Consider the following 72,089-nt stretch of genomic DNA (forward strand, 5'->3'; position numbering starts at 1 on the left):
GTGGAATGGAGCTAGAAACAATCAATCTAGACAAATACCGAGTGTTTCCTCTTTTATGTCGATGCTAGCTTTTAAGCTTTCGATGTCTCTCAATCTGAGTAACCACAGATGTTAGCTAGCCAGTAAGGTACCACAGGGGAAGAGGGGACCTTTTAATGAAGGAGAAAAAGAGTATAGTTTATAAAAGGACAAAGGGGTGGGGGCTAGAATAGGGAGAGATAATGGGAAGGGGGTGGAAGAGAAAGGTAAAGAAAGGAATACAGGAAGGGACAGCTAACAATAGAGGATTTTGAAAAGCCACATGGAAACCTTCTACTGTAGAAGCTTCCTAAAATATACACATACACTAAAAAAAATTAAATGGAGTCACCATATAATGGGGGAGACAATGCCCCAATTAGACATCTTAAGTAAAACCTCCAGTGCCAAAAATGGGCTACATCTTGTTAAGTGGTTGGCCGAAGGGGTCCCATAGACCCCCCCTCCAAACATCATAGACTATTGCCAGTGTTACTCTGCACAGCCTGATGGTAAGGCCCTGTTTCTGAAGACATAACTTACGTTTTTGAATATACAAAAATTGAGCTGGTAGCCAACTAGAGGCTTCACCCACACTCTTTAGGTTTCATGTAGCTGGAAGGTACTTTGTATACCACCAGAGAAAAAAGGTAATCATCAATACCACCCAGTTACAAACCCTGCCTGTGACCTATGATAGAAACCTGCCTACAATATAAACTGGTGTAGTGGTGGTAAAAATATTATTGGAGTAAGTAACCATTTTTGATTAGATTTAAGGCTTATTCCATGAGATGGAACCCACTCCTGTCTGACCCTGCTGAAATGGCCAAGAACCCGAGACTAGATAGGTCATGGGCCTCGGGGAAAAGCTACTACTACTATTCTGCTAAAGGAACAGAATTAGAAAATAACTCCTAATGGTCTATGGCTATACCTGTAATGCAGAGCATTGCTCAGCTCTCATCAGAGAAGCTTCTTCTTTCAGCTGATGGGAATTAACCTAGAGACCCACAACTGGACAATGCGAGGAGAGTAAGAGACTCTGGAGCAGTCAGTCCTAAATGAGATGTCTTCAAAAAACTCTTCCTTTCTAAGAGTCAGAGGTGGTGGACAACCCCAAGGAAACAGGATCTTCCAGATACAACAGGGATGTTGCACATACAAACTCACAGAGACTGTGACAGCAAGCAGACACAGGGCCTGCACAGGTTCAACCCAAAGTTCTGGCATTGAGAAGGGGAAGTGGACACAAAGCCACACTCCTAGCCAACACAACACCCCTAGCCAAGAAACTATTTACGACTGATGCCTGCTGGGAAGGGAAAAATCAGTTTTCTCTGATAGAGTGTCAACCACACTCCAGGGAAAGCCAACACAATACAGACTCCACGTGTGTGTGTGTATAGGGGGCGTGTTTGGTTTTTATTTTATTTTATTGATCCTTTTGTCTTAGTGGATTTTTGTTTGTTTTGATTTTCATTTTTTTCTTTTTTTGAGAGCATGGAATTGGGTTGGTAGGGAACTGGGGAGGACCAGTGAAGAGGTGGGGGAGGGGTATAGTATCAAAACATATTGTACAAAAAATTTTAAGTAAGACATTTTTAAGCAAAAACATTTTCTTATGTGTATGTTACCACAGTACAAATAAAAAATGGATTATTACTATATAGGGTAATATCATGAAATTTTGACTATGTTTTGTGTAAAAAGATAAAAATATCAGACCATATACTGTTTTATATATGTGTGTGTGTATATATAGATAGACAATGATCAGAATGGGCAAACCCATGCAGACAGAGTCTAGGGGTCATGGAGTATTATAAATGATTGCTTATGAGTTCACACTGTATTTTGAAGTTATAAAAATATTCTTAGATTAAATAATGCAGACATATAGCTAGCTGAATATACTTTAAAAATCTCAATGTGTACTATTAAAATAAATTGTTAGTAGAATAATTTTCTATTTAAAATTATAGAAACAATTTACTTGCTCATAAATACCCTTTCATAAAAATTAGTTAAGTGAAAAATTATGGTAGGTCTTTACAATGGGATTATATGTAGCCACTAAAGAACTATTAAACAGTGATGAGACAGGACATGCCACGTGAAAGATTGCAAAGGTATTTCATTGTTAAAAAAAACACACTTGCTATGATTTGAGAATAAAAAGCAATACAAATGCTGGAAAAGAATTTCTCACACAGGTATCTGTGTATGCATGCACATACACATATATCCCCATTCTCTAAAACAAAACAAAACAAAAACTTTCAAAAGTCATCAGAGTGACTAACTGTAGACTTTTCATTTCATATATTTTTGCTATATTACGTTTTTTTTGGAGCCAGAGAGATCAGCTGTTAACAACCATACTGCTCTTACAGAAGACTTAGGTTCAATTCCAGGGTCCAACATGGTGGCTAACAATACTCAGTAACTCCAATTGTAGGGGATCTGGTGCCCTCTTCTGGCCTCCGTGGGCAATGCATGGACATGGTGCACAGACATACAGACATAGGTTCAAGCAAAATACCCATATACATAAAATATTTTCCTAGTCTTACAATATTTATATCTTATTCATTTAGACTTCTAAAAGGTTTTAGATATATGTCACAATAGTGCATGACATTAATCTCAGCACTTCAGAGGCAGAGGCAGGCAGGACTCTGAGGCTATCTTGATCCACACAATGAGTTCCAGGCCAGCCTGGGCTTCATAGTCAGGTCCTGTCTCAAAAACAAACAGTAAAATAAATAAAATAAAAAGTGGTTTAGAAACCTGCCACAGTGGCATATACCTTTAATCACAGCACTCAAGAAGCGGAATGAAGAGCCTGCCAGTACCCAATTGGACTAAGAGGTGAGACTTTATCCTCATATCTGAATAACCCAGCCCCTAGGCTTTGGGCCCAGGAGCACAACCCTGTGCCCCCACACCACTACCCATTGCAGTCCCAGTTACATGCCAGTCGACAGACAGACCTGCAGACAGGTCTGACAACCACCATCCCCCATGAAACCCTGCAACCCAAAGGCCCACCTCCCCCAAATCCCACTCACCCTTCAAGACTGCAACTGTTCCCTGAGACAGAGCCCACCAGCACCCAATTGAACTAAGAGGTGAGTCTTTATCCTCATATCCAAGCACCCTAGCCCCTAGACTTTGGACCCAGGGGCACAACCTTGCACCCCACACCACTACCAGTTGTAGTCCCAGTTACAGGCCAGTCAGCATCTGCAGACAGGTCAGACTAACACCATCTCCCATGAGACCCTGTAACCCACAAGCCCCACCTCCCCAAAATCCCACCCTCCCTCTGGGACTGTAACTGTTCCCTGAGACAGAGCTTGCTAGTGCCCGATTGGACTAAGAGGTGAGTCTTTGTCTAGGTGGGGCCCAAGGGCACAACCCTGTGCCTCCACACCACAACCCATTGCAGTCCCAGTCTCAAGCCAATAGGCAGGCCTCCTGCAGACAGGTCAGACTACCACTATTCCCCATCACACCCTGTAACCCACAAGCCCCACCTCCCCCAAATCCAACCCACCCCCTGAGACTGCAAGTGTTCCCTTAGACAGAGCTTGCCAGCACCAGATTGGACTAAGAGCTCCCACTGGACCAGGAGTCTCGATCAGACCAAGAAAGGCTCCCTCAGACACAGACACCATTTGCACCAAGTGGAGAAAGAGATGGGTAGACACTAGTGCAAAAATACAGTCAACAACATAAAAACCAGTATGGCTCCATCAGAACCTACAACAGCAAGACCTGAACATCCTAACAGAGAAGACACAGAAGAAATCGACCTTAAAAATGGCCTTTAGATGATAGAGATCTTTAAAGAGGAAATGAAAAATTCCCTAAAAGAAATTGAGGAAAGGTCAATAAAAAAAATGGGAAGAAATCAGTAAATCCCTTGAAAGCCAAGAGAAAGCAACTAAAGTGAGGGAAACAGTTCAAGATTTGAAAACTGAAATCTAGACAATAAAGAAGACACAAACTGAGGGAATGCTGGAAGTGGAAAATCTGAGTAAAGGAACAGGAACTAAAGATGCAAACATAACCAACAGAATGCAAGAGATGGAAGAGAGGATCTCTGGGGTTGAAGATACAATAGAGGAAATAGATTCATCTGTCAAAGAAAACACTAAAGCCAACAAAGTCATAACACAAAATGTCCAGGAGATTTGGGACACCATGAAAAGACCAATAATAGGGATAGAAGAAAGAGAAGAATACCAACTCAAAGGCACAGAAAATACATTCAACGAAATCATAGAAGAAAACTTCCCCAACCTAAAGAAGGAAATGCCTATAAAGATACAACAAGGTTACAGAACACCAAATAGACTGGATCCAAAAAAAAAAAATCCCCTTGCCACATAATAATAAAACCACTAAACATACAGAATAAAGAAAAATATTAAGAGCTGCAAAGTAAAAAGGCCAAGTAACGTATAAAGGCAGACCTATAAGAATAACACCTGACTTCTCAATGGAGACTCTAAAAGCCAGAAAGAAGGTCTTGGACAGATGTTATGCAGCCACTAAGAGACCATGGATGCCAACCCAGACTGTTATACCCTGTGGTGATATATTGTGTCCCCCAATATATTGTGCATCCTAATAAATTTATTTGGGGTCAGAGAACAGAACAGCCACTAGATAGACATAGAGGCCAGAAAATGTGGCACTCACACCTTTAATCCTATCACTTTGTGAGTTCGAAGCCACACTGGAAACAGCCAGGCATGGTGACTCATGCCTCTAATCCCAGGAAGTGATGGCAGAAAGCAGAAAGGTATATAAGGTTGAGGACCAGGAACTAGAGATGGTTAAGCTTTTAGGCTTTTGAGCAGCAGTTAGCTGAGATTCATTCAGATGAGGCTTCCAGTCTTAGAAAACAGGATCAATAAGACAACAAAAGGAGATCAAAGGGATACAAATTGGAAAGGAAGAAGCCAAACTTTCACTATTTACAGACGATGTGAAAGTATATATAAATGACCCCAGAAATTTGACTGAGGAACTCCTGCAGCTGATAAACTCCTTCAGTAAGGTGGCAGGATACAAGATTAACTAAAAAAAAAATCAGTAGTCCTCCTATATACAAATGATTTTTGGGCTAAGAAATCAGAGAAACATCACCCTTTACAATAGCCACAAATAATATAAAATCCTTTGGAGTAACTCTAACTAAGCAAGTGAAAGCCCTGTATGATAAGAACTTTAAGTCTCTGAAGAAATAAATCAAAGAAGGTATCAGAAAATGGAAAGATCTTCCATGCTCATGGACAGGTAGAATTAACATAGTAAAAATGGCAATCTTACCAAAAGCAATCTACAGATTCATGCAATCCCCATCAAAATCCCAACACAATTCTTCACAGACTTGGAAAGAACAATAAACTATGTGGAAAAACAAAAAAACCTAGGATAGCTAAAAGAATCCTGTATAATAAAGCAATCTCTGGAGGCATCACTCTCCCTGACCTCAAGCTCTACTATAGAGCTATAGTAATAAAAAACAGCTTGGTACTGGCATAAATACTGACCAATGGAATCGAACTGAAGATCCTGACATTAATCCACATACCTATGAACATACGATTTTTGACAAAGAAGCCAAAACAGTACCATGGAAAAAAGAAAGCATCTTCAACAAATAATGCTGGCATAACTGGATGTCAACATGTAGAAGATTGCAAATAGATCCATATCTGTCGCCATGCACAAAACTCAAGTCCAAGTGGATCAAAGACCTCAACATAAATCCAGTTACACTGAACCTGATAGAAGAGAAAGTAGGAAGTAGTCTGGAACGCATTGGCACAGGAGATCACTTCCTAAATATAACACTAGTAGCACAGACACTGAGAGCAACAATTAGTAAATGGGACCTGTTGAAACTGAGAAGCTTTTGTAGAGCAAAGGACACGTCAACAAGACAAAGCGACAGCCTACAGAATGGGAAAAGGTCTTCACCAACCCCACATCTGACAGAGGATTGACCTCCAAAGTATATAAAGAACTCAAAAAGCTAGACATCAAGATACTGAACAATCCAATTTAAAAGTGGGCTACAGAGCTAAACAGAGAATTCTCAACAGAAGAATCTCAAATGGCTGAAAGACATTTAAGGAACTGCTCAACATCCTTAGTCATCAGGAAAATGCAAATCAAAATGACTCTGAGATACCATCTTACACCTGTCAGAATGGCTAAGATTAAAAAAAAAAACACCAAAGACAGCTTATGTTGGAGAGGATGTGGAGCAAGAAGAACACTCCTCCACTGTTGGTGGGAATGCAAACTTGTACAGCCACTCTGGAAATCAGTATGGCAGTTTCTCAGAAAATTGAGAATAAGTCTTCCTCAAGACCCAGCTATACCACTCTTGGGCATATACCCAAGGAATGCTCAATCTTACCACAAGGACACATGCTCAACTATGTTCATATCAGCATTATTTGTAATAACAAGAACCTGGAAACAACCTAGATGATCCTCAACTGAAGAATGGATAAAGAAAATATGGTACATACACACAATGGAGTACCACTCAGCAGTAAAAAACAATGACATCATGAAATTTTCAGGTAAATAGATGGGAGTAGAAAATATCATCCTGAGGTGAGGTAACCCAGACTCAGAAAGACAAACACAGTATGTATTCACTCATAAATAGATACTAGATATGAGGGAAGGGACAGCCAGACTGCAACCCACAGCTCCAGAGAGGCTAGCTAACAGGGAAAGACCGTAGGGGGGACACATGGATGGCTCATTGAAGGAGAAATGGAGGAGATCTACATGAGTGGACTGTGAGTGGGGGCCGGGGGTGTGGCAGAGGGCGAGGAGTGGGGGATGAGAACATAAGGAAATGGAAGGGTTGAGCTGGAACAGGGACTGAGTGGGAGGGTAGGGAGGGAGATACCATGATAGATGAGAACATCATGGGAATAGGAAGAGGCAGGGTGCTGGGGAGGCTCTCAGGAATCCACAAGGATGACCCCACTTTGGAGTGCTGGCAGTGGTCTAGAGGGTGCCTGGATTGGTCTACTCTGGTGATCAGTCAAGTGAATACCCTAACCATGATCATAGAGCCTTTATCCAGTGACAGATGGAGGCAGATGCAGAAATCCACGGCCAGGCACCAGGCTGAGCTCTGGGAATCCAATTGATGAGAGAGAGGAGGGATTCTGCAGGCGAGGGACGTCAAGATCATGATGGGAGGACATGCAGAGATGACCGGCCATACTAGTGGAAGCCCATGAACTGTGGACTGATGTCTGTGGAGCCCCCATGGGACTGGACTAGGCCCTCTGGATATGGAAGATGGTTGTTTGACTCGAACTGTTTGGGGGGCACCCAGGCAGGGGGATCGTGATCCGTCCCTGGTGCATGGACAAGCCTTTGGGAGCCCCGTGCCTGTGGTGTGACACCTTGTGCAGCCTTAGTGCCGTGGACCTGCCTACGCTCCATGTGCTGGACTCTGCTGACTCCGCATGGGAGACCTTGATTTGGGGGATGTGGGAATGAGGGGTGGCTTGGGAGGAAGGGCTGGAGGGTGGGAGGAGGGAGGAGGGGGGGATCTGTGGGTGGTATGTAGAGCAAAGCAGAAAATTTCTTAAGAAAATGAAAAAAGGCAGAATAAGGTGGATCTCTGGGAGTTCAAGGCCAGCCTGATCTACAGGGCGAGTTCCAGGATAGCCAGGGCTACATAGAGAAACACTGTCTTGAAAAAGAAAGAAAGAAAGAAAGAAAGAAAGAAAGAAAGAAAGGAAGGAAGGAAGGAAGGAAGGAAGAAAGGAAGAGAGAAAGAAAGAAAAAGGTTTTAGAGGTTGTTCAACTTCATAAATTGTTTTCTCTCTTTTATCTCTTAGTTTCAAAGGACATTCCTAGTTAGATTTGTTCAATAAAATAAAACAAAGCACACAAAAAAGCTGTGTGGTGTCCCTTTGGGTAATTTTTATTTTTCGTTTTATGAGACTGCTATGTGAATTCCACGTTTTTTGTCCTTAGGTTTGTTCTTTAAAGCAATGCATAGAGACAGACATCCCTTATATATGCAAGTAAGAACAATTCTTAAGCTTGAAATGAAAAATAAATTGCCAAAGGAATCCAATTAATTAACCACTTTCTTAATAAAAATAATAAATTAAAATAAGCAGATATCACCCAAAGGTGAGCTCGCTTTGCTCTCTGCTCTTATCATCTGAGCACTGTTGAGTGTGAAAGCAATTTGGACCCATGGCATTTTTTTTTAACAACTGGCTTAACAGGCCTTCAACCCAACAGCGCCCTCTACTGGTTCTGTGGTTCATACTGCGTTGCTTCTATGAGCAGGAAAAAAAAAGATTAACTTGAAGATTGAAGGAAAAATTCATTTTGAAACCTATAAGGAAAAAGGGCTTTGCTCTCTAACAAAAACAAACAATAAATAATAAACAAATGGTTGTGAGCGTAATGGTGCAAGTTGCTAGGGAAAAGCGAAGATGGAAATGTGTGTTTAAGGGGAATGAAAATGCTGGGAGATTGGCTGTAGAATTAGGTGAATATACTTAACACTATTGACTTACTATAGATTTAGAAATGGCTAAGATAATAAAAAACTATGGAGTGTGCATTTTACCACAATCAGCAACAAACAAATGGGCTGGGAATGTACTTCACTTGGCCCAGGGTTCCATCCCAAGCCATGCACAACTGAGGAGTGGCAGAAAATGCCTGTAATATCAGCACTTGGGAGATGGAGGCAAAGGCCAAGAGCTCAAAGTCATCCTCCAAGCTGTACTGAGATTCTGTCTCAAAAATGGGGCAAAACTCAAAACAAATTTAGTTGTAGTATAAATGGTCCAGAATAATGGGAGCAGTCTAAGCTGAGACTCTATCACCTCAAGTCAAATTTATCATAAATGAATTTATTAGAAATTTTAATTCCTATCATTTTACCCAAACTAACACCTATTACTCAAAACTTGCTGAAAGATAGCTGTGAAATAATTTAATCTCAAATTTTACACTGATATTTGGTCTTGCTCATTTGTAATAGAAACATGTAAAATAATTATGAAAATGTTGATTATTTTGACAAATGATGTGGTCTTTAATTTGGACAATATATAACAGCTGCACTGTACTGAAATACAAATGTAGAGGATAAGGTATAGGTGAATTATTTTCATTTTTATTATTTTTTATGTGAGTTGGTGTTTTACCTGCACGTATGTCTATGTGAGGGTGTCAGATGCCCTGGAACTGGAGTTATAGACAGGTATGAGCTGCCATGTGGGTGCTGAGAATTGAACCTGGGTCCCCTGGAAAAACAGCTGGTGCTCTTAACCACTACACCTTCTTTCCAGCCCCCTAGATTAATTATTTTCACTGAGTCGTACCAGCTACCCAGAATACATTTGGCAATGTCTTGTGGTATTTTGGGTTATCATAACTGAAGTGTAGGAAATGTTACCCCACGTAGCCATAGTCTAGAATATTACTAAATATCCTACTGACAGGTTGCCGTCACAAAAATAATCTACCTGCAAAGGTCATCAGCATCAAGTTTCAGAAATCCTAGGCCAGAGTCTTCCAATTTTGATCACTTTTTCTCAAACGTGTCAGCAGTTTTTCTTGCATCTGCCATTTTATTCTATTTTTAGCCAGTTCTCCTTTCTCCACAGAAGCTAGGTAAGGAAGAGGACCCTAAGAGGGATGCATGGATTGCCCTGAGAGGGGAAATAGATGAGATATCCTGGGTAAACTGAGAGCAGGGGATGGGAGAGGGTAGAGGATGGGAGATGAGAACATGAAGGAACAGGATATGAGCTAGAGGAGGGATGGAGAGGGAGAGCAATAGAAGCGATGTCTTGATAGAGGAAGATGTCATGGGGATAGGGAGAAATCTGGTGGTAGGGAAGTTCCCAGGAATCCACAAGGATGACCCCTGCTAAGACTCCTAGCAATAGTTGAGAGGGTACATGAACTGGCCTTCTCCTGTAATCAGATTAGTGAATGCCCTAACTGTCATCATAGAGCCTTTCTCTTCTCAACTTAGTACAAGCTCCCTTTCCTCTAATGTAACTGGGCTGTTTTAGGCAAGGCCGGTTGATTCTAGACACTTCCGCAGGAGATGCCCACTCATTGCATTGTGCAACTAGACGGTATTTAAGCCTAGTGATGCAATCCATGATATGTACAGTGGACCAGAGACTGAGCAACAGTCTCTCCCTCTTCTTCTCTTCTACCCTTTGCTTCTCTGTCTCCCCCCCTGCCTCTCTCTCACACACTCTGTCTCCCTCCATCTCTGACCTTCACTCTCTCTCTAGCTCTCTCTCCCTCTCTCCCTAACTTTACTCCCTCATCTCCAAATCAAGAACTTTGGCCTGAAATCCACATCCCCTTGGTGGTTTTTCATGCACAACTACTACTAGATGCATGGAGGAGTTCAACATCTCTAGTCAGGATGGGCTTGTCTATTCATGGCCACAGACAAGAGGGATATCTTGACTCAAGTTATGCAAGAAGGAATTTGAGGGACAAACTTTATGGTCCCTTGATTGTACCCACTAAGTGACCCCTGGACAAGTCCTAATGAGCAGAGGAGTTTCTTACGTATTCCTTCCTGGATGTCCTATCACCACCATTATTGTGAAGTTCCTCGGTTGGGCCACGGGCAGATGGCACTGGTTTCCCTTTGTGATTTTTCACTTGAGAGACATGACAGTCATTTGCATAATATCACAATCCTTTCTACTTACTCACACATGGTCCCTGCTGCAGATTAACATGATCATTAGATCATTTCCTCTGGGGAATCCTTTTCTCTCTCCTTGACCCAACTCAGAACAGACTGACACAAAGTTCACTTTGAGCTCTCCATCAAACCCTAACTGTTGAGGGATTTTCTGAACTCTTGTGCCATTCTCTACATCATCATCATTTTCCCATATCATGTGAGGTCTATGCAATCATGTCACTAGTGTTCCCACCAATTGAGGCAGATTTCGGAGCTGACTCTAATTAATAGCTGTTATCTCATCCTGTAATGCTTAGTATCAGATGTGGGTGATTTTGGTCAGGATGATTTGTGAAAAGAAGAAATGGTTAAAGTTATGAACTAAGACACGAGGGGGAAGAACAAGACTTCTTCAGAAGGTGGACCTCTCAGTCTGAGTTTCCGTGTGTGTGTGTGTGTGTGTGTGTGTGTGTGTGTGTGTGTGTGTCTGTATCTGTTCCTTTAAAGTATGAGAATTTGATAAGGACCACGTGCATAAACATGGCACACCTTCTTGACTTTGTGAGAGGTCCAATACTGATAATCCTGATTGGCTGGCCTTTGCCACACTTTTGGCCACTGTATTTTTACATGCTGAGATTTCCTGTTACAGCAAAAATAATTTAGTTGTCAATTTTTAAAACACCATAGCACATACAGGATAAGTGAAGCTAAAAAGGAAGAGCCAATAATTGATGGCCCTCTGGAGAGAAATAGTACTGGTCATTTCTTCTCATGGAAGAGGAAAGTTGTCCAAGGACTTGATTTCAAATAGAAATGAAAACACAAGCCTACTGGTGGAAGCCTGTAATCCTAGCTAGCTGGGAGGATGAGGCAGGAGAATGACAGGTTCTAAGGCAGAGCTACAGACTGAGTTCAAGCATAGCCTGTGTAGGGGCTGTGAGACTTTGTGTCAAAAGAAAATTTCAAAAGAGAAGGCTGTAAATATAGCCCAGTGGTAGCTTATGCCTACTATATATCAGGCCCTATGTATAGACAAAAGTAAACATACATGAATAAATGAATCCTAGTAAAGTGTCCATAAGTTTTATGGGAGATATTTCCTGTGTAGGCATCCCTCAGGAGTCAATGTAAGTATGAGATCAGACTGCATCTTCTTTCCTACTAGTGGAAAGTTGCAAAGAGGTAATGTAGCACACAGGGACAACAAACATGCTGGTAAGTTACTCAACAAATAGGACTGAATGGATGTAATCATAACCTTCACTGCCACTCTGTTTTTACAAGGCTTGATCTGGTGGTATCCCTGTGACCCAGGACAGGGACATTAACTTCCTACTGTTCATCATAAGCATAGTCAGTTAATTCTCCTTTATGTTCTGAGGGCCTTCATTGTTGACGTTGACTTGACACACGCTTGGTGATTTCCCAGATCTCTGAATGGCCTCATTTACTTACATGCTAACAGTCTAGTTTTGATTGGCAGCATCCAGTCATTAACAGTACTGTGTTTGCTTTGATACTGTTGTGGTCATGTGGTGATCCTTGGGTATGCTCTACACCATACTGAGGTCAGGCCCTTGTTCATTATGCAATGTGCTTCCCTAATGCCTCAGACTGATTACATGGCATTTTATACAGAGTCCATGTCTATAGGCCTGTAAAAGTCAGAGACTGAAACTCCACAATATGGACCTCCGTGGGTCTTAGGCCTCATCAGAGGGAAGATGAACCAGAAAGGCATTAGTCCAGTTCAACCTACAACTTAAACAATAATTTGAAGAGGCAGTTCACCCACAAGGTCTGAATCTGGAATACTGCCTGGGGAGCCACTATTGGCAAATGGACCGTGGAACATAGGAGGCAAGTGGTGAAGGTTCTCAATCATGGAGAGTGACATGCTTGATCTGTTTGCTAGGATCTGGTCATCTGGAGGGGACTGGCTGGTGCTGAGAACCTACAAGGGTAAAACCCGGGATCACATTGTGTGGAACTACTGGAGACCAATTTTTGGAATGTTTTATCAGAGTTTAAAGAAGAATGCACCAGTCAAGTGTAGTAAGGGCAGGCTTTTCCCCGTCAGTCGGAATGCCCCCATTCCCACTGGGAAACGTGTAATTTAGGCAGAGAACCAAGAATCCAGTAGTGAGCAATGGGGATTTATTTCCCTACATTGGGAGAGCCATGATCTCCATTTTCAGCTTAAGAACCTAGATGCCTTGGTAAGTTTTAGAGATAGGCAGATCGGTGTCAGCTAGTCTCTCATGCAGGATCTTGAGAGGCAGAGGCAAAATCGTCATGAGTTGGAGGCAGGCCTTGGCTGCCTAACGAGATCCAGCACAAGGGGCAAACATTGCACACATGGAGCTTGCATGTAAGAGCATGTTTATAATTGTGGAAGACACAGACACATCCACACATATTCAATAAGCATAGTGGCCAATTCCTATAATCCCAGAGGAGGCAAAGGAGGAAGGTGGCCAGAAAGTTGAGATCATTCTGTGTCATATAGTGAGTTCCTGGCCAAACTGCACTACAAGTGAGACCTGAAGTAAGAAATTAAAAATAAATAAATAAATTCATGAAGGATTTAAATGAATGTGTAAATCTGTGTTCTGAACGGAGAACTTTAGTAAGTTAATAAGGACATATAATGCTTTCGGAATGGAGTAGCCACAGTGGGTGGTGGAGCAGTTGTCCTAGTCCCGTTGCTTTCATGTGAAGGACACCCGCCTACACCCCAGGGCCACCGAAATCCTCTTATCTGACTTGATGATTGCCCTGCCAGCACTGAGCTTCCAGGACAGGGTAGCTACTGTTGGAGGTAAGAGCACCAGGGTGACTCAGTCATCAGGACGTGTTTCCTGAAATAAGGGGGACAGCAGGACTGACGTGAGACTATGCTGCCACATTGCTGTCCTTAAACGATAGTGTGGCTATGGCATCCATTGTATTTCATTTCCATTTGCCCTTTTCTTCTTAGTTTACCCAAACCACCAAACCTGACATTTGTATTGTGGCATTTTCAAGGCCTAGGTTTGGAGATCTCATCTCACTAGTGCTGTCCACTGGCCCGAGCACTATGTCTGTGCCAAGAGGCTTCACATGCATACGCCTGCCTGGCCTGGAACTGCTCTTCTGCCACATCGTGAATATCCGCTCCCAACAGGTAGAGACCTTGCCAGTTTCAGAGCTTGCCAGCAGAGACCATCTCCAGCTTGCCGGTTTCAAACATGGTCTTACTGTCCCAATAGGTAGAGAGCTCTCAGGCTTGCTCTTTTCCTTTCATCCACCCTCCACACCAGGAACCCCGATAAGTCCTCTCTTCAGTCCTCCACCTAGAATTTGTCCAGTAAGCTGCAGCTTCACTAGTGTCCCATCAGCCAGTCTCAGCTGGACTTGGAAGATTCCCACCCCCACTGTGGGCATCACTTCTAACCCCATCATGAGGTATTGAGGGCCCATTGAATTCTATTTTAAATAAATTTTTTATTAAATTTTTTCCCTTGTACTTACCAATCCCTGTTCCCCCTCTCTCCCCTTTTCCCTCTCTCCACCCATAACTACTCCTATCCCACACCTATGCCCTCTTCATAGAGGGTAAGGCCTTCCTTGGGTGGTCAACACAAGCTCACATACCCAGTTGGATCCGGACCTAGCGCGCCCCCCCACTTACATCAAAGCAGAGTAATGCATCACACAATAGAGAATGGGTTCTAATAAGCCAGTTCATGTACCTGGGATAAATCCTGGTCCCATTGCCATGGAATCCACAAACATATCAAGCCATGCAACGTTCACTCACATTCAGAGGGCCTAGGTAGGTCCCATGCAGGCTCCCCATCTGTCAGTCCAGAGTCCATGAGCTCCCATTAGCTTGGTCAGCTGATCTGGTTTTTCCCATCATGATCCCTTGCTCTTATAATCTTTCCTCCCTCTCTTCAACTGAACTCTAGAATATTGGCCAAGTGAATGGCTGTAGATCTCTGCATCTGCTTGCATCAGTAACTGCATGTAGGCTCTATGATGACAATGAGGGAAGACACCAATCTGAGTGCCTCGTTGAATTCCTAAAAGAATGATTCGGGGGCATAATTCTCCTGTTCCAAGCCCTGGAATTCTCTGTATGACTCGGGACATCTGGTGATGAATGGTGCAAAATATCAGTGGAAGTGCAGGGATATAGTGAGGGAACTGGCATGCTCTCAGCAGCCACAGCAACCTAGCCACTGCTTTAAAGGTAATGCGCCCAAACCCTTGCCCCTGTCCCACAATGTTTGCTTCATGGATCTGTGTGCCTGGCTACCATGCTGTATGACATTTAGTTTGTGTTCTGACAAATAATGCTTGGCTGGAGAGCAGAAGGTAGAGCTAGCTACTAGGTGACCATAGAGTCTAAACAGTTGTGGCACCCTCTTTTAATCCCCTCACTTGGGAGGAGGAAGCAAGAAGATCAGGAGTTCAAGGCCATGCAAGGCTACAGGAGATTGTCAGTCTAAAAGAGAAACAGAACTGGGCAGTATTGGTGCACACCTTTGAACCCAGCATATGGTAGAAACATGCACTTGATTCCAGCGCATGGGAGGCTCAGGCATTTGACCCCAGCATGTGGGAGGCCCACACCTTTAATCCCATCACTAGGAGAAGGGGACAGGACTATAAGATGGGTAGAGACAGGATGTACCCCCATTCAGTCTGAGAATTCACAGAGACAGGATCTCTTCCCCGTTTTGTCTGAGATTTCGTAGAAGTAAGAACTCTCTGGTTGCTGGCTGCTCTACTTCTCTGACCTTTCAGCTTTCACCCTAATATCTGACTCTGGGTTTTATTGTTAAGATTAATTAGATTCATGCTTCATTTGGCATTCAAATTTTGAGGCGTGAATTCACGAAAACCTTGCATGTGGCTTTGTAGCTAACTAGAACTGCACACAGGGGCTCCCATCAGAGTCATTGCCTCCCCACCTATGTTTTCCTTTCTTTTTTCCCCAAGTGTCTGAGGGAGTTTGGGATTTTTTCTGTTGCAGCCTTTCTGTAGCAATCTCCCACAAGCACTTGGGCTCCAAACGCCACTGCCAGAGTTGGCTGCTTTTCACAAATTCCACATGCAGATGTCTGACTCTTTGGCTTCTTCTCTCCAGTGGATATGGGCTTTCTCTGGATGCCCTCCTCAGGCTGCTGCCACACTAGGTAGCTGCCTTGACACCTGCTCCGGTTTCTAATGTTCTATGCAGCAGCAATCAGCCTCACACCTCACAATCATTTTCACTGTCATCAGTAGATTTGGTAAGGCACTTGGGAATTCTTCAAGGAAGAATTAGCTAAAAAAATAAAGAAGATAGGTTTTCCCACTTTAAAACATGGGAGGCCAGTGCCAATTGGACTAAGAGTTGAGTCTTTGTCCTTACAGCTGAAAGCCCCAGATTCTAGGCTTTGGGCCCAGGGACATAACCCTGAGTCCCCATACCACCCCCCATTGTAGTCCCAGTTTCAGGCAGGTAGGCAGGCCTCCTGCAGATAGGTTGGACCACTACCATCCCCCACAAGACCCTCTAACAAACAAGAACCACCTCACAAAAACCCCACACACCCTCCAAGACTGCAACTGTCCCCTGAGACAGAGCAGGCCAGCGCCAATTGGAGTAAGAGATAAGTCTTTGTCCACTTAGCAGAACAATCCAGCCACAAGTATTTGGGTCCAGGGGCACAACCTTTGTCCTCACACCACCTTCATTGCAGTCTCAATTTCATGCCAGTAGGCAGGTCTCCTGCAGACAGGTCAGACTACCACCATCCCCCACCAGACCCTGTAACCCAAGCCCCTCCCAGACCCACCCACCCTCAGAAACTGCAGCTGCTCTCTGATACAGAGCCTGCCAGTGCCAATTGAACTAAGAGCTGCCCCCTGAGACAAAGAGTACCTCAGCACGGATTAGAACATGAGCTGCAATTAGACCAAGAGCTCCCATTGGATCAAGAGTATTGATCAGACCAAGAGAGGCTCCCTCAGACACAGACACCACTTGTACCGAGTGGAGAAAGAGAAGGGTAGACGCCAGTGCAAAAATACAGTCAACAACCTAAAGACCAATATGGCACCATCAGAACCTAGCGGTTCTACATCAGTAAGACCTGAACATCCAAATGCAGAAGAAACAGAAGTAGCCAACCTTAAAATGACTTTAAGAAGACGATAGAGGCTTTTAAAGAGGAAAGGAAAATTTTCCTTAAAGAAATCAAAGAAAAGACAAAAAATGGAAGAAAGCAATAAAGAAACTGAGGAAAAGACAAACAAAAAATTGGAAGAAATCAATAAATCCCCAAAAGAAAGTCAAGAAAAAGCATTTAAACAGGTGAAGGAAACAGTCTAAGATTTGAAAACTGAAATAGAGGCAATAAAGAAGACACTAGCAGAGGGAATGCTGGGAATGGAAAATCTGAGTAAACAAACAGTAACTACAGATGCAAGCATAACCAACAAAATTCAAGAGATGGAAGAGAGAATCTCTGGCATTGAAGATACAATAGAGGAAACAATTTCATCAGTCAAACAAAGTACTAAAGCCAGAAAAGTCATAGCACAAAACATCCAGGAAATTTGGGGCACCATAAAAAGACCAAACCTAAGAATAATAGGGATAGAAGAAGGAGAAGAATACCAACTCAAAGGCATAGAAAGTATATTCAACATAATCATAGAAGAAAATTGTCTCAACCTAAAGAAGAAAATGCCTATGAAGATACAAGAAGCTTACAGAACACCAAATAGACTGGATCCAAAAAATAAAGTCCTCTTGACACATAATAATCAAACAACTAAACATATGGAATAAGGAAAAATTATTAAGAGCTGCAAAGGAAAAATGCCAAGTAACATATAAAGGCAGACCCATCAGAATAACATCTGACTTCTCAATGGAGATTCTGAAAGCCTAAAGGTCCTGGACAGATGTTATGTAGACAATAAGAGACCATGGATGCCAACCCAGACTGTTATATCCAGCAAAACTCTCAATCACCATAGACGAAATAACAAAACATTGCATGACAAAACCAGATTTAAACAATAGCTATCCACCAATCTAGCCTTGCAGAAATTACTAGAAAGAAAAATCCAAGCTAAGGAAGTTAGATACACCCATGAAAACACAGGCAAAAAATAACTCTACACCAACAAATACCAAAGAAGAGAAACACACAACACTAGTACCAAAAAAATAACATGAATTAACAACCACTTGTAAATAATATCCATTATCATCAATGGTCTCAATTAGACTATAAAAAGACACAGGCTAACAGAATAGATACGAAAACAGGATCCATCCTTCTGCCGAATACAAGAAACACACCTCAACTTCACAGACAGACAATATCTCAGAGTGAAAGGGTGGGAAGAGACTTTCCAATCAAATGGACTTAAGAAGCAAGCTGGTGTGGCCATCCTCATATCTAACAATATAGACTCCCAACTAAAATCAATTGAAAGAGATCGGGAAGGACATTACATATTTATCACTGGGACAATCCCCCAAGATGAAGTCTTTTTTTTTTTTTTTCTTTTTTTAGCCCAAGGACAGAGTTTATTAGCTCCTGAGTTCTACTTCTCCTTCTCCTGTACAGTTTCGGTTCCACGTAGTCGCCCAGTCCGGCGGGCAGCAATGAGACCCACTTTGCGCCCAGCAGGGGCATCTCTTTGGATAGTGGAGGGTTTGCCAATGTGCTGGTGGTTACCACCTCCAAAGGGATACTCCACAGGATTCATGGCCACACCCCGGACACGTGGCCAGCAGTTCCTCTTGGCCTTGTACTTGTGGTAGGCACAGCCAGCCTTTAAGACAGGCTTGTCAATTCTGCCCCCACCGGCCACAACACCAACAACAGCTCTGTTGGCTGGGGAAATGACCTTCTTGGACCCTGAAGGCAGCTTCACGCGCGTCTTCTTGGTCTCCGGGTTGTGGGAAATGACTGTGGCATAGTTCCCAGAAACTCGTGCCAGCTTGCCCCTGTCCCCTGGCTTCTCCTCCAGACAACACACGATAGTACCCTCAGGAATGGTGCCCACAGGCAAAACATTGCCGATGTTCAGTTGGGCCTTCTTGCTGCAGTACACAAACTGCCCAGTGTGGATTCCCTCTGTGGCGATGAACAGCTCCGTCCACTTCTTAAATCGGTAGGGATCACGAAAGACCACTTTCACGAGGGGAGCACGAGGGAAGCACCGCGACCAGGGTCATGGATGATGTCCTTTACAATGCCCTTAATATAGCTGTGCTGCTCGGCAAAGTCCATAGCACGCAGGCGAGTGGCGCCCTTATGGTGGGTGTTTCACGTGCGCGCGGAACACAGAACCCGCACCTTTCCACTGCCCTTGGATTACATGGCCCATGGCGGCGAGTCTGCTGGCAAGCACGGCCGAAAGAGCCCAAGATGAAGTCTTAATTCTGACCATTTATGCCCCAAATACAAGGGCACCCACATTTGTAAAAGAAACATTACCAAAGCTTAAATCGTACATTAACACCCCACTTTCACCACTGGATAGTCTGCCAGACTGAAACTTAACAGAGAAATAAGGGAACTAACATAAGTTATTACTCAAATGGGCTTAATAGATAGCTACAGAACATTCCACCCTAACACAAAAGAATGTATCTTCTTCTCAGAAACCCATGGAACCTTCTCTAAAATTGACCACATGCTCAGTCACAAAGGAAATCTCAACAGATACAAACGAATTTGGAATAACCTCCTATATTTTATTAATCCACCATGGCTTAAAGTTAGATTCCAACAACAACAAAAACTACAGAAAACCTACAAGCTCATGTAAACTGAAGAATGATCAAATGAATCACCATTGGGTCAAGGAAGAAATAATAAAAGAAATTAAAGATTTCCTAGAATTCAATGAAAATGAAAGTACAATATACCCAAACTTATGGGACACTATGAAAGCAGTGCTGAGGGAAATTCATAGCACTAAATGACCACATAAAGAAGTTGGAGAAATTTCACACTAGTGACTTGACAGCACACCTGAAAGCCCCTGAACAGGAAGAAGCAAAGTCTCCTAGGAGGACTAGATGCCAGGAAATAATCAAATTGAGAGCTGAAATCAATAAAATAGAAACAAAGAGAACAATACAAAGAATCAATGAAACAAAGAGTTGGTTCTTTGAGAAAACCAACAAGATAGACAAACCCTTATCCAAATTAAACAAAAAGCAGAGAGAATTCAAATTAACAAAATTAGAAATGAAAAGGGAGATGTAACAACAGACAATGAGGAAATCCAGAGAATCATCAGATCATACTTCAAAATCCTGTACTCCTCAAAATTGGATAGCTACCACATACCAACATTAAATCAAGACCAGATAAACTGTTTAAATAGACCAATAACCCCTAAGGAAATAGAATCAGTCATTAAAAGTCTCCCAACTGGAAAACAAAAGAAAAACCAGGACCAGATGGTTTCAGTGCAGAATACTACCAGATTTTGAAAGAAGGGATAATTCCAATACTCTTCAAATTGTTCTACACACTAGAATCTGAAGGAACATCACCAAACTCCTTTCATGAGTCTACAGTAAACTCTGATACCCCAAACACACAAAGATGCAACAAAGAGTGAAAATTACATACCAATCTCCCTCATGAACATTGATGTAAAAATACTCATTAAAATACTGGCAAACCGAATCCATGAACTCATCAAAAAAAAAAAATTATCCACCATATCCAAGTAATCCAGAGATTACTTCATCCCACAGATGCAAGGATGGTTCAACATGCAAAAATCTGTCAGTGTAATCCACCATATAAACAAACTGAAAGCAAAAAAAAACACATGATCATCTCAGTAGATGCTGAAAAAGCCTTTGACAAAAATCCAACACTCCTTCATGATAAAGGTTCTAGAGAGATCAGGAATACAAGGAATATACCTTAATATAAGAAAGGCAATCTACAGCAAGCCAATAGCCAACATCAAAGTAAATGGAGAGAAACTCAAAGCGATTTTACTAAAATCAGGAATAAAACAAGGCTTTCCACTCTCCCCATACCTATTTAATATAGTACTTAAAGTTCTAGCTAGAGCAATACGACAATAAAAGGAGATCAAGGGGATACTAATTAGAAAGGAAGAAGTCAAACTTTCGTTTTCCCAGAAGATATGATGGTATACATAAGTGACCCCAAAGATTCAACTGAGAAACTACTACAGCTGATAAACTCCTCCAGTAAGGTGGCTGGATACAAGATCAACTAAAAAAAAAAATCAGTAGCCCTCAAGTATACAAAAGATAAATGGGTTGAGAAAGAAATCAGAGAAACATCACCCTTTACAATAGCCACAAATAATATAAAATACATTGGTGTAACTCTAACTAAGCAAGATAAAGACCTGTATGTTAAGAATTTTAAGTCTCTGAAGAAAGAAATAGAAGAAGATATCAGAAAATGGAAAGGTCTCTTATACTCATGGATAGGCAGGATTAACATAGTATAAATGGCAATCTTACCAAAAGCAATCTGCAGATTCCATGCAATCCCCATCAAAATACCAACACAATTCTTCACATACTTGGAAAGAACAATATTTAACTTCATAGGAAAAAACAAAAAACCTAGGATAGCTAAAATAATCCTGTATAATAAAATAACCTCTAGAGGTATCACGATCCCAGACCACAAGCGCTACTATAGAGCTACAGTAATAAAAACAGCCTGGTACTGGCATAAAAACGGACATGTGGACCAATGGAATCGAATTGAAGACCCTGGCATTAATATGCACACCTATGAACTTCTGATATTTGACAAAGAAGCCAAATGTATGACATGGAAATAAAAGAAAACATCTTCAACAAGTGGTGCTGGAATAACTAGATGTCAACATGTAGAAGATCGCAAATAGATCCATATTTATCACCTTGCACAAAACTCAAGTCGAAGGGCATCAAAGACCTCAACATAAATACAGTTACATTGAACTTGATAGAAGAAAAAGTAGGAAGTAGTCTTGAACACATTAGCACACGAGACCACTTCCTAAATATAACACCAGGAGCACAGACACCGTGTGCAACAGTTAATAAATGGGACCATCTGAAACTGAGAAGCTTTTGTAGAGCAAAGGACATGGTCAATAAGACAAAACAACAGCCTACAGAATGGGAAAAGATCTACACCAACGCCACCTGGAAACAACCTAGATGCCCTTCAACCCATGAATGGATAAAGAAAATTGGCACATATACACAATGGAGTACTACGCAGCAGTAAAAAACAATGACATCATGGAATCTGCAGGCAAATGGATGGCACTAGAAAAAATCATCCTGTGTGAGGTAACCCAGACTCAGAAGGACAAACATGATATGTACTTACTCATAAGTGGATACTAGAAGTAAGGCAAACGATAAACAGACTACAACCCACAGCTCCAGAGAAGCTAGCTAACAAAGAGGACCCTAAGAGGGACACATAGATAGCCCAGTGAAGGAGAAATAGATGAGATCTACATGAGCAAACTGGGAGTGAGGGAGTGTTAATGGAGGGCAAAGAATGGGGATGAGAACATAAGGAAATGGGAGGTTGGAGCTGGAACATGGACAGAGTGGGAAAGCAAGGAAAGAGACACCATGAGAAATGAAGACATCATGGGAATAGGAAGAGGAAGGGTGCTGGGGAATTTCTCAGGAATCCACAAGGATGACCCCACCTTGAACCCAGGGCAATGTTGGGTGGGGGTTGTCTGGACTCGTCTACTCCAGTGACCAGATTAGTGTATACACTCACTGTTATCATAGAGCCCTCATGCAGTTACTGATGGAAGTAGATGCAGAGGTCCACAGCCAAGCACCAGGCTGAGCTCTGGAAGTCCAGTTGAAGAGAGGGAGGAGGGATTATATGAGCAAGGGGGCAGTCAAGATCATGATGGGGGAATCTACAGAGACAGCTGAACCAAACCAGTGGGAACTCACAAACTCTAGACCAACAGCTGTGGAACCTACATGGGAGCAAACTAGACCTTCTGCACATGGGAGACAATTGTGTAGCTGGGGCTGTTAGAGGGGCCTCTGGCAGTGGGATCAGGATCTACCCCTGGTGCATGAGCTGGCTTCTTGGAGCCTGTTGCTTATGGTGGGATGCCTTGCTCAGCTTTGATGCAGGGGGGAGGGGCTTGGTTCTGCCTCAACTGAATGTACCAGGCTTTGCTGACTCCCCATGGGAGGCCTTACCCTTTTGGAGGGGTGGATGGGGTGGGGGTGGAGGCGAGGAGGAGGGAACAGGAGATATGGGAGGGGGAAGTGTGGTTGGTATGTAAAATGAAAAAAAAATAAGTAAAAAAATAAAATATAAAGCAAAAAAAGATTTTCTGTTCTCATTAGTAAAAATTGATATGGCTTATCCATAGTTATAGGGTAGAGTTGGGAGGCATACTGGGGTTAGGAAATGTAAAAAGGGAAATGATGTCATTAGATTTTAATTTCAGTTTTTTTAACTGAAAAAAACCCATAGGGCCATTGAAATTTACCAAATATCTATTTGTACCTAGTTTATGTAATAGGCTGTGCAGAGGGCTTGGAGGATGGTAACCATCTTGGAGGTGTGAGCTAGCTATGGCAATATGTGGGGTTTTTTTTTTCTTCTTCTTCTTCTTTTTTGGAGCTGAGGATCAAACCTGCCCTTGCACTTGCTAGGCAAGTGCTCTACCACTGAGCTAAATCCCCAACCCCTGCCAATACGTGTTTTAAATGGACTATCCTTAGGGATCATTTTGCACATAAATGATCATAACTGGAAAACAAATTCCAATAATCTAATTATATTCTACAGGGCTTGTAAACAATACAGTTTGTTAAAAGGAGGTGCTTGTGACATGCATTGAAATGTCTCCATTAAACAACAGTGAGGGCAGTAGTGGAAAGTGTGGTTTAGTTTGTGAACAGGCAAAGTGGCCTAGATACTAAGGTTCTTTAGTGATGCAGATCAAAGAAACTCAGAAACCTTTTTTCAGTTTTCTCGCACCTTCTGCTTACTGTTTCTGGCTCCTTACCATATAACATAGAATATAATAACAGCACAATAACAAGATGAGTCATTGTTTTCCATAGCCCTAAAAAGGAATTAAATGTTGCCCATTAAACACGGAATGCCACCAGTTGTCTGTTTTCAGAGAAATCTTGGATGTTGGAATGAGAAAAAAAATATAACTATTTCATTTTCAAAGATGACAAAAATTTAAAGATTTGAAGGAAACACAGTGGTCCTGGGTTGTATGACACATGATGATTTATTGTGTATCCATTTCCACAATCGGCTTGCAATTTAACACTGTAGTCAATCAGTCAACACGTTTATATACAGCCTTTTAGATGGTTGTACCCGCTTTCATGGCTTTGTGATGTGCCTATGCAACTGCATTGTAAAACGTTTAATTTCTTTGGTTACAGCACCCCCGCGACCCTCCCACACACCCATTCATTAAGACATGCCCTGTTGGCAAGTTACAGGCAAAATGACATTTTTAAAATTAAACTGTGTTAAACTCTCCGTATAGTTAATTAGACTGAGGAAGAAATGTGCTAAGGAAAAGCTTTCATTAAATGTGCACTTTTTTTTTTTTTCATTCCATTCTCGTAGAAAGGTTAAAATGGGATGGGGAACAGAGCGCTGTGGAGGCGGAGAAGGGATATACGTCTCAGGATACAGGAAATACGGTAACAGCGAAACCAGGAGGAAGCCAGCCCTGTGCCTGGAGGGGATCCGCCATCTCAGATCTCTCGGCCTTGCCAGGGCCCACCAGAGAAAACTGACGCTCTGGTCCGGTCATACCTATGGGGGACCAACCTTGTGCCTCCGGGAGGTCCACGCTCCCACCAGGCAATACGCGGGAACCCAAGCCTCCAAAAAAGCGCTGTGTCCTGGCTCCGCGGTGGGATTATCCCGAAGGGACTCCCAGTGGAGGTAGTGCCACTCTCCCCTCGGCGCCTCCTCCTGCTTCTGCTGGACTGAAGTCGCACCCTCCTCCTCCGGAGAAGTAGTGAAATAGATTTTTCCCAGCCTAAATCAGGTCAGATACTTTCTTTCTCATCTGGGACATCCAGGCTCTCTGAAACTTAATTATGCTTTTCCCAAGCTCTTCCCCCGTTTCCTGTTCTTTCCACAGATTTAAAAAAGAAGAGAAAAAGCAACGGATAGGCGTTGAATGGCTCTTTTTCAAAGTATGCTTGGATGAAATGGGTATTTGATTTCATTGAGTAATTAAAATGTTTTACATGAGATAATTGTAATTTTTAAAATAAACTGCAGTATTTTGATGTTCGTGACAGGTCATGGTGTAGGGAGGTACTAACAAAATGTTCACTGGTTAATAAATTGAAATTGGATGGGGATTTACTATACTAGTCTTTCTACTTTTGAGTATAATTGGAAATTTTTTCCATTTGAAAATGCTTAGTTCCAGACCCAGGGCAAACATGTGCCTAAGGCCTAAGGCCTGAGCCCAGGGGCAATTATAAGGTGAGCTTTGAAAACTAGGTTTTTTTTTTTCTATGTAAAATGGGATTTAATAAGTGAAAACAAAATTTACAAAATGATGGTCAAACCCAAGTACCATAAACATGTGCGTGTTCAAGGTATTCAGGAATCATGGATGGAGCAAGTCACTGCCTGTTAGTAGCAGAGAGCCATCAAAGAGGAAGGGAGAACTTTGTGTAGGCCTTGAAGGGTGAGTGACATCTGCCATATGAGATGGAGTGTTTTTTAGGCCTAGTAATGAAAGCCCGGGCTTGCTCTGAGGCAGCTTGCCTGTAATTCTGAATCTGTGAAAGAGATGAGATTCAGGGCTGTAGGCCTTGACTATTTGCTAAGGAGTACGCAGCTTATTCTCGAAGCATGAATACCATATGTGATTTCCAAACAAGCACCATTTGTATTTTAAGACTCTAATTCTTTCAGGAAACCAATAACCTATTAATGAGCCTTATAGAATGTAAAAGGAAAAAAAAAACCAAGGTTGACTCAAGTCTCATAATGCCTTCTTCATCTCATACGTTTATGGAGGCCTTGCTGTGGTTAGGCCCGTGCACAGGGAGATGTGGAGGGACACACATGACCAAGGCACAGTGGCTCTTGTGCAGCAGGAGTGATATTTGAGCAAGTCATGAATAACATTGGCAACCGTGGATCTTCTGGGTATCAGGTTTGTTGCTAAAGCATAAAAAAGGAAGGAGTTCCATTTTACCTAAAAGAAAGTGATTGTTATTCCATAGGCCCTTCCTCCCCTTGCTTTTTATCTCCATTCAAAGGCAAAATGTGGCTATAGGGAGACAAATGCTCACCTAGAAAACAAAGGAAACTATTCAGGGCAAGAAGTGTAGTGGAGCTCCGGAATTTCTCCCCACTGATTTAAATCATGGAAAATTGTAATGGTGAATACTTAGTGAAATTTTGTTGTGTGCCATATTTTTTCTAAAGGGTTTTTGCATGTTTGAATTTAATCACAAATCCACCAAAGGATGTTTGTATAGGCCAATAAGTTCATAAGTTACTACAAGTTGAGAGACACTAAGTGTCCATGTTGAGATATGATTAAAAACAAAATGCTTGGTTCTAGAAACTGGATTTTGTAAGGTGTTGTGCAGAACATACCTCCTTGTACTGTGTACCCACCTATTTAATAGGAATGTGCCATTGAATTGGGAACTGAGAGGAGCATAAGGAGCTGGAAAGGCCAGGGCAAATGAGTCAGACTGCATGTGCTAGAAGGAATGACATCACCTTGCTTTACTGTTTTTCAGTCGTTGACAGGTTGCAGTATGACGTCATTTCCTTGGTGCATTTGTAAACTACTTCACCCACTGAAGACCATGACTCTTTCCAATGCTACCCTGCTTTTGCTGGTGTCCTGCACCTGGAAGTTGTGATGCTAAAGGTAATCTTTTTGTTTTGTCCTCTTTCCTGAAAATACATGTAAAGGAAGAAGAAAGAAATTGATAATGACAAGTTCAAAATAACCAGACAAAACCCAAAAAGCTAGCATTAATGATAAAATTGAAATATTTCCTATATTATACGCAACCATATTCACCAAAAAATAGCCACATAAATCTGCAAGGTGCTTTAGTAAATTTACTGCAGATTATAGTTTCTGTCGTTACTGCGAAATGAGTCTTTTTAAACCCCATTTTCTAATTGTTGCTAGTAAAGGGGAAAATGACTTGTACTTTTATATCGATTTTATACCATGCATCCTTTCTGAATTATTTTTTCTAGTAATTTATAGATTATCTTGGGCTATTTTTAATTATATTGTATTGGCACTATCTTCTTTACCAACATGTATTTTTTAGTTTGTCCAAGAAAAACTTTTTTTTGGTATTTCAAGACAGGGTTTCTCTGTGTAGCTTTGCGCCTTTCCTGGAACTTGCTTTGTAGCCCAGGCTGGCCTGGAACTCACAGAGATCCACCTGCCTCTGCCTCCTGAGTGCTGGGATTAAAGGCGTGCATCACCAACACCCAGCCAAAAATTAGTTAGTATTAGTAGTTTGCTCAGAGGATGTGAATGTGTATGAAGGGTTTTTTTTTTCACCAAATATTTTATTTGTATCTACTTGCATAAGCATATTTTCCCTAGTCATATGACATCACAAGAATGTGGTAAGTTACAATAATTTTGACGAATCTCCTTATTTTGGTTTTAACAAGGCTTCTTCATTTTGGGGGTTGGGGGTAGGGCAGAGATTAGCTTCCTGTATTGGTCTTCAGGAATCATTCACTTTTTTTGTCTTTTTGTGTTTTGTTTTGTTTTTGAGACAAGAGCTGTTACTGAGACCTGATGAGGATAGGCTGGCTGGTCCATGAGCCCAGGTGACCAGTGTCTCCACCTCCTCAGCACTGGGATTACAGGCCTGGCCAGCATGCCCAGTTTTTATTTAGATGCCAGACGTAGAATTTAGGTCTTGCCGGGCAGTGGTGGTGCACGCCTGTAATCCCAGCACTTGGGAGGCAGAGGCAGGTGGATCTCTGTGAATTCAAGGCCAGCCTGGTCTACAGAGCTAGTCCAGGATAGGCTCCAAAGCTACAGAGAAACCCTGTCTCAAAAAACCAAAAAAAATAAAAAAAGAATTTAGGTCTTTGTGCTTGAATAGCAAGTTTGCTTACTGGGCCATTGCTCCAGCCCTGCTTTCTCTTTTAATTATTTTATCTACATTTCTTTTTCTTCTAGTTCCCTTTCATTCATTCATTTTCTAATTTAGTGAATTGAATGCTAGCTCATTAATATTTCTTTTCTAAAATAAAAAGTGAAAACTACAAATTATTATTCTTTACCAGTTTGTAAGACTTTCACAGGTTTATATATATTATTTTGTTATTATACTTAAACAATTATCATTTTATAATGTCTTGAATGATGTTTTTTAATTTGGCCATTTTATATGTATGGGTGTTTTGCCTGCATATATGTCTGTGCCATGTGTATGCTTGGTACCTTGGGATGTCAGAAGAGAGTATCAGATCCCCTGGAACTGGAATTACAGATGGCTGTGAGCTGCCCCATGGATACTGGGAACTGTATCCCATCCTCTGTAAGCGCAACAAGTGCTGTTAACCGCTGAGCCCTCCTCCAACCCCAGCCTATGACATTTTATTTTTGCTTTTCAAACTTCCAGTTATCTATGCATTCTTTTAAAAATTGTATTTTGAAACCATTACCCAAGCTACAAATTAAATTTTATTTCTCCCACTTTAAAGTATTTTTTAATCCTTCTTGCAACAACAACAACAACAACAAATAAATTTATAGACGTGCTATACATCTCAATAGAATTTGCTAATATAAAACTTTTTTGCCAGGTATGGCAGCGCATACCCTTAATTCCAGTACCCAGGAGGCAGAGACAGGTGGATCTCTATGAGTTTGAGGCCAGCCTGGTCTACAGACTGAGTCAGGCCAGCCTGGGCTACATAGTGACACCTTGTCTACAAACAAAACAAAACTGAAAGCTTTTTTTTCATACATACAAAGATCATGGTTATGATGCTTATTGATATTTAAGTCCACATTTAAACTATAAGGATATTGTAAAAAAAAGAAAAAAACAACAACTTCCCATACCCCTTATCTACATTTATCAACTAATATTTTGCCACATTTGCCCTACCATTCTCTTTCATTTTTGCTGTCAAAAGGAATTTGCAGCTGTGTTTCTGCTTTACTTCTTAATAGTTCACTGTGTTTAATTGGAATAAATATGTTCTCATATGTTACCTGTTTTTTTTTTTTTTCTTGTTGGAAGTTGCAATCCAGGATATTGTATGAGACTTAGTTTTTTTGTATGTGTTACCTTTCTAGTCCTTGATCAGGAAGTTTCTTCAATTTCTTCAATCTTCTTTGTCTTTGTTGACATTGACAATTTTTCAAAATGTAAGACAATTATTTTGTAGAAGGCTCCTCAATTGAGGTGTGGGTGTCATTTCTGCCTTTTTATATTTTGATGATGTATGTTGGCAGGAAGACCACAGAATTCATAGTAAATTTTTCTCTGGGCATCATCGTAGCTTGCTCATAATGCAGATGCTAGGATTTTGTTAGATTAACCCATTGTTTTCTCTTTACAGTCAATAATTTTGCTGTGAATACCTGGAGATTATACAACTTTTCTGTTTCTCATCAAACTATCTTCTAGTAGTTTTTGCATCTGTCGATTATTCTTGACTAAATGTTTTTACTATGGTGACTAGAGAATAATAAATTTCAAGCTCCATCATTTTTACTGCATTCACTAGTTTATGGTCTACTTGAAGAGAAAGCTTTTTCTCCATTTACTTATTTATTATATTTAGACACCTATATTTTGGAGTTATTTCATAAATAGCCTGTTGCTATCATGATTATTTTATTTAGTTTGTCTTCTCTACCCTTTGGCATGTTCACCATTCTCTGACATATGTTTAGACTTATTTTAACATTTCTTTTCTTCCTTACTTTCAGGCTCATCTTATATTTTCTACCCCATTGACCATTTCTCTATTTGACTGTGCTCCTGGGAGATCGTATTTACAAACTGAGGTGTGGATCTATGGATCTTTTTATCTTTTATTATTTCACATTTAATTTCAGCGTACAAACTTTGTTTCAGATTTGTTCAAATTGCCTTATGTCTTAGAGAACATAACAATTACTAATTCTTGGGTGTTTGTAAAGGGTTTGTATATTCCACCTTTTATATATAGAGGTCTATAAATATCTGATAAATGTGTTATCATGTATAAATCTTTTATATCCCTAGTAAAGTCTAGGATACATCTTTTATCATTTTTGTGACCCTTTTCTTAAAACTTTCCTTAAAATCTATTTTGTTTGCTATTAACACATTACAGCAAGATTCCATTGTGGTGGTGGTATTTCTTTGTCAGTTCTTCAATGTAGTCATCTTTCTGTTGACATAGGGTCTCTCCATGTAGCCTTGGGTGGCCTGGGACTCACAGAGATCCACCTGCCTCTTGCCTTCTGAGTGTTGGGATTAAAGACATCTGCCACCATGACCTGCTCCCCTCCAGTTTATGTTATGTTTTCTTGCATTCTTTAGTTTACTGTGAATTTAGGGCTCGCAATAATAACTTTATTATATTACATTATTGCTGTAGATTAGAAGTCTGGTATAGTTTTCATCTGGTTAAATGAGGTGCTGGCCAGCTGCATTCGTTCCCAGAGACTCTAGAGAATTTGTTCTCTGCTCCTTAGGTTGTTGGTAGGATTGAGTTCCTCACAAAGGTAAGAGTGAGACTCCCATCTTCTTGATGGATGGTGGCTGATGAATGTTCCCAGCTTTTAGAAGCCCTTCATTGGTGATCCTCTTTCATTGTCTTCAAAATCAACTATAAGTTGAGTCCCTCTCACACTTAAAATTTCTCCGTTTCCTATTCTCATCTACCCTCTCTCTGACTCAGGTAGGAAAAGGATTTCTATGTTTAAATATACGTTCAGTCAAAGTATGCACCCAGCCAATCCAGAGGAAATTCTTCTGTCTTGAAATCTATATTTAAAATTCTATCAGCTGAGCTCTTTTACCTTGTAAAGCGATATAGTCGCCAGTCCTGGGAATTATGATATGAACTCCTTTATGTACCTATTATTCTGCTTTTCACACATTCCATTATAGCAGCTAACCATAACCATAACTCAGTGTTTGATAATCCATTCTTTCATTCAACTAGCAGAAATATTTTAAAAAACGTATATTAAAGCGAACATCTGTTGTATTACAGACATTGTACCAGGTGCCCATACTGCAAAAATAAGATGTCTAAGTCACCCACTAAAGCCATAAACCAGTTTGGTAAGTTCTGTAGGAATTAGCACATTGTGCTGTGTAAGAGAATGCAAGAGGCTGGACTGCCTAGATTAGAAGTCTCAAGATGGGTTTTGTGTGGATCGATGTCTGCTGGGTCTTAAAAAGTACTCTTGGGTGTTACAGCAGGGAAGTCTATTAGTTTTCTGTTGCTGTGATAAAATACCATGACCAACAACAACCTGTGGAAGAAAGGGTTTATTTATTTTGCTTTAAAGTTCTGGAAAGACAGAGCCGTAATGGTGTGAAAGGCATGTCAGCAGGCAACTGGAGCAGGAGGCTGGCTGATCACATTTTATCCAGACACAGGAAGCAGAGAGAGAGCTAGCAGGAAGTGGGGCAAGGCTATAAGCCCCCAATGCTCACCCCCAGGCTCTTGCTTCCTCCAGAAAGGCTCCACCTCATAGAGGCTCCATGGCATTTCCTGAAACCCAAACTTTCAAGTTCCAATCCTGCCCTAGCCTCCCGAGTTGCTAGGATTACAAGCATGTGCCACCACGTCCATAACATTTCCTAACAGCATCAACCACCTGGGGATCGAGTATCAAACAAAGGGGACATTTCTCATTCAAAACATCGTAAGGGCAAGTAGAGGATATTTCAAGTAGTGAGACTGTAATGACCAAAAGTACAGAGCGCAAAACAGCCTACATGTTTAGAGGGTACAGGTAGTAGTAGCTAGATCTGCAAGTCATGTAGCTTCCTAAGATGCAGAGTTAACCTGTTGAGTAATGTGGAGCATGGATATGAAGACTTTGTGTTCTTTACTAAATAGTTTCCAGATAAATCGATAAAAAACTTAAAGTCATTCAAAACTTTTAAGGAAAGCCAGATGTGGTGGCACACTCCTTTAATCCCAGCACTTGCAAGATAGAGGTGAGTTCAAGTTCTGTGAGTTCCAGATGAAACTGGTCTACATAGCAAGGTCCAGGCTAGCAAGGGCTACACAGTCAGACCCTAGTTTGAAAAACCTTTTAAGGAAAGTGTTGTGCTCATATTTATACTTTATATACATCATACCAGTCTTCATGTGGAAGATAGCATAGGAAGATATTGGATTGAAAGATAGTTAATAATGTGAAAATCCTTCAAGTAATAAATAGTCACTGATAGTTGGATGAAGTTAGAGAAATGGATTAAGAAAGATTTATGCAATATTGATCAGATGGTATATTAATCAATGATTAGCCTGTGAAACATAATTAGTAGGAGATATGTAATAAGAAATGGGGATCATTATTTGAATAATTGGATTCTTTTTGTTGTTGTTTTTTTTGAAACAGGGTTATTTATTTATTTATTTATTTATTTATTTATTTATTTATTTATTAATTTTGTCGAGACAGGGTTTCTGTGTGTGTTGCTTTGTGCCTTTCCTGGAACTCCCTTTGTAGATCAGGCTGGCCTCGAACTCACAGAGATCCTCCTGGCTCTGTCTCCTGAGTGCTGGGATTAAAGGCGTGCACCACCACTGCCTGCCCATAACTGCGGATTCTAACCTAGCCAAGCTAAGTTGACAAACGTTCATGACAGATAAGAGTTCTAGATAAAGGAAGGCAATTCTCAAGTTTCTGGATTTAGTATTACATGAAATCACTGTCTGAGAGACAGAACGCAATTGATGGGATAGTCTTCACTCTTTTGAGTAAGCTAGCTAGGTGGAGAGTCCTGGTAAGCTGGTAAAGATCTGAGATGACAAGAGAAGTTTTGATAACTAGGTTAAAAACTGCTATCAAGAGTGACAAGTCAAGTCAAGGGAGCGAATTAGATACTCTAGAACACAAATACATATAGAAACTGAATACAACTCTAGGACCACTGACATTTCAAGAGTACCTAGAGAAAGATGAACAAAGGGGAAATAGAGGAGAGATCCTGGGAGAGTTTGCTGTCCAGATTTTAAAGGAAGTTCAGAAAGCAACTGTCAGGTGTGGCAAATGGTTTAATATTGAAAAAAATTATTTACTGTTGCCTTTTCATTTTGGACAGAGCCTTGAGAATGGTATCTCATATATAACCATATTGTTTCAATGCTTGAAATTCTTTAATGATTTCCTTATATCTACAATAAATAATATTAAATGGCTTGCGAGATAACATATGGCATATCTCTTAAGCCTGATATATTACCATTAACCCCTCCATCTTATACCAACTGTACAAAAGCCTTTCATTGGATTTTTTTTTAAAAAGATTTATTTATTATGTATACAGTGTTCTGTGTGCATGTATGCCTGCAGGCCACGAGAGGGCACCAGATATCATTACAGATGGTTGTGAGCCACCATGGGGATGTTGGGAATTGAACTGAGGACCTCTGGAAAAGCAGCCAGTGCTCTTAACCACTAAACCATCTCTCCAGCCCTTAGTTGGATTTCTTTTTTCTTTTCTTTTCTTTCTTCTTTCTTTTTTTTTTTTTTTTTGGTTGTTCAAGACAGGGCTTCTCTTTATAGCATTGGCTATCCAGCCTGGAACTCCCTTTGTAGACCAGGTTGGTCTTCAGCTGCCTGGCTTCATTGAATTTCATATCCCACTATGTTCTCTTGAATTTACTGTTGCTTCAGGCTCATTTTATATTACCTTTGGAACTCTGACATCTCTGCGGTCTGCTTATCTGTCATGGCCTCAGGAGATTTTACCCTAATTCCCCTACCTCTGCTTCAAGAAGCCATTATTTATTGCATCGTTGTAATTATTGTTATTTCTGATCCCAGTATTTGTATTTGTTTGTACATATCAGCTATCAAAAGAGTAGACACACTGAAATCTCAGTGTCACTGAATTCCAGCTGGCGGATTGTGAAAGACCAGTGGTGTGAACATCAGAATCGTGCTGGCTCTGCTTGTTCCTCCCCTTTCATTGACAACAGACTCTTGGCTCACCCAATATATCCTGATTACAGTTTGCTCGCCCTCTACTCCTCTCAGTGCCTCCCACCTGCCAGCTCATCCAGATCTACACCCTTTCTGTCTCTCATTAGAAAAGAACAGGCGTCTAAGAAATAGCAACCAAACATGACAAAAGAAAATACAATAAGGTAAAAAACAAAACTATCACATCAGAGCTGGACAAGAGAAACCAACAAGAGAAGGCACAAGGCTCAGAGACCCACGAGTTCACACACTCAGGAGTCCTATGAAAACACTAAACTGGAAGCTGTATGATACATGCAGAGGGCCTGGTGCACAGCTGTGCAGGCCCTGTACATGCTGCCTCAGTCTCTGTGAGTTCATATGAGCTTTGCTCAGTTGATCCAGAGGGCCTTGTTTCCCTGGTGTCTTTCTGCATCCTCTTTTCATGGGGTTACCTGAGCTGTGAAGAAGGGATTTGATGGAGACATCCCATTTAGAGCTGTGTGTTCAAAGGCCTTTCTCTATGTCTGTCTGTCTCTCTGTAATGTCTGGCTATGGGTCTCTGTATTTGTTCCCATTTGCTACAGAAGGAAGCTTCTCTGATGATGGCTGAGTAAGGTATTGATCTGAGTATAGCAGAATGTCGTTAGGAGTCATTTTACCACTACTTTTTTTTTTTAAGACCAGTAGAAGAGGTCCCATGGAAATCCCTAAACAATCCAGGCTGTTGCCAAGAAAATAAATTGCTCTCCACAAACAGACAGTGGGGCCCACTGCTGAAGGCAACACCCACACAACTCATTGAAAATGGAGAGGTCTAGCTGGTAGAACCTTTACCCCTATATTCTAGTGTCTTTGGTGCAGGAAGGTGCTCTACGGGCTACCAAAAGAGAAACATAAACACCAACCCAGCCACAAAACCCTTGATCTACAATCTGTCCTGGCTTCAAGATACGCTAGGGCAAACATTTGTGTCACAGAGCTTGTGGGAGTAACCAACCAATGTCTGCTGTGACTTAAGGCCCACTCCATGAGATGGAAACCAGACCCAATACCTCTTGGGTGACCAAGAACCTGAGACTAGATATCCCAGAGACCTAGGGTCAAAGCAAATATGACGTTTTTCTAATTACACTGAAATGCACAGTTGGCCGTAGGGCCATAGCAATCTCTGTCCCATTGCACCGTGCACATGAGAAAACAAGGGTGAAATGCAGATTCATCTTTCCCTGTCTTTAAGTATTTCAGGCCCACAGCTGGATCAATGCCCCTGTACTTATTAGAGGGGCATCGCATCAACAAGAGGCCTTTAGATGTTATGCCCCTTACCAGGAAGGAGGGTGTTTCGATTGTCTTTTCACTACATCTGTGAGTTACCACCCATTAAAAAGCTCTGGGACTGGATCCAGGAAACATCCACTCAGCATGAATTGACCAAGTCTTCCTCCTCTTCACCTCTCTTAACCTGTTATTTCCTTTTCTGGCCCATACTTATCTTCCTCTGCCTTTCCTACTATGATTAGGGACCCTTAATTGAACAGGGCAGAGGAAATGCTCTAGAGCGAGATCTTGGGTCTTTGAGGTAGAGACCTCTGGGCTCTAATGAAGGTCAGTCCACCCTTTGCCGAGTTAGACATGAGTGAACTGCCTGATGCTCATATAAGAGACACTCCTGCCTTCCACCCTGTGGATGCCTTGCCTGGTTGTTAGGTTGGCTCAGCCTAAGGTGGTGTGGCCTACAGCTGACTTCACAGGCCTAGAAGGAAACAATGCCGCAGCAAGATTATGGATCAAGTCAGTACTGTGACCACCACTTTATGCTATAGACAGCTGAACTATGACTTGAATATTCCTATGGGGTCACAGTGTGTCTTTTAAATCTTTGAACTATTTTCTTCTTTTTTTTTCCCAGAGCTGAGGACTGAACCCAGGGCCTTGCGCCAGCTAGGGAAGCGCTCTACCACTGAGCTAAATCCCTAACCCCTTATTTTCTTCTTGTAAGAGCAGGAGCCAAGGAAAATTGAGAAAGCCAGAGGAGGGGGGAGTCAAGCTGCTGCAGGAACAGGATTCCTCTAAGGCCTCTAGCTGACTAGTCCCTAGTTTCTCAGCCCCTTGCTCAAGTACTTTCTTGGTCTTTACAGGACCACATCAGTAGATGGACAGGGAAAGAGTTTTAGCTGTGATCTGTGGCTATCCAGAGGGATGTGTAAGTGGAGCAAATCAAGTACACAAGCTTGTGGAAATCCATGAGTGGAAAGTGAAGAGTAAGTGCCAGCACATGTCTCCTGGCTGGCACTTAAATGTGCTTGTCATAAGAAGGAAAGGCACCTTGCTTCTGGTGCTTGGGAGCACTCTGAGTATGAGGAGGCAGACATGCTGGTAGGTTCCCACTGGCAGAGGCCTGGAACTGCCAAGTACAAATGCCTCACCACTATAACCTCTCCAGTGTTCCTGTGAGGAAAGGAGCTACCTGGTCCAGCGTGCCTGTAGCTCTCAGAACTGGGTACACTGCTGATCTTCACAAAGGATACCAGTATCAATGGCTCCAGTGTCTACGTCACTGGCCAATGGCCAGACTCCAAATGATTTTATTTTAAGTTTCATTGGCCCCCATGCCACTACCAGTGTTGCCCTAGGGCTTCTAGAATACCTACTGCCCCCATGTGCCACACTGGTATGCTGGCTTCTCTCTGGGTTGTGCCTCTGACTCACAATGAGAGATCTGACTTGACCTGAGTCTACTCAACCTAGCTGTCCTTGTTCACTCCCATGCCTAATGTCGTATTTGGCAGAAAGTGAGTGTCGCTGCCTGAGCCTTTTAGATACCATTTCTACTGGGTGGCAAGTGACAGTCACCCCTTTCTTTATGTACAACAAGGACACTCACGTCTGTTAGGCTCAGTTGATCTGGGTCTTCTGTATATTATCTGGGTGGAGGCTAAGGTAAGAGTTGTAGGGCAGTGCCTTTGGAGGTGATGGGTCTCTATAACACTACATGCATATAGAATACTATGCCTTACAATGCTGGTATTTTCTTCAACACGACTAACTCTTTCTCTTCACTTGTGCCCCCCTAGAAGCATAGGCCCCTTTGGAAATGCACAGAGCTTCTTGAAGAAATTGAAAGTTGTCCTGCCAATGCATTCCAGCACTTTTCTGTGGTCTGGGTTGAGAAAGAAGCTTTCTGTGCATTCTTTAGTGGAGGTAAAAGAACAGTTAAACACACTGAGACCAAAACCAAACTCACAAACAGGAGCCAATGTTTGTCATTCATCAACTACTGTAGAACTTTTCCTAAGCTGTATTATCTACCAGGCCACCACTTCAGCTGTGAGAGACAAGAGGAGGGGGAAGAAATGCGGAGATCTAGCCGAGCAAGTAGTGGGATTCCCCCTTTCAAAGTCACACATTCTCTTTAACTGTAATTTCTCTGCATCTTTTTATGGCTTTTGTCCTACTTTTCCAAAGCACACTAAAGTGTGCATCTTTTCTATTTCTTTCATTCCTTGTATTTTGTGTGCATTGACATGTTTTCTATTTGAGGAATGAATTATTTTCTTTAATTTGTCCATATTGCCTGTAGAAGTTGACATTTACTTGGCACGAATGAAAGTTTTTCACTCATACATCAGCCACAATGTGTTTCTTAACGTTTTGTCTTTGCTTGTTTTCTGTAAGGATTATTGGTTTGCAAATGTATAGACATTTTGAAAAACAAAATAAAATAATAAAATATTAGTGCATAAAACACTACATCACAGATTAAGCATTCCTATCTTGTATGAGTGCCTGGATTTGCTTCATAGCACCACAAAACTTCCTAAAAATAAATGTAAGACCTAGTGTATAATATTGCAAAATATTATATTTGGATAGAAAATTTAAATCTAGCAGATTAGTGTTACTTTTACTAAGACCTCCTATGGAATTTTAAGTATAATTTCTTTTAGATAGCATCTTGCTTTGGAGCCTAGGCTTGCCTGGAACTCGATACAGTGGGTTGGTTGCAGACTCCTGATCCAATTACATTTACCTCCCAAGTGCTAGGATTCTAGTCATGTGTCACCACCACACCCTGATTATAATTCATTTTTGGACATGAAATACCAGATTTAAAAGAGCTAAAGGTAAATTATTTTTAAATGTTTATATAACCTCATAATTGTGCTGATGCATAACTATCAAATATGTTTATTTCTTGTTTCATAAACTTAAAGTGTAAGAACTACTAGTTCTGTCTGAGGTCTGTCTAAAGCATGTAGAGACTGGATTATTATACCCATTTTAAGAGAGCACAGTTGGCCCTCCATCAAAGGCTCTGTGTTGGTGAATTCATTTAGCTCCAGTCCCAGATCAACAATGTTCCTTTGTTGTTGTGGTTGTCCTATACTGTACTAGTGAATCTATGACTGTTTTGCTGGTAGACTTTTCTTTTATATGACCACTTAAACAATATAACAACTATTTACATAGCATTTATATTGTTTTAGGCATTGCAAGTAGTCTACGATATTTATATATCAGAGTGTAAGCATGCATGGCATTTATATGGAAATATGATGCCATTTTATATATGAGAGTTAAGTATCAACAGAGTTTGGGATCCATTTCCTGGCAAATACTTGGGGAATCTTGAAATTTGGTTTGCCTCATAATCCAACAAGCTGAGAATATATTTGGATATTTATGAAGACAATTGGAGCCTGGCGGTGGAGGAGCATGCCTTTAATCCCAGCAGTCAGGAGGCAGAGGCAGGCAGATCTCTTGAGTTTAAGACCAGTGTGGTCTACAGAGTGAGTTCCATGACAGCCAGGGCTACACAGAGAAACCCTGTCTCAAAAAACAAACAAAAAAAGAAAACAATTGGAACACTCAATGCCCTTCATTTGGAGAACTATTAAGTTGTAGAATCTTGTGATATACTATTACACACATATTCAGAAGAGCATATTGAATCTATAGTGTATACTAAATATGAAATGCTAAGTAATGAAAACATTGCATAATAATGTATATTATATAAACTCATTTTAGTAGCAAATGGAAAACCTACATATTGGTCAATATATCTGTTTATGATGATTATTAAAAAAAGTGGAGCATGTACTCTGGACTACATCTGTCAACCTGCAGAGGCTGGAAATGGGGCTTATTGGAAAAAATTACTAAACTTTTTCTTTCTCTTGTTTTTTTAGACACAGGGTCTCACTTAGCGCAGGCTGGCTTTGAAGTACTAATTATCTTGTCTCTACTTCCCAAATGATGAGATTACAGGCATGTATGCACCACTACACCCAGCTTCTAGTCTTGTCTTTATACATTTTATATTTTATCCCTTACTACTACACCTATCTTGAAATAATTTTTTTCAAACTTTCAAGCTTGTATATAAAGAAAGAAATCATAAACAAACATGGAGATGGTTGATATATGCTGTAGTTACATTAATGCATACATATAAGTGTGTATAATAGATAATTCATCAATTACTTCTAATAATATATCAAACAGTCCTGCCTTTTAGTACAAAAACATGATTTAAAAAGTAGTCAAAGAATGGGCAGGTCATGGAAGACAAAATGTATATGGCCAGCCACAGTGAATGACTTTGTGCATTCTTTACAGGAAGTCAGACAGCAGTTGAGATCAAAACTAAACATACAAAGCTGAGCTGCCCCCATTCTGTCGTAAATCAACTATTGTGAAATTTCTCCTAGTTTGTACTAACTATATCATATTCAATACCATTCAACAAAGGAATGCTTACAGAAAATAACATTGTCATATAAAGTAATCTTATGAGACCAATAAAATATTGAAGTATGTCAGTTTTTATAAAGAATGCTCATTAAGTGAGCTTGGTGGGCATGGTGGTATACACCCATAATCCCAGTTCTTGAGAAACAGAGACAGGAGGGAAATCCCCAATTTTACAAATTCACTATTCTTTCGATTTGTAGTAGTCAAAATTCTTGGAAGCTGGCTCAGTGGGTAAAGTGTTTGCTGCATGAGTGTGAAGCCCTGAGTTCAAATCCCCATAAACCAGGTAAAACTGGGTGTGGAACCACACATCTGTAATCCCAGCACTCCTACAGCAAGATGGGAGGTGAAACAGGAGAATCCTTGGAAGTTTGCGGGCCAGCTAGCCTGGCATCCGCTCCTGAGAACAACAAAGAGACCCTGTGTCAGACGAGGTGGAAGGTGAGAACCAAAGCCCGAGATTATCTTCTGACATCCATATGCGTGTCATGAAACACTCACACATGAATGCACACACACACACACACACACACACACACACACACACACACACACACACACCCTATAAACATACAAAAAGATTGATTCTCCATAATCCTCAGTTTTATAAATGATAGTGCTAAATACATAATATGTGAGTTATATACAACGAAGATATAAACATTTGAAGTATTTTAGCAGCATCAACATTTTTACAGGTATGTATTTTGACCTGTTTCATTTCTGGAGTTTATGAAAATGATCCTACATATGAATAAATTAATTTAATTGTTTTTCATAGTAGAAGTTGCAATCACACTCAATGCCATTCAGCAGAGGAATAATTTAATAGATATTATCATATAATATAGTATTATGAGACAACTGAAATAATGAGGTGAGTCAAATTTTATAAAGAAATCTCATTCAAGGAGTGGGACATGGTGCTACATACCCATAATCCCTGAACTTGGGAAACAGGCAGGAGGGAAATTATGAGTTTGAGACTAGCCCTGATTGTACAGAGATAGTGAGATACAAAAAAAAACCCCTAGAACTTAAATGGGTAAACAATTAGTAAGAAGTATATAAATGGAAAATCTAATTAATGTCCCAAACTCCAAATCTAAAATATTTTATTGTAACCACCATATATGTATATACAAAGGCATAGACAATGGTAAAGAAGTAATTGATGCTGATGTTTTCATCTGGAGGCAGAGGGAAGACTGAGGAATGGCAAAGGCCTGGTGACAAGAGGGCTTGTATCTATGTTATTTAAGTTAGGTTTGACTAGCTAGAGAATGTAAGAGTTAGTTATGGGCAATGAAGCAACAAGGGACCCAGGGGATGGATGATGGATACACACAAAAGCAAGAGCTGCTGAAATAGGCATCCCAGCCATTTTCTGGGAGAAAATTACACTAAGGGTAGCAGAAACATCTGATCTAGTTGACATGAGAGCCTTCTTTGCATTCAAACGCATTAGGTACCAACCACTATCAGATTATTACTATCCTATGATCTGTTTCTTCCCTAATCTGCTGAGAAGGGAATTTAAAGTATTGCCTTCTGAACACGTGTATTTGATCTGTATAATTTCATTTCTCATTGTAAATGAATATCCTTCTCTTTTTATATCTTTCAGTATTATGATGTAATGACTGTGATTTCACCTCCAGAATTTGGATGAATTTAGGACGTGGGCAAGATCGGGTTGTAGACTTCTAGGACTGAAGGCCATGGTGTGTATGGATCATGGTAAACTCACCAAAGCAAGTAATGCCCTTGAGATGGTCCTGCAGAAGCCAATCATTGCTTTCTTTTGTTGATACCCAGTCTTTGCTGTATTACATTCAAATTGCATAAATCCGTTAATGTCCAAATAAATTTTGTCTTGTTGCTGTGTTAGAGATACATGACTATTCTCTACTAAATTTTGAGTTTGAAGTAAGTATTCCATGAAAATTCTAAATATAATATATTACTAAAATGACTTGCCAAATCTGACCATTTCCCTACCGATGGCCGTGTAATCATTACTGTAGTGTGACTATGGAAGGAAAGGCATGGGTAGGTGAAATTCTAAAAGACTTAGGTTGCCAGGGAGCTACACTTAACTGACAATTCGTTTATGCCATGCATAGCCTGTCATATTATCCTCATTCTGTATTCCATAACTTAACTATTTTCTTGGTCAAGATGGTTTGTGTACTTGTTTTTCTAATTGCTACTTCTAAAATGGCCAGAATTAAATACAGTGAGTATCCTAATTATAAACATTTGTAAGTATGGTGTGGCAAAACCACACATAGTATGGGAAAACTTTAGTTGCACTTTCTTACACTTGACATAGTTAATAAATTGTTCATTAATTATTTGTGATTAGGGATTTAAAGGCCAATGGATGCAGTTGAATGGTAAAGCACTTGCCTAACATGTACAAGTCCCTGGATTTAATCCTTCAAACTGCCAGAACCTAGACCAGAAATACTCCCAAAGTGTTTGGGGGAGGGATTAGAGACTCACAGGAAAACTGTGTATGCACTATAACAACTGTCAGCTGGAGTTATAAGAAGGAGAATTCTACCTTCTGAATTATAACACAGGAAAAGTACTTTTTTCTGAGTGCATAGTGTATCTGAAAGCAACATAATAAACATGCCTATAGGTTAGTATATAAAACGATCACATAATTTGTTCAAGTAATAGTTAAAGCTGACAAGTGATTTTGAAAAGGTGTGAAATGTTAGTATTTGATTCTGAACACTGAAATTGGTCCTTGGCCTCAGAAGCAAGGAATCTGGAAAAAAACCACAAATATATAGTGATAATAACTTCTATTCCATAGTTACACCATGAACAATTAATGCATTCTTAGCAAGTACATTAGAAATGCTATGTCTCTCATTGCCGTTTAGAGCTCTAAAACTATTGAAGCAACACAAACATTACAAACGGAACTCAAGGACTTATTGAACCAAATGATAACTGGTGATAGGCGTGTCATGGGCCCGAGGCTCAATACTGTGCAGCTGATGCCAGTCTCTGAAACATGCAGTGTAATCTATACCTGAGTTCAAGTTGCCTTCTGAAGAAGTTCCACAGTGATCTGAAGATCACAGAAAAGCAATGGAACTAGAATAGCCAGAGCATTTCCAGGATATCTTATTTTTTCAGATATGAAAATTTACTGCAGTAGTACAATGAGCAAAATGGTGGAGGATAGATGTATTGATTAATGAAGTAAAATCAGCAGCCTAGAAATAAAGCTTTCCTATTTGTAGACAACTTCTGAAAAGGTGCCAAGCAAGGCTAAGAAGAATGGTGTTTTGACCAAATGGTGCCGTCACTAGTGGGCATCCACGTAAAAAAGAATGAGGCTAAATCCCCCTGACATACATTCAAAATTTAACCTAAAATGTGTCAAAGGGTTACATTATAAAATTCCTGGAAAGAAACAGGAGTAAGTATTTATAAGCTCGAATTATCTATTTTAGATGTTATACAAAGAGAACAGGTGACAACGAAAAATGTGGGTAATTTTTATAATATAGTTACATATGTTATTTTTATCCAAGAAAAAAAGGATTATTTCAAAGAACACCATCAGGGGAGGAAAGTGGTAGTTTGGAGACTTCTAGCATTTTCTTATATCTCTGCTATATTAAAATAAAGCAGGGGTGTGTCTAAAGGGAGAGGAGATGGAATGGAAAGATACTTGAGTGCAACAATAGAGGCCAGGAAATCCAGAAATATTGGACGTTAGATTTATAAAAGACACAACACTAGAGGCTAGGTGTGGTGATGCATGCCTCCTCCCCCATCCCAGACAGCTTTCTCTGTGTAGCCTTGGCAGTACCGCAACTAGCTCTGTAGACCAGGCTGGCCTCGAACTCACAGAGATCTGCTTTCCTCTGCCTCCTGAGTGCTGGGATTAAAGATGTATGCTGCCTCCACCATCCAGAAACCTTGTCTCAAAGCAATGGGGTGCAGGGGAGCGCGGGGGAGGGAGGGCAACCCTGCATTGGCATTTGATAACAACCTAGGCAAGAAGGCTAAATGCCCTTCAGCGGGGACAATGGGGCTGAAAGGAAAAAGGCCCAGTGAACTGCATAGTTCTTGCATTCTGCAAAAATACATTTTGAAGGAATGGGCTACTGCCAGGTTCTGGTGGTGCAAGCCTTTAATCCCAGCATTCGGGAGGCAGAGGCAGGTGGATCTCTGTGAGTTCAATGCCAGCCTGGTCTAAAGAGCAAGATCCAGGACAGCCAGAGCTACACAGAGAAACCCCGTCTCAGAAAAGCTGAAAAAAAAGAAAGAAAGAAACATTTAAAAAAGAAGAAAAAAATAAAAAGAAAAGGAAAAGAAAGGTAGGGGATGCCTGTGATCTACATAGACATCAAGCTCTGGAGAAGGAGTTCTCTGGACTTTAAGCTTGCTAGTGGCACAGAATCACAAAGACAGGTCTTACCATCAAACCTACGGATAAGAGGTACTTTCATTTATGTGTCTCCAAGTCCCAACAACTTCTCTTCTCTGGCTGAGACTAAGCTGAGTGTGTGGGCCCCAAAAACCTTGTGACTTGGATGCAGGTTCATACACACAAGATGTTTTGTCCATTTTGGAACATCTGAGAACCTCTTGGAAGCAGCAAACAGGGCTGACATGGGTCTGCACCAGATCCTCTACGTATACAAAGTCAGCACATCTTAATTTTCATAGTGAAAGAATACGAGAAGAAAGAAAACAAAGGTATTTCCATTATATGAATATATATGTATATTTGTTATATCATATGAGGTAATACTGATAACTTACACTTCTTTCTCTAACTACTTATGAAGTTGCAGCTGATATTTGTAAAACAGTAGTCCTGCTTGGATTGGCTTTTTGTACTTTTACATTGAATTCAATTATAAGTCATTTTCCTTAAGGAGCTTCCAATATTACATATAAACTCTTCCCTACCCAAATTGTAGCCTAACAATCCTCAGTCCCTGAGGATCATTGGCGTTAGCCAGGATAATAACTTCTTCTTTTTTTTTTTCACTGTTGTTCACATGTTCAGAGGCATGAGGAACCCAAATTGAATGATTATAGTTTCTCAGGCAGATGGCATCCTAGTCCTTTCTCTAGAAACAAAAATCAATAGGTCAGTAGGATTTAAAAACCATGGGACTAGGAAGGAAAACCTAGGAAGGATACCGTTATCATTTCCAGCCCTTTATTTCTGGGCCTGAAAATTCTGACTCAGAAATAGTATGATGGCCACAGATTCAGAGTGTATGTGGTCTCCTGGAGGACCTCATTTCAGTCCTGCATGTTACTGTCACATAGATGGCCCTGTAACTGAATCTTCAAAAAGATATTCCATTGTCCAATCAACCATCTGCTATAAGATGGTAAACATGGTATTTAATCTCATAATGAGCCATAAACTGGGTCCAGAGTCTTAACTTTCTATGTCAGTTCACTTTAGGGCACGCTCCATAAAGCAATAGACTCATTCTGGGAAATAAAATATAGTGCAGTAGGTCTAGAAACCATGAATATTTGGGTGACTCCCTTGTGTTATTTGCCTAAGCCTTTAAAATCTGCATGAACCTCATCATGTATATGCTCACTTCCATCTGATGATAGACTGTTATGTGTACATACATATTACACTCCTTTCAGGACAAGAAACTCATCACATCATAACTTGGTGGCCCATATTCAGTTTCTATGAATGTAGGCCAAATACTGTATCTAGAAAGATGAACAGTTATCTTGTTTCAAAGGGCCTCCACTATGGGACATATATAAAAACTTGTCAAAGACTTCAAACAGCATCCTTTTCCATCATAGAGAATTTCTTTAAGTGCTATGTTCATTGTGGTGAATGTGATTCATGTAACAGAAGAACTTGCAAAGCAATCTATGTGTGTTTCAAAGCCTTTCTTCTTGTAAGACCCACTTAAAACTAGCAGCTCCTTGGATTATGCTAAATACAAAGATTTATACATTTCAATGAAGAACATTTTGCCTACAACAGCCAAATGAGATGATGAGGCATGTGTCTCTTTCTTGTTTCTTAGAGGAACCAGATGAAATCTCATTCATTCCTGCAAAGGTATCTTGACATTCTTCCCAAACTTGATCTGTTGATACACGTTTTAGCCAATCAACTAAACTATTCAGAGTCTTCCCACCCAACTTTATGTTTTGTTTTTCCACCGGTACCTTTACATCCTATAATCATAATATCCATTCTTCACAAGTTGTCTGGGTTGGGGGAATTGTAGAGCTCTAATAGTTATTTTGTAGTATATCACACCACCAGTCATTCTTTATCTGTCAACCACCTCACTCGTAGGGCCTTTCTAGGATTTGGCTATGGATAACTGTCTAGAAACAAAGATGGGTGATAGGGCTAGGTCTTGAGGAAAACCAGCATTTTCTTGCTTGAGAAGTGACTCAAGAGGGAATATTACCACTTTCTCAAAGGATGGAAGGTCACTTTCCTTAGAAAGAGGTGGAATGGCCAATACTACTGTGGGTAATAAGGCCATTTTAATTGGCAAGGACTCCCTAGAATTTAAGAGGCCAATGCCTTTAGTTTCATTAAGGCCTTTCCACACACACATAGTTAGGTTTACAGGATCTGTTTCTTTCCTGGTCAATGACTTCACTTCCATGTTAGACATTCTCTGAGGCTGAGACTAAAATTTTCTTTCAAATTCCTTCAGTTATAAGATGAAGGTATGTACTTCAGCAATTTCAGGCCTGTGGCTTTAGGAGGTAAGCAGCTCCCGTGAGACATATCTAGAAACAGATGACCTATGAAGTGCTTAGACCAAACCAGGAATTTGAATCCCTGAGATAATTCTTTTATTATGTCCCCCTTTTTCCAGTGCCATTATTATCAACCAATGTCATTATATACTTCAGTTTTCAAAAAATATTCAAATGTCTTATATGAAGTCATAAAATATTTTTGATAGACCATGAAATGAATTATCTGTCCTCTCTGTACTACTAAAAATTGAGTCCCTAACACTTATTTCTTTTCTTTAAAATTTTTTGGTTTTATTTATTTGTTTGTCTATTTTATGTCCCAACCATAGCCTCTCCTCCCTCTTTTCCTCCCACACCCTCACCTCTCAATCTACCCCAATTCCATATCTGCTCAGAAAGGGGCAGGCCTCCCATGGGCAACAGCAAAGCATGACATATCAAGCTGCCATGAGACCAAGCACCTCCGCCTGTATTAATTAAGGCTGAGAAAGATAACCCAGGATAAGGAATAGGTTCCCCAAAGCCAGCCAAAGCATTAGGGACAGCCCCGCTCCCACGGTTAGGAGTCCCAGAAGTAGAGCAAGCTATAAACTGTCACATATAAGAAGAGGGCTTAGCTCAATCCCATTAGGCTCCATGGTTGTTGGTTTCTGAAGATTTTCCTCCTATGTCCCTGACTGCCCCCTTGGCTCCTACAATCCCTCCTCCCTCTTCTCAGCAGGAGTCCCAAAGTTCAGCCCAATATTTGGCCTTGGGTCTCTGGATCTGCCTCCATCAGACACTGGATGAAGGTTCTCCAATGACCACTGGGGTAGTCACCAATCCTATCACAGGGTATGGCTGCCAGTTCAAGTTACCTATCCACAATTGCTGGTGTCTTAGCTGAGGCCATCCTTGTAGACTCCTGGGAGTTTCCTTTTCATTAGGCTTCTCCTGACCCTGAAAAGCCCCCCTTTCCAGTCATCTCTCTCAGCACTCTCCCCCTCCACTCACCCCCTCACCCGACCGCTCAAGTTCCCATGCCCACCTGCTCCCAGTCCACCCAGGAGATCGCTTTTATTTCCTCTTCCCAGGGAGATCCACACATCCCTCTTTGGGCCCTCCTTGCTACCTAATCTCTCTGGGTCCATGGATTGTAGAATGGTTATCCTTTACTTTACTGTTAATATCAACTTATGAGTGAGTACATACCATGTTTATCTCTTTCTGGGTCTGAATTGCCTCATTCAGGATGATCTTTTTTTTTTTCTTTTTAAAGATTTTATTTATTTATTATGTATACAGTGTTCTTCCTGCATGTATGCCTGCTGGCCAGAAGAGGGCGCCAGATCTAATTACAGATGGTTGTGAGCCACCATGTGGTGCCTGGGACTTGCACTTAGGACCTCTGGAAGAACAGTCAGTGCTCTTAACCTCTGAGTCATCTCTCCAGCCCGATCTTTTCTTTTCTAGTTCCATTCATTTGTCTTCAAATTTCATGATGTCATTGTTTTTAACAGCTGAGTAATATTCTATTGTGTTTATGTATCACATTTTCTTTATCCATTCTTCAGATGAGGGGCATCTAGGTTGTTTCCAGGTTCTGGCTATTATGAATAATGCTGTTATGAACATAGTTGAGCAAGTGTCCTTGTGGTATGATTGAGCACCCTTTGGGTATATGCCCAAGAGTGGTCTTGAGGTAGATTGATTCTCAATTTTCTGAGAAAGTGCCATACTGATTTCCAAAATGGCTGCACAAGTTTGTACTCCCACCAGCAATGGTTCCCCTTGCTCCACATCCTCTCAAGAATAACCTGCCATTTGTGTTTTTGATCTTAGCCATTCTGACAGGTCTAAAATGCAATCTCAAAGTTATTTTGATTTGTATTTCCCTGATAGCTAAGACGATGAACATTTCTTTATATATTTCTCTTCCATTTGAGATTCTTCTGTAGAGAATTCTCTGTTTAGCTCTATACCACATTTTTAATTGGATAATTTGGTATTTTGATGTCTAGTTTATTAAGTTCTTTATATATTTTGGAGATCAGCCCTCTGTTGGATGTGGGGTTGGTGAAGATCTTTTCCTATTCTGTAGGCTGCCATTTTTTCCTATTGACAGTATCCTTTGCCTTACAGAAGTTTTTCAGTTTCATGAGGTCCCATGTATTTATTATCAGTCTCAGTGTCTGTGTTACTGGTGTTCTATTCAGGAAGTTGTCTCCTATGCCAATGTGTTCAAGGCTATTCCCCACTTTCCTTTCTATCAGGTTCATTCTAACTGGATTGATGTTGAGGACTTTGATCCACTTGGAGTCCCTAACATTTAAAATCTAATCAGGTTAGAAAGTGAATTATAGAAGCCAATTCAAGAGACTCATCTTTTTTTTATTTAAAGTATACATAATTATACTTTAAATAATAATTTAAACTTGTTCTTTGAAAATTTTACACACATATCCTATGTATTTTGATCACATCTACCCATCATTTCCTACTCTAACTACCCCAACATATCTCCCTCTAAAGTTCATGTCTTTTATATTTCTGTAGATATTTAGAGAATGCAATATATCTTGATTATAATGACCTCCATGCCTCTCCTCAATTATCCCAACATCCATCCTTCTTGCCCCCACTTTAGAATATACTGTTGCTCAACAGTCTTGGTCCTCTGGCTTTTACAATCTTTCCACCCCCTCTTCTTCAATGTTCCCTGAATATAGGGGTTGTATTATAAATGTATTAAGTGGAGGCAGGCACTCCCTGGTCAGTTATGGCTTTCTGTGATTTCTATCTAATGGAAAAAGTAGCTTCTTTGATGAGGGGTGAAAGCTACATGTATTAGTATATATAAGGACAAATAGTTAGCTGCAGTTAGAAAATCATATTGGTTTATGAAAGTAACTGTATTAGTTTGGGTTACTATTACTATGATGAAACAGTATGACCAAAAGCAACGTGAGGAGGAAAGGGTTTATTGGCTTACATAGTCCATTGAGGGAAGCCAAGATAGGAACTCAAACCAGATTGAGTACTAGGAGGAAGGAGCTGATGCAGAGGCCATAGTGAGATGCTGCTTACTGACTTGCTCTTCATGGCTTGCTCAGCCTGCTTTCTTATAGAACCTAGGATCACTAGCCCAGGGATGGCAACAACCATAATGGGCTGGGCTCTTCCACATGAATCACTAATTAAGAAAATGTCCTACAGGTTTCCATATATCCAGATCTTAAGGAGGCATTTTCTCAGTTGAGGCTCTCTCCTCTCAGATGGCTATAGCCTGTATAAGTTGACATAAAACTATCCAGTACAATAGCAGTACAAGAGTCTTCTCCTCCAGGCTCCATGACTTCACCAGCTATAGTTAGTTTACAGTGCCAGGTATAAATTTCCTCATATCGAGCAGGCCTTATGTCCAATTAGGTGACTGCTGGCTACCCTCAAGATATCCTTAAAATTATGTTTCTCTGAAACCATGCTTGGTACCAATCAATATTCTCTATAGAAACAGAGTCAAGAGGATGGAATTACATATATGGCTAGAAAATCTAGAGCTCATGTGTCCAAAGTGAGTGCCTTAGCTCCAGAGGACAGGCAGTTTGCTTTTCTTCGATCTTTTTTGTTCTCTCTAGACCCTGAAATGATATTGGATGAGAGAAGATCATCTGTATTTTAGTACATTGATTGGGCCAGGTGGTGGCGGCACACACCTTTAATCCTAGCAGTGGGGAGGCAGAGGCAGGTGAGTTTGAGGCCAGCCTGGTCTACAGAGTGAGTTCTAGGAAAGGCACCAAAGCTACACAGAGAAACCCTGTCTCAGAAAAAAAAAAGGAAAAAAAAAAAAAAACCAAAACAAAACAAAACAAAAGTCAGTCTCTGTTTTCTGGAAGAGTTCTCATAGATATAAACAGAAAAAGTGATTTATCTGCTGGTTGTGTATCCCTTAAGCCAACTGAGCTGACATCTAAAATTAACCATGACACTGAGCATTTAGCTACTGGTTATGACCATCTTTATATATTACTGAATTGCCATTTGCCAAGGATCACTGTCTACAAAGAAATTTTCTTATTTTCTTTCTTGTAGTCCCAGAAATCCTTGGGAAGAAGCAGAAAATGAGTAAATGTGGCAGCAGTATTTCCACTTCAAAATGTCTATTTATTGTACTCTCTCTTTTCTTTGTTGTGCCTGAAGTCTTGTTATTGAAGAATTAAAAGACCCATTGCTCTTTTCTAAACAAAAGAGTTCTTTCTGTCAGACAATTTCTGTAATCTTTATTAGTTAGAGAATAACTTGAAATAAGTCAACAATACAGACTTCAGAAAATAGTTTAGAAGAGAAATGCAAGACTATAGAAATGTATAATTATTTATACAAATAATTATGAGCATACAGAAGAGAAAATGAGTTAAGGAGATTTTCAAAGTTTTCCTATTGGAAGGCTTAATACTACATAGATAGTAATTCTTTCAACATTTATTATAAAAGGGGAATACTTAATTTAATGCACGTGGAATTAAATTTTTTCTTTTATTTCTTATTTTTATTACATTTTTATTGTCTGAGTATTTCAGATATCTATGTTGTCCTTTGATCAAATTCACCCTGTCCTTGCCTCCAATTCCTCCTCTACCTAACCACCTTTTCCTTGGTGATGCTTGTGTGTGCACAGGTATAGAACTGTCTACTGGAGCATGGGTAACCTGTCCAGGGGTACATCCCTGAAGAACACTGACATTTGCTTCCTCATGAGTTATAAATAACTAATAGTCCTTCATCTGGGGTGGGATTTAATGAACCCCTGCCCCTTCCATGCTGGGATTGTGGCCATTTTAATCTTGCATAGGTCTTATGCATGTAGTCACAGTTTTTGTTAATTCATGTATGCAGAAATCCTGTCATACTCAACAAATACTGTTTTGCTTGATATATCCACTACCTCTGACTTTCTGCTTCCTCTTCCATGATGATCTCTGAGCCTTGAGGGAAGGAATTGTGATATAGATTTCCAATGTAGAGCTGATCATTCCAAAGTTTCTACACATTAACCAGTTATGGGTCTCTATAGTAATCACCATCTACAGCAAAAGAAGTTTTTCTGATGAGTGTTGAGAGATGCACTAATTTATGGTTACAAAATTAACAATTTAAGTGATTGTTTATTATTATTATGTTAATTTAGCAGAATAATAGCAGATATTTCTTCCCTGTGACTTAGCCAAGTATATGAATTTTGGCTCAGTTCAGAGTACCAGACATGAGGTCTCTCTTGTGGAGAGTGCCTTAATTCTTACAAGAAAGTAGATGGTCACTCAGATAACATTCATGCCACTGTTGTACCAGGAGGGTTATTTTTTCCAGGATAGGCATCACTGTAGTTCTTAGAGTTCATATCTAGGTAAGACCCTAGGTAAGGGTCTTATCACTAAGTTCTGGAAGGTACTCAAGAGCAATGCCAATATTCTGTAATGTTAGGGGAAGTCTATGGTGCTTTCCTGACTAACAACTCAAAAAGAGATATTCCACAGCCCTGAAAACTTGCATAAAAACATTATATGGACTCAACAGGTTATATTTAGTAATATATATGTATATCTAATACATATATACATAAAATAACAATTAGTGAAAAAACAGCCATTAATTTGAAGTAGAGGGGAGAGGAGTATGGAAGGTTTGGAGGGAAGAAAGGGAGGAAATGTAATTATATTATACCCTCAAAATTAAATTCAAAAACAGATTTTATATTTGGCACTAGTTTTTAAATTTTTGATAGCTAATATTGTCTGAGAGAGGCATTGTCTCCATTATTGGGTAAATCTCCAGAGAGAGATAGAGATAGAGAGAGATAGAGAGAGATAGAGAGAGAGAGAGAGAGAGAGAGAGAGAGAGAGATCACCAGAAAATTCAGGATTATATTAAATTTATTCCATGTATCATGAAGGAAAGGCAGGGCCAGCAAGATGGTTCAGCAAGTGAAGGCACCTGGAACAAAGCTTGACAACCTGAATTTGACTCTATTGAACTCACATAGAAGAAGGAGAGAACTGATTCCTGTAAAGTTGTGCTTTGACCTCCATATGTGTAACATGGCACATGTGCCCCCCAGACAAAATAAATGAGTGTTAAAATAAAGAAGATTTAATCTTTCTTAAACTCCCATATTAGTAGCTTGAAAGTATTGTTGTTGACTCTACTTGCCTTGTGAATGTGTCACTATGCACTACACTGAACGCTCTGACTAGATAAGCTAATTGTTATGTTTCCATCATTTTGGGGCATGGTGGGGGGGATCATCATTTTGACTTACAGCTTCACCAAAGTCATACTGAACGAGCGACAGACAATTCCTAAAAGAAAGGGACACAAGGCATGTTAGAAAGTCACATGTGTAGCAGTGGTTTCAGCAGGGTGGCAGAACAGATCTTCCAATAGCTCCCCTCAACAACAAGAATTCTACATGCACATTTACCAGATCAAAACCACAAAGTTAAAGATGAAGTAAAACATACATAACAGCATCAATAGAAACTCCACTAAATTACACTAAAAAATCGAATTTCTGTAAATTGTTTATTAAAGATTTTTATACAATAATCTTACTCCCTACTGTCTTGGTTGTATTTCTTTCTCTTGCCTTATTGCTTTAAGATTTCCAGCATTATATGAAGTACTCTAACAGTACAGGAAATTATTTTAGTTTTTCTCTACTCAGTGTAATATCAACTATAGGTTTTGTCATGCACACCATTTACTAGATTGAAGTATGATTATTATCTTCCTGGTTTCCCCAGGGCTTTTATCATGACGGGATGCTAAATTTTATCAAAGGCCTTTTCTGTAATTGTTGAGATGATCTTGTGATATTTGTCTTTGGTCCCATTTATGTGCTATTATGTTTATTGATTTATGTATGTTGAAGTGTCTTGGCATTCCTTGAATGAAAACAACTTGATTACACATATTCTTTTTTATTGCTGTCAAATTCAGCTTGCAAGTGTTTTATTGAGGATAAATGTGTGTGTGTGTGTGTGTGTGTGTGTGTGTGTGTGTGTGTGTGTGTGTGTGTGTTAAAGAGACCGAGAGTTTTGTTGTTTTAGTTCTGTCCTTATCTAGTTTGGGTATCAGGGTAATACTGGCTTCATAGACTGGAGTATCGAACCCATCCTTCCCTTTTAAATTTGTAAACATATCAAAGTCACACCAAATTTCATAAAACACATACTACTAGATCTAAGTCACAGATTAATTCCAACACACTGATAGTACCCTACTTAGTAATCTTAGGTTCTTAGGACAAAAACTAAGTAAAGAAACATTGTTGTTAAATGACACACACTCTGAAGAATACATTTTCTTCTTGGCAGCACACAAAACATTTTTCAAAATTGACTACATGTGTGTTGGTTATTTTTTTTTGTCAACTTGGCACAAGTTAGAGTAATCTGAAAAGAGAGAACACCGATAGAGGAATTGCCTCCACTAGATTGCCTGTAGGCAAGACTGCCAGACATTTTTTCTTTTTTCTTTTCTTTTCTTTTCTTTTTTTTTTTCTTTTCTTTTCTTTTTTTTCTTTTTGAAAGAGGGCCTCTCTGTGTAGCTCTGGCTGTCCTGGAACTTACTCTGTATACAAGTCTGGTCTTGAACTCAGAAATCCACCTGCCTCTGGCTCTCAAGTGCTGGGACCAAAGGCATGAGTCACTATGACTGGCCATGGGCATTCTCTTGATTAATTATTGATATAAGAGAATCTAGCCTACTGTGGGCACTGCCATCCCTGGGAAGGTGGCCCTGAGTTATATAAGCAAGTGATGGGGATCGAGCCAGCAAACTGCATTCCTTTATGATTCCTGCTTGTGTTCCTGCTTGAGTTCCTGCCCTGACTTTCCTCAATGATGGATTGTGATCTGAAAATGCAAGACAAATAAACCCTTTCCTTGACACACTGTTTTTGGTCTACCACACAAGGGGAAAGCAAACTAATATAGAAATTGGTATCAGGAACATGGAGAATTGCTGTGACAGACCTGACCATGTTGTTTTGTGGAAGACTGGGCAAGTGTTTGGAACTTTGGGCTGGAAAGCCATTGAGTACTCACATGGGAGCTTATAAGATAAGAGTATTGAGAGAAATACAGGTAACGAGGCTTGGTTTACCAAGTTTCAGATGAGAGCAGTGACATTTATTTGTTATTTTTAACTAAAAATTTTGTTTTCTTGTCAGCTGGGGCTGAAAAAACTCACCTGTGATTGATAAGAGACCAACTTCATTGAGTTGAAATTCAGGAAGTATTTTTTCAGAGTCAGCACACAGGAGATATGGTTCAGAGGGGGCTAGAGCTATATATCAAGTGGGCAGCTGAACTTCAAAATGTGTAAGAGTTTCCTATGTGGTTCTGCTTTTGACATTGTGGAAGCTGAAATATTGAAGGGGTCATTGGGAAAAGCTCAGTCTTGACATCATAAGCAAGGGTGGAGCCCATGAAGAGGCTAGAAGAGACCATTAATGAAGGTGCAGCCCCAGTTGCAGTGAAGACACTAATATATTACAGATGTCAAGGCAGTGGCATGACCATCAGGGACAGTGGCAGACGTGGAGTGCAGCAGGTATGACACTACAAAACGAGCTACTTGTGCTGTGGAAGGCACAGCTGGAGAGGTGAAGCTACCCATGCCATCTGGAGTCTATAAATAAGTGCAGGTCCCAAGGATTGACTACAGACTTGATTTACATTTCTGTATGTTAGTTTTGCTTTGATTTTATTGTAATTGTGCCATGATCATTTCCTTTTTATGGGAACCCACAGTAGAGAGATCTAGAACTTTTAAAAAAGAACTTGGAATTTTTTAAAGACTGGGATTTTGAAATTGGGCTGTGTTTTAGCTTGTTTGCTTATAGTGTTTTGAGAGGAATATTTCCATTTCCCTACTTAAACAAGTGTTCAATGCTAATGTTTTTTGCTTCTCTTAATTCTAAAGTCCTATATTTCTAGGTTTTGCATTGTCGCTGAGCACCTTCTGGTGTACTCTAGTTGAGGCAGGATAGTAAGTAATACAAGAAAAAATATGAGGACATGAAGAAGACAAGGAACTCTTCACCTAGGAGTCTGGTTAAAACCTCTCACCAGCTGAGAAACAAGAATGCCAGAACCATTCCTAACATTTGCTGTGAATGTCACCAACACTCACATAATATGATACACTATTCCTTCCAAATATAGCTTGTAGCATGAATCTTCCAAGTTCTTATTAATAAAAACAAACCTAGAGCCAGGTACTGGGGTGAACGCTGGAAGATCAGAGAAGTAGAGCAAGCCACAGCCACCTCACTCTGCCAATTCCTCAGCTGATCCTGTTTCCTTAGACTGGAAGCCTCTGAGTCTACATTCAGAAAGAATCTCAGCTGAAATGTTTGTTGCTTAAAAGCCTAAAAGCTTAACCAGCTCTAGTTCCTGGTCCTCACACCTTAAATACCTTTCTGCTTTCTGCTATCACTTCCTGAGATTAAAGGCTCACTTCCTGGGATTAAAGGTGAGAGTCGGGCTTTAAACTCACAGAGATCTGGATGGATCTCTGCCTCCCAAGTGTTAGGATTAAAGGAGTGAGTGCCACCATTTTCTGGCCTCTGTCTATCTAGTGGCTGTTCTGTTCTCTGACCCCAGATAAATTTATTAGGGTGCACAATATTTTGGGGAACACAATATCACCACAATAATTTGCTTTCTGTTGCTGTAATAAATACCATGATCCAAAGGAATTTGCAGGGGAAGTGTTTATTTGGCTTACACATTACAGTCCATCATGAAAGGAAATCAGAACAGGAACCTAGTGGCAGGAACTGAAGCAAAGGCCCCAGTGTTGTTCACTAGTTTGCTCAGCCTGCTTTCGTATATAGTCCAGGCCCAAGGTCATCTGAACTGTGTAGGAAAGCTAGCTGAGTATAAGTTGGTCTGTGAGCCAGCTATAAACAGCGTTCTCCATGGTTTTTGCTATACTTCTTTAGCAGGGAAATGAGTGCCTTTGTTGGAGAATATGCTGTGTGGAAGAGCAAGTAGGCCTGCCTTTAAGTTCTTGCATTTAGCTCCTGCCTTGACTTGTCTCAATGATGGCTTTTGATCTGGACTTGTAAGCTTTATAAAGCTTTCCTCTGGCAGAAGAACAAGAGGTCAAAATATTTGATCACAGCAACAGAAAAGAAACTAGAACTGGACCCAGTTAAGGCTATTGCTCAAGGATTAGGACTTTTTCAATTAAGAATTCCATCCATATTAAAGTACATCCATATTAAAGTAAATACAGGATTCAGTAAAATTGTGAGCCTCAGTTCAGAGCGCCATGTTTTATTATGATATGGAAAATTTACTTGTCGAGTGGAATAAAGACCAGATACCGTAGTCATATTCCTTGCTTATTGACTATTCAGGTTAAGGAAGACTTTTTTGTTACATTAAAAAATGAGTTGGGATGATTAGCCTTCACATAAATACACATTTATAAAAAGTCATGGATTGTTCCAATACTTCAAAAAACATAACTTTCATATGCTGATAAAATGATTTTACATAGAATCATGCTGGAGCATTTACATTTATCAAGAGTCCAAGACAGGGTCGAAGTTTAAGGTATTCAAGACTATGTAACACTACTTTTAGCAGAAATATTTCAGGGTTCAAGTTAAAAGATTTCCTAATCCACCATTCAAAGAAGTCTGGGGAATTCAAGGGTGTTAGAAAGAATATACTCCTTTGTTTTAAATATCATTAAAAGAAGGCCTGGGTGATGTCAGCATTATCTGGAGACTGATTTACAAGCTGCTCCATTCCATAGGCAAGACTATATTGGAAGCAAACTATTTTGTCTTTGAAATTACCAAAGTAATGGATTTTATGATAACGTTTGCATACAAATACTGCATAATAATTTGATTGCATTGGCCCCACCCCTCCACTGTTCTCTACTATCCCTACACTTGGCAGACTCCTTCCATTCCCCCAAATAATCCCCTCTTCTGTTTTCATGTCACATGTGTTTCCTTACCCTCTTGAATTCCCCTACCCCTCATCTTCCCTTAAAATCAGTCCTTCACCTTCATAGTTTCATTACCTTTACACATGTGTCCATTTTGCATTAAGGAACAAAACCAGAAACTTCGTTTTAAAGTAATTTGACTAGGAGCGACCCCAAGTTTAAATTCTGCAGTTCTCTCCCTGTCTGCCATTTGTCTGTAGTTTGTGGTTACTAGCCTGTTTGCAGCCTGTCTATTGTGTTGTGTCTTATCTCTCCCTATTGCTTGTCTGTAGTACCTTTGTGTTGGACCTGTCCCCAACAAGAGGCTTTTCTTTGTATTTATTGAACAGCACAGAAAACGTGATTCAGGGAAGGAATGAAGGATTAAAAAACAAACAAACAGACTAGAAATCTTTAACTGAGTTTTACAAGGGAAGAGATTATTTTCTGACCCTCAACTGACCCAGAATAGCACTCAGAACTGCAAACAGATGTTATCAACCTATATATCCACATGTTGCCTCCAACATTAATGGGTTTTGTTTAAGGTTGCTTTCATTCTGTTGGCTGCTTTGAGCAAATTATTACTATAACATCACACATACACAAATACATTATTCTTGGTCAAGTGCATGGAAGAGTATATAATTTAAGACTAATGCTTTAGATTTAGCTTAGGTTTTATAAGCTGATTATATGGGAAATCCAAGCATCCTAAGGTTTGTTACATAGTTTTAAATACAGGTTAAACTTAAACAGGCTGAGTACACAGTAGAATAGCAGGGCAAGTAAGTACATAGTCTTAAATGATTCCAAAGCATATTATTAACTTGGTTGCAAGGTTTAGAAAAAGTTCAGTTTCTTTGAAGGCAAGCCATACTTTCAGAAAATGTATTAACACACAGTTACATGTAGATTCTACATTTGATTGAGAATATGTTTTTTATGAACCTGGCTTATTCTGCTTTCATAATGATTTCTACTTCCATCTATTTTCACACAGTGGCAAAATTTCATTTTTTTTATTGCTAAGTAAAATTTCATTGTGTACCACATTTTAAAAATTCATTTATCTATTATTGGACATCTAGGCTGGTTCCATTTCCTATGTACTATGAATATTACAGAAATAGACATGGATGCAGATGTTCTTCACAAAAGTACCCAGGAGGGAAATTTCTGGGTCATGTAGGTTTTTTTTTTTTTTTTTTTTTTTTTTAGAATTTCCAAAGCAGATGAATGAGTTTACATTCCTATCAGCAGTGTGTACAATTCCTCTTTCCCCACACCCTTGGTAACACCAGCTGTCATTTGTTTGCTTAGTGATAGCCATTCGGGCTAGGGTAAAGTAGACAAGTAACATATTTTCACCTGCATTTTCTTGATGCCTAAGGATGATGAAGACTCATAAAAATATTGACCATTTATATTTCTCATTGAGCTATTTAACTCTATGTCTTAGTCATTAATTGAATGATTTTGGGTTTTGATATTTATATTTTGCCTTTCTTCCTTCCTTCCTTCCTTCCTTCCTTCCTTCCTTCCTTCCTTTCTTTCTTTCCTTCTTTTTTTCTTTCTTTTTTAGGGCAGGCCAAACCCTAGTTTATTTTGGTGTCTGCAACAGCTTAGCCATCAAAAAAAAAAAAAAAAACCTCTACCCAGGGCAACGTAAGTCTCTACAGCGAGGCAGCAAACATCAGGGATGCCTCACAGGCACTGCCTGGGTATTAGGTTAGGAAGCAGCAGGCTGGTGGTGGTGAGGGCCAGGCTTCACTTCTGGGCAGGCATGAGGTCATCGATAGCCTGCCCCTGCTCCAGCCGCTGTTCCTTCTCAATGAGTAACTTCACTCCATCCACCACCATTTGCACCAGCTCCACCTCCGAGAAGGCCAGGTGATCCTTTTGGAGACATCGAAAACTCCACCAACAGCCGCGGTGTCCGCACCGCCTGTGCCTCGCTTCTGAAGCAGCAGCCGCTTGAGCACCTCCGAGAACTTCTCATGCTTGCCCAAGTGGGGCAGCGTGATGTGCACACCTGCCCGCAGTCCAGTGTCCAGGTTGGATGGGCACGTGAGGATGTAGCCCAGGGGAGGGTTCCACATGACCTCATAGTTCTTAGACTTGAAGAGAGTTTCAATCTGGGTGAAGCCAGTGCAGAATTGGATGAACACGTCCTTCATGTTGCCCCCCTTCTGTATGGAGATGACCTGCAGGTGGTCCTCCTCATTGATCCACACCAGGAAAGTCTTATTGTTGTAAAAATATGGAATGCTTTACGAATTATTTTGCATTCTAGGTGCTAATTTGTTTGAGGTGTAGCTGGGCAAAGATAGGGGTTTCTTTTTACATGGGAAATTAATTCCTTTCATGTGTAGAAGTCTTTTAAATTCGTGTACTCCTTGGAATTATTTAATCACTTTGCCCTCTTACATTAACGTTATCGGAAATAACAGTAAATCCTATTTTGTGATAAAGAATTTATGACCACAAAATAATCACAATGCATTAATGGAAATTCTCAGTTCACCAAAGGGCAAGATATCTGAATAAAATAATAGGTTTTTTAAAAAAGATATTTCCTTTCTTTTAATTTTTCTTTATTTTATTATTGTTGTGTCTGTACATGATGTGTGTTGGGGGGGGTCACATGTATGGAGGCTTCCCGTGATTCAGTGGATGACCTCACACCCATGCCCTTGTAGGACATAATGGGTGGGTGGGGGAGGGAGAGAGAGAGAGAGAGAGAGAGAGAGAGAGAGAGAGAGAGAGAGAGAGAGAACATGAAGTTGTGAGGGAGATTTGCCAGGGGTATATTGGGAAATTTTGGGGGTATGATTATATTCACTGTACATACACATGTAATTCTCAATAACAAAGAATAATTATCAAAAAAAAAAAAAACTACCAGGAGTTGGATCTCTTCTTTCATCTTTTTTTGGGGAAGGCTTTCTCTAGTTCTTTCTGCCACACTACATACTTCATGGCAGCTGGCCAGTGAGCTTCTGGGTGATTCTCTTGTCTAACCTCTCATCTTGCCATAGGAGTGACAGAATTATAGAGATATGCCATTACATTGGCTTTTTAACATGGGTTCTGATGATTGAACTCAAAAGGTCAGGCTTGCATGACAAGCACTTTTACACTCTGAGCCATCTTGCTGGCCCTGGTTCCAGGTTTCAATCTAATCAGCTGCATCTTTTCATTGGGGAGTTTAGACTAAGGTTATTTTTAAGAGGGTGTCATGATTTGGAGAGTGAAGGGGGGGTATACATGGGAGGGATTAGAGGGAGAAAGGATGAAGAAGAAATGATATGAGTTTATATTTAGTATTTTTTAGAAGGGTTTTGCTTGTCTCTCTGGTTTTATTGATCATTTTTTTCTGGTTGGCTGAATTCTTGTTTCTTTCCTCCACTATTAATAGTTTGGCGGCTTATCATGTTGAGCAGTATGGATTTCTTCCCACCTCTCCTTTGTTCATTCATAACTCTCATGAAGAATATTCTCCCCAGTGCTGTCTTTCTTCTTCCTCTCTATAACATATCATGGAGCATTTTTTGCACTATTGGATTCACTGTCATGAATTGCCTTAAGTTGTGCTTTGCTATTATTTCTCGCGGAGAGGGGAGAGGTACTTTTCTAGTTGTACTTATGCGGAGGCTTAAGTATCTCTTTCCTCTGGGTCATCATTTCTTTTTGTAGAGTTGGAAATTCTCTGAGAAAATGACATAAAATAGATTGTTTATACCTTTTGATTTTTATCTTAGCTCCTTCTACCTATGTGTTCTTAGACTAGCAATTTGAATGCATGTCAGAGTTCTTAAAAGTTCTGGACATGGAACTTTATTATTTTTTTCTTTATATAAGGCAGAACGCATTATGCAGCCTCGTCCCATACAACTTAACTTTGCTCTCTATTCCTGATATTCCTCTGCTTGGTCTTGTTTGTTGAGGGTGCTCTCTACAGTGGTGTGTGTGTGTGTGTGTGTGTGTGTGTGTGTGTGTGTGTGTGTGTGTGTATGTGTGTGTATGTGTATGTGTGTGTGTGTGTGTGTGTGTGTGTGTGTGTGTGTGTGTGTTTGGTTAACTTTTTCATTTCCAGCACTTCTGTTTGTGTCTTTTTCAGTCTCAATTTCCTTGCTGAATTTATCTTTCGTGTTTTAAATTTGCTCTCCCACATTGTCAAACTTTTCAAACATGTTGCTTACTTTCTAAGTGCTGAATTAATTTCTTTACTTGATTGACATGTTTTTATTGTGGATTCTGTGCTCCTTTTTAAAAGCAAGGTCCCAGGGGACTAAAGAGATGTAAGAGCACTTGTTCTTACAGAGTACCTAGGTTTAATTCCCAGTACCCCCATGGTGGCATACAGTCATCTGTAATTCCAGCTACAGGGGATCTGGTTCCCTCTTCTGATTTTCATGGACAGCAGGCATGCATGTGGTACGCATATACACATGCAGACAAAACACATACACATAATATAAAATAAATGACTTTTAAAAATTAATAGAAATAGGATCCTGAAATTTATTCTTGAATTTAACTATCTCTTTAGTTTCTGGTACTGAGGTACTGTGAGCTTATGGGGTCCTCACAGCCCCTTCTTTTCTCATTTTGTGTGTGTGTTTCTTTCTTGTGTCTTGCACATTTGCTGGGATGGATATGTCCTCCAGTTCTTATTTGTCTACTTCCCCTTCTTTTTGTTTGTTTTATATGTCTTCCTATTACATTATCATTGCTCAAGTTTATGGTCCTGACTACTCTTTAGGAGGGACTGTGACTCCATTGACAGAATCATCAGTTTGGCAGCAGTCTTGGCATTAACGTACAGAAAATGATTCTGTGTACTTCACTTATTTCACCACTAAAAGCTGGTTAATGAAATTAGCTGACATCAGAGAGCTCTGGTTTCCAGTGAGAGACTTTGAACCAGGATACTCAGTGTTGAGCTCTGCACTTGTCATATGCATACACAAAGACACTCACACACACACACACACACACACACACACACACACACAGGCAAAAAGATACTTTGGGGTGGGGGAAACATAGTTTATAGGTGTGTATTGAGAACTGATGACATGAATATTGAAGAAGTAAAAAGAAGAGAGAATAAGGAAAGGTGAAAAGATAGAGTAAAATATGAAATTGAGTATTATTCTTTCCAGGTTTGTGAAGAATTGTGTTGGTAATTTGATGATAAATGATGACCATATGAGAACAGGAAGAAGCAAAGTGCTAGAGTGGTCCCCAGAAATCCACAATGACACATCCTCTGTAGACTGCTGGCAATGGTCGAGAGAAAGCCTTATCTGACCTAGTCCGGTGATCAGATGGCCAAACACCCTAACTGTCGTGCTGGAACTCTCATCCAATAAACTGATGGAAGTGGATGCAGAGATCCTCAGCCAGGCTCCAGGTGGAGCTCCAGGACTCCAATTGTTGAGAAAGAGGAGGGACTGTAAGAGTGTGAATTGTTGAGACCAAGATTGGAAAAGCACAGGGACAAATAGCCAAACGAATGGAAGCACATGAATTATGAACCAAAGGCTGTGGAGCCCCCAGCTGGATCAGGCCCTCTGGATAAGTGAGACAATTGAGTAGCTTGATCTGTTTGGGAGGCACCCAGGCTATGGGACCGGGACCTGTCCTTAGTGCATGAGCTGGCTGTTTGGAACCTTGGGCTTACACAGGGACACTTTGCTCAGCCTGGAAGGAGGGGACTGGACTTGCCTGTACTCAATCCACCAGGTTTAAATGAATCCCCAGTGGAGTCTTGGTCCTGGAGGACATGGGAATGGGGGGGGCTGGGGGGAAGGCGGAGTGGGGGGCTGGAGGGGGGAGGACAGGGGAACCCATGGTTGATATGTAAAATTAAATTAAATTTAAAAAAAAAACATAAAAAAGTATTCAACATCTTCAGCAATCAGAGAAATGTAAAGCAAAACAGCTTTGAGATTTACTCTTACCCAGACAGAATGGCTCAGATGAAGAAAACAGTTGACAACAAATGCTGATGAGGCTATGGAGAAGGGGGAACCCTCATTCACTGTTGCTTTGCGAAACTGTGCAGCCACTCTGGAAGTAAGTGTGGCGATTTCCCTACCATATGAAACAGCTGTAGCACTCCTTGGCATATACCTGAAGGACTCAACTCCCTACTCCTACAGATATTTTCTTAATCATGTTCAGGTGGAAACAACCTAAATGAAAATGTGGGACATATGCACAATGGAATGCTATGCAGCTGTAAAGAAAAATGAAATCATAAAATTTGCATATAAATGGATGGAGCTAGAAAATATTATAGTAAGTGAAGTGACCCAGGAAGATAAATCCTGTATATTCTCTCGTATTTGTTGATCCAAGCTCTGAATTTTTAGATGTGAGTACATAGCTTTACACACACACACACACACACACACACACACACACACACACACACGAGTTACACATTTTGGAGTGATAACACTCTCACAAGAATCATAAACTATCTAATAAAATCTCCAGTGCCAGACATGGGAAACCCTTCTCCCCTTTCAGCTATTCATTAGAGAAGTCTAGACACCACCCTTCCCCCAATTATAGGTTACTGCTATTGCCCTTAATTGTTTCAGAGAACTTGAACACAAGACTATATTTCTGAAGACACTATACATGGACATTTATGTGCTATGTAATCAGTAGACAAATGAAAGATGAAATGGTTGTTAATATACAAGTGGACTTCTTAACAATTTCACTCAGAGATATGTCTGTTTTTTACTATAATTCTCAGGCTATCTTAGCTATACAAAGTAATCAGGTTATCTGTCATATTTCTATATGCACATCTAAAATGCTTTTCTACCTGCTCTCTACTCTTCTACCCTCTCACCCTCTCCCTGCTTGCTTCCACATATTCCGGATTTTAACCCCAGTCCCTCTTCTACTTTCAGATCATCGATTTGAACAGCCATGGAAGAAATCCGGTGAGGCTAAAGTTTCTTTTTATGGCTTTTCACTCACATTGTCTTTCAAGCTTGCTTTTTTTCCTGAAAAGGAGAGGATTTCCTATTTATGGCCAAATAACAATGTGTTTTTCTTGTTGCAGTCTAAATGTAATATTTTGGCAAATTTCTTCAAACTCTGAAATTCTTTCTTTTGCTTGATCAAGCCTATTGTTGAGGCATTCAACTCTGTTTTAAATCTGACTTATTGGACTGTTTCCAAGATTTCTATTTTGTTAACTTTTAGACTTTATATGTCTTTACTGAATTGCACATTTGGGTTGTGAATTTTCTTCTTTAATTCACTCAATTGTTTGTTTGCATTTTTTGGGATTTCACTAAGTTATTAAAAACATTATTTTTCAAATTATTTGGTGGCATTTTATCCACTTCAATATTTATGGTATCTGTTATTATGGAATTATGAATCATGAGAGAAATCATATCTTTTTTCATATTTATTTTATTTCTGTTTTGTGAGCCGCACAATCCTTTTTGGTAGTGTGGTCTTCCACAGTACTGGATATTTAATCTTGTGTCTCATACATGCTAGGCCACTCCTCCACTACAGATCTCTATCCATGTGATTTGCACATCTGTTCATACAGATCACTCATCACCTTCTTTGCTGTGTCTTCACAGATCAACATGTTTTGCAATGCTTAGATTACTCCCAACTGGACTCCATATTGCAGTTTCCCTGTAGCTTCTTCCTTAGTGTGATTTGTGTGTTTGGGCATAGACTGTAATATTGGATGACTGAGGGGCTGGAGAGCTGGCTCAGTGGTTAAGAACGCTTTCTCCTCTTCCAGAGGACCAGCGTTTTATCTTTGAAACCCCTGCAACTCCAGCTCTAGGGAATCCATTTTGAAAAGGACTGAGATATTCTTTTCTGGTACTATAGGCAGCATTGTGCACAGGATGAATTCTCTGTGTCTTTGGGAGATTTCTACTGTTACTGCTGATAGTAGCTCTGGCTCTTGAAAGTGATTCTGGTGGAGCCTGCCCCATGCCCATTGAAAGGCTTGATGTGCTTGTCCTGGAATTACAGCCTGGCTCAAATCTGGATGCTTTATAGTGAAGGGTGGGGGTTGGAATTTATAGGACTCAGCTACAGTCTTATCAGTCCTATGACACCTGATTAAGTAAAACTGCAGGCAATGTAGAAAGTCCACTTAGATGTAGTATCAGCACCCTTTACCCTTCCTGTATCCACTGCGGGAATTGTTCAGGAGTACAACTGCTAATGGTGCCTGCCTGGGAATGGGACTTGACCTGGGAATGAGAATATGACCTGGGAATGGGAACAAGGCCTGGAATGGAAGCCTGGATTACCCCATTTCTTTAGGTAGAAATATGTGCCAGGGCTCAGGTAGGACTGGGTTTTGACAAGAGTTAGGTTTAGTTCCTCTGAGCTGAAGGTGAGTATTGAAAAGATGCGGATGTGAGTGAGATGTTGGGCTCACACCTCAGTGCTAGGAAAATGAGATGAAATCAATGAGAAGAAAGAGGGGAAAATGTTAACAACAATAATAACAAAAAACCAGAAAGGGAAAAAGAACAAAAAATCAATTTGCAAAGTAAGAAGAAAGTATGTTAGAAAAACTAAGACGTTCAAGTCATGTGGTGGTTTAGTCTCATGGGGGCCTAAGGTTGGACTCCACAAGGCAAGGGAGGGGTCGAGTTGCTCAAGGCTACACTCCTTAAAATTTCTTTCCATTCTTCTTGTCCCAAGGAATGGAATGCAGGTGAGGTCAGGTGTTTTTCACCAAACAGTTTAAAGAAGAACGCTTGTAGAGCAGCAGCTTAGTTTTGCAATCTGTACAGCAGTTAAAGGGGAACTTTTAGGTCACTGGGTTTAGACAGAATGTTCTGGAAGGTTTTTTTCGTATGTAGCCAGGGTGTGACAACCGCCTACGTACATAGTGGATATACACACACACACACACACACACACACACACATGTATATATGGGGGGTGAGGGTGGGAATTGAACCAAATTCCATCCAGGAGGGAAGAAATCTTGTGGGAACCCAGTAATCTGCTACTTTCTATCTGGAACCTTCAGGCCTGTGCAAAACCACATGAGACTACTGTCAAACCAAGTCCCTGGGGTCTGATGAAGCACAGATTCTGGAAAGCACTTCCTTTCCACCTAAGTCTGCACTTCCACACACACAAAAAGTGAACTCCCTGTAACTTTGCATCAGGTATACTTTGCCATTTGCTGTGTGCTAGCTAGTTTTTTTGTAAATGTGACACATGCTAGAGTCATGTGGGAAGGGGGAAATCTCAATTGAGAAAATGTCCCCAACAGATTGGCTTGTGGACATGCCTGTGGTGCATTTTCTTGATAATTGATAGTTGATGTTGGAGGGCCCAGCTCACTGTGGATGGCTCCACACCTAATCTGCTGGGCCTGGATGCTATAAGAAAGCAAGCTGAAGGAACCCCATGGAAGAGGACGTAGAAAGAGTGTAAGAGCCAGAGGGGATGGAAGACACCAAGAAAACAAGGCCCTCTAAATCAACATGATCGATGTATTTATGAACTCACACAGATTGAAACAGTGTGCACAGGGTCTGCATGGGTCTGTACCAATGGGGGTCTTGCACATGAAAGAACAAGTGCCTCCATCTCTAACCCATAAGCAATCTCCAATTGATAACCACATAAAAATGAAAACTTAGTTTCCTCCAAGTGAGTCTCACCAGGGAAATAAACTGCTCTTAAAGGTTAGAATGCATGCCCAGAAGTAGATGGCCAACAGAAAACTCACTCAACAACATTTTCATAGGTTCCTTGTCTTATAATGTCATGTCAGGGCTCTTTCTTTTTTAAAAAATATTATTATTTTTCATTTTTTATTTTATTTATATTTTTCTTCTCTATTTTTATTCTACAGGTCCTTTGTGTACATATTATGTCTTCTAATTTACTGTTTTTATGGGAATCCTGAGTGTGCAAATGAGTGGATCTCTGTTTCTTGTACCTTTTCCCAAGAGCTCTTTTCCTTCTGTTTTTCTTGTACAACTTCAATGTGATGGTTTTTGTTTTATCTTATTTTGTTTTGTTATATTTTATTATTATCTCACAGAATCCTGCTTGTTTTCTTATGAAGACAGAAAGGGATTGGATCTGGATGAGAGGGGAGGTAGAGAGGTGTTGGGAAGAATAGAGGGAGGGGAAACTGTAATCAGGATACATTATGTGAAAAAAATAATCTATTTTTAAATAAAGGGAAAAAAAGAAAGCAAACTGAACAAGCTTTGAAGAGCAAGCCAGTCAGTAGCTCTCCTCTATGGTTCTGCTTCAGGTCCTGCCTCCAGGTTCCTGCCCTGCTTGAGTTTCTGTCCTGACTTCCCTCAGTGATGGACTGTTACTTGGAAGATGAAATAAAACCCTTTCCTACCCAAATTGCTTTTGATCATGGAGTTTTATCAAAGCAATTGAAACTCCAACTAACACACATTGCCTAGTCAATGCTGTGGGGTGTCTACTGGGACCCTAAGATTTGATTATGCTGGGTTTTCTAACCATTCTTCACCCTGCCTTTTTTGTTTTGTTTTGTTTTGTTTTTTCGAGACAGAGTTTCTCTGTGTAGCTTTGTGCCTTTCCTGGAACTCACTTTGTAGCACAGGCTGCCCTCGAACTCACAAAGATCCGCCTGCTTCTGCCTCCTGAGTACTGGGATTAAAGGCGTGAGCCACCACTGCCCGGCTCCCACCCTGCCTCTGAAGCATCACAGTTGTAAATAGTTGGACCCTTCTTGGAAGGTTCTTGCTCTCGAGCACATTGAGAATTTGCCGATGTTCAGGAGTTTCTTCTCTGAAGCTAGGATTACTGGGCAGGCACTAGTCTCTTATGGACTTGAGCTATTTATCTGCAGGGTGCAGTCTTTAATGTTACACTGTGATGCCTTCCTTTTTACATTTGCCACTTAGAGGAGATGACACCCTTCTCTTGGAATGTTAGGTGTCAGGTGAGTCCAGCTGTGTAGCTGAGGATGATCTGGAACTCCTGATTCTCCTAACTCCATCTCTCAAGTGCTGGGATTATAGGCATGCGCCATATCTTGCTCATTTCCCTTGATTTTTAATCCTCCTAGACTGTGGGTTTCTCTGGGCTTCAGTTTCTTTACTGCTCATTTCCACTGTTTATTCATAGTCACTCACTCTCAAATACTGTTACAAGAGTATTAGTTGGTTCTATTCAGTGGACGGGTAGACTATGTGGCACTTCTAAGGGACAGTCTTTGTCCTGGTTAGGTTTTATTGTCTACTTTACACAACCTACCTGGGAAGAGAGAATCTCAACTGAAAAACCAAAACACTGCCCTATAGGTGTGCCTGTGAGACATTTTCTTGATTACTAATTGAGGTAGGAGGACAAAGCTCACTGTGGGTGGTACATCCCTAAGCAGGTGGGTCTTGGTTAGCTGAGCACAGGGTGTGAGAAAGCCAGAGAGTAAGCCAATGACCAACCTTCCACCACAGTTCCTGTCCTAAGTACTCTCAAAGATGGGCTTTGACTAAGCCAAGTAAACCCTTTCCTTCCCAAGTCACTTTTAACGATGGCATTTATCACAGCCACAGAGATCAAGATAAAACAGTGTTCTTGAAAATCTTTACTCACACATTTATTTATTTATTACTTTTTAAAATTTGTTTTAAAACCTAGTAAAAGGATTGTGACTTTTATTTTTTTTTCCAGACAAAGTTTCTGTGTAACAGCCCTTGCTGTTCTGGAACTAGCTCTGTAGACCAGGCTGACCTCAGACTTCTAGAGATCCACCTGCCTCTGCTTTCTGAGTACTGAGATTAAACGTGTGCACCACCACTGCCGGGTGGATTGTGACTCTTAACCATGTAAGAATGATGAAAATTACAGAGAGGCTTCCTCTGGCAGCTGATGGCATCAGATGCAGAGACTGACAGCCAGATATTAGGCAGAGCTCGGGGAACCCTACAGAAGAGGGAGAAGAAGGATTGTACGAGCCAGAGGGGTCAAGGACACCAGGAGAACACAACTAAGCAGGGCTCATAGGTTCTCACAGAGACTGAAGTGGCAACCACAGAGAGCCTGCATGGGTCTGAGCTGGGTCCTCTGCATCCATGCTGTGGTTGTTTAGCTCGGGATTTTTGTGGGACTCCTAACAGTCAGACTGGGGGGGTGTCTATGACCCTTTTGCCTGGTCTTGGAACCCCTCCCCACCTACTGGGTTGCCTCATTTAGCTTTGATATGAGGGTTTATGCCTTGTATTAATGCATTTTGTTATGTCACATTCTGTTGATGTCACTGGGAGGCCTGTTCTTTTCTGAAGGGAAATGGAGGAGTGGAGGAGCAGTGGATCTGGGGCAGAGGGAGGTGGGAGGGACTGGGAGGTGTGGATGGAGGGGAGGCTGTGGTCAGAATGTAATGCATGAGAGAAGAATAAATAAAAAGAAAAAATGATAAAAATTAGAAGATAGCTATGTTTAACTTTAAAAATTGACTTATTTATATCTTATGTATATGAGTGCTTGTCTGCATGTATATATGTGTACCCCGTGTGTACTGGTGTCCATGAAAATCAGAAGAGAACCTTGGATTCCCTGGAACTGGAGTTACAGACAGTTGTGTGCCATCATGTTGGTGCTGGGAATTAAACCATAGTCCTCTGCAGGAGCAGCAAGTGTTTTTAACATCTGAGCCATCTCCCCAGACATTATTTTTAATTTAAATATATACACATCTACCCAAAATACTGCATTGCCCTGCTAATATGTACAATTTTTGTAGTTATATACTAAATAAGAATGCACAACTACATGAAATATAATAGAAACATAAAAATCTCATTTGAAATTATACATGGACATGTTAATATTATCTTTTTATTAATCAACAGCAAAACAAAAACTGGTAAGAATGTATAAAGTCTAAGATAGATTCTGAATTATAATAAACCTTCATGGCTCAGCAGTGGTGGTACACACTTTTAATCCCAGCACTTGGGAAAGCAGAGGCAGGTGGATCTCTGAGTTCAAGGCCAGCCTGGTCTGCAGAGTGAGTTCCAGGACAGCCAGGGCTACACAGAGAGACACTGTCTTGAAAAAATAAATTAGGATAAGGCTCAGGGTAGAGCAAATATTTAACATCCTCAAGGCCCAGAGATCAATCTTCAGGACCAAAAGAACATCTTTAAAACCTTAAAAGCAATTACATATAATATATATTTGAGTTTTATGGGATTAATGTAAAAATTATATAAGAAAGCAACATCAAAGTTCCTAGATATCCCATCTGACATGTAAAGTGGGATTCATTACTACCATATGCACAGAACAAATAAAGTATGAAGAAATTGAAAATCATCAAATATATTTATAGAGGCATCAGAGAACTAAAATATCAAGAAAATTGCTTCTCCCAAACTGGGAGATAGGCAGATGAATACAGATCGTCTCAGCTTACAGTGTGTGAATCTCACAAACAGAAACCTTCATTTAGAGTCAGTCCTCATAGGAATAATTTAAACTACAATTGACGAATTCCTATAGAGGTGATGTGAATGAACCTAAGAGCTAAAATTTCTGGTGTCTCAATCTCAAAGAGTTTCTCACATTTTTCTAAGTGTTAATGTTGGGAGCCACATGAGGGTCTCACTATGGGGATTAGGAAAACATACACGGTCTCTGGCCAGCGGCAAAACTTAGCATTTTAAAATCTGCCAAACCTTGTTATTTCAAGGTTCTACAAAATACTGAGTGATTTGGTGTAAAAGAAATGTTCCATTCCACTCTATTTTTTAACAAAGAGGAAGAAAAATGCTGAATTAAAGTCACTTTCAATTCCTCATATTACCTACAGAGGGAGAAAATCAATTTGAGGAACACCTGTGAAGGTTGTGACCTGTGGATATAAAAACACACAAGACTTCCCATTGCTACCCACCTACCCACCACATCAACAGAATGCTTGGATAACAACATATCACAGGGAAAGAACTGCATCAGACCCTATCTAAGAGACACTGTATGAGGAAAAGTCAAATACCTTCCCAACCCGAGGACTACAGGCATTTTCTCCCCTTACATCACTGCTAAGGAAAAGTCATAGAGCTTAACTTATTTCCCTGACATACTGAAGAAGTAGCTACATGGAAATGGATTCTATCCAAGAAAAGGTATATCCAGATGGAAGAGTTCTATGAATGAGAGAAACAGGTAAACAGAACAGCCAGAATCACACATTAAATCCATCCTCTGCCAAGTACATTAAAACTCAGGCGAAAACCTCCAATTCCAGCTTCCTTTTGTGAACTGAAGCATTTGGATCAAACATAGTGGCCAATTTGTGTGTTCTCTGCTAGAGAGCTTGCCTTTTTAAATTGCTTAAAGGACAGTAGTGACTGTTTTGGAGAATCTCCCGCAAATACAAAGAGCAGGGGGGTAGTCAGCCATGAGAGAGCTTGCAGCTGTAGTCCCTAGGATCAGCCCACCTTCAAAATAAGCCATGGAAATAAGAAGCTTACATGCTTTTTCAGAAACTTTTCCATCATCTACGTGTGATTATGAGCTCTAAAATCCAGTATCTTGCGGCCCATGGTTT

General features: G+C 40.4%; 1 protein-coding gene, 1 long non-coding RNA gene and 2 pseudogenes across 2 annotated transcripts; 2 read left to right on the top strand and 2 right to left on the bottom strand.

Annotated features, from left to right (window-relative positions):
* Positions 1-18,370: 18,370 nt before the first annotated feature.
* LOC118574820 lies at positions 18,371-19,159 on the bottom strand (annotated as a pseudogene).
* A 5,313-nt stretch (positions 19,160-24,472) lies between these two features.
* Positions 24,473-41,643, top strand: LOC118574380. Its single transcript, XR_004943726.1, has 4 exons — positions 24,473-24,856; positions 26,586-26,719; positions 29,780-29,857; positions 41,379-41,643. It is a non-coding gene; the product is annotated as an uncharacterized LOC118574380 (long non-coding RNA).
* Nbdy (negative regulator of P-body association) lies at positions 24,606-41,643 on the top strand. Its single transcript, XM_036175259.1, has 4 exons — positions 24,606-24,856; positions 26,586-26,719; positions 31,057-31,127; positions 41,379-41,643. Exon 1 carries the CDS (start codon positions 24,621-24,623, stop codon positions 24,825-24,827), a length of 207 nt encoding a protein of 68 aa, XP_036031152.1. The 5' UTR covers positions 24,606-24,620; the 3' UTR covers positions 24,828-24,856; positions 26,586-26,719; positions 31,057-31,127; positions 41,379-41,643.
* A 17,581-nt stretch (positions 41,644-59,224) lies between these two features.
* On the bottom strand, positions 59,225-60,484 carry LOC118574822 (annotated as a pseudogene).
* Between the last annotated feature and the right edge of the window lie 11,605 nt (positions 60,485-72,089).

This window comes from Onychomys torridus, chromosome X (genome assembly GCF_903995425.1).
Source record: "Onychomys torridus chromosome X, mOncTor1.1, whole genome shotgun sequence".
Lineage (NCBI taxonomy): Eukaryota > Metazoa > Chordata > Mammalia > Rodentia > Cricetidae > Onychomys > Onychomys torridus.

What these genes read in the sequence shown, in the direction of transcription:
- Nbdy (XM_036175259.1), top strand. Translation starts at nt 24,621, where the DNA reads ATGGGGGACCAACCTTGTGCCTCCGGGAGGTCCACGCTCCCACCAGGC.